General features: G+C 41.0%; 3 protein-coding genes across 4 annotated transcripts; 2 read left to right on the forward strand and 1 right to left on the reverse strand.

The window, feature by feature from the left end:
• The first annotated feature begins 6,814 nt into the window (after nucleotides 1–6,814).
• On the forward strand, nucleotides 6,815–11,386 carry FAM136A (family with sequence similarity 136 member A). Of its 2 annotated transcripts, none has more exons than XM_082426124.1 (3): nucleotides 6,815–6,986; nucleotides 7,911–8,051; nucleotides 9,872–11,386. In XM_082426124.1, the coding sequence occupies exons 1-3, from the start codon at nucleotides 6,900–6,902 to the stop codon at nucleotides 10,058–10,060; spliced, it is 417 nt and encodes a 138-aa protein (XP_082282250.1). In that variant the 5' UTR covers nucleotides 6,815–6,899; the 3' UTR covers nucleotides 10,061–11,386. The 2 variants fall into 2 exon arrangements, with proteins under 2 accessions (XP_082282250.1, XP_082282251.1); XM_082426125.1 differs by lacking the exon at nucleotides 6,815–6,986 and adding an exon at nucleotides 7,638–7,812.
• Nucleotides 11,387–12,817: 1,431 nt separating this feature from the next.
• SNRPG (small nuclear ribonucleoprotein polypeptide G) lies at nucleotides 12,818–24,421 on the forward strand. Its single transcript, XM_082426129.1, has 4 exons — nucleotides 12,818–13,004; nucleotides 16,279–16,301; nucleotides 17,207–17,331; nucleotides 22,019–24,421. The coding sequence occupies exons 1-4, from the start codon at nucleotides 12,973–12,975 to the stop codon at nucleotides 22,067–22,069; spliced, it is 231 nt and encodes a 76-aa protein (XP_082282255.1). The 5' UTR covers nucleotides 12,818–12,972; the 3' UTR covers nucleotides 22,070–24,421.
• On the reverse strand, nucleotides 23,086–45,488 carry PCYOX1 (prenylcysteine oxidase 1). The gene is made up of 6 exons (XM_082426043.1): nucleotides 45,302–45,488; nucleotides 43,996–44,202; nucleotides 42,795–42,969; nucleotides 27,588–27,799; nucleotides 26,941–27,093; nucleotides 23,086–26,426 (listed from the first exon to the last, which is right to left on the reverse strand). Exons 1-6 carry the CDS (start codon nucleotides 45,471–45,473, stop codon nucleotides 25,768–25,770), a joined length of 1,578 nt encoding a protein of 525 aa, XP_082282169.1. The 5' UTR covers nucleotides 45,474–45,488; the 3' UTR covers nucleotides 23,086–25,767.
• Nucleotides 45,489–64,893: the final 19,405 nt, after the last annotated feature.

Genomic DNA, 64,893 nt, shown 5'->3' on the forward strand with positions numbered 1-64,893 from the left:
CAAGTACACAGAGAGGGCCAGAGGCCACACCACCCACAAGGCAAACTTGAAAAGGGAGAAAATTTACAGAAATGTAAGCTATCGCCTTCTCACTCATTAATTTCTTCAGCAAACATTCCCTGATTATGTGTGTGCCTTGTACTGTAAATTGTGCTAAGGAAGATGCAAAGAACAATACGACATTCTCAAAAGGCTCGCTATCTAGCAAGTGATGACAAAAAGGACATTAATTTTTAATTATTTCACTGAGGAGTCTCAAGAACCAGGTTTACCATGTGTTGTCTGGGCCATGGTGTTTGAGGGAAAAAATTGAAAATGTTGTTCGTCAGTCTACCATAGTTGCCATCCCTCTGCACACATAGGTGCTTACCCCAGACCAGCTTCACTCACTGGTACCGCCTCCAGGACCCAAAACCCAGGTGAGTTTGAGACCCCTGCTTTCTAGTGGGATAAAAAAGACATTGTGATGGAAAAATGGCAGAAAACAAAAAGCACTACAGGAGCATACAGGAGAAGACACCAATTGTGTAGCATCTGGGCCAAGTCTTCAGTAGGAGCCCGCAAGCTGAAGAAGAGAGATGGGGAAGGGCCCCCAGACCGAGGGCACAGCACATGCAGTGGCCCAGAGACCTGGAAAGGGATGATGACATATTTGGGAGACTGTCAGTGGTTGGGCACATCTGCCATATGGTAATGAGTAGAGAGATGGGGTTGAAAAGGTAGGTTCCAGGCAGATCCTGACGGGCCATCTCTAAGACATTAGAACTTTCCTCTGTAGACTAGCAGGGGACTTCGAGCAAACATTGGATAAGGGAGAACTTGAAACAATTCCAGATTGATAATGTAGAAAGCTCACTAAAGTTTGGAGGGCAGCCTGTAACAGTAAGGGCTGGATAAAGGACTATTATTACAATAGTCGTGGAAGGATGAGGGATGCTGAACCAAGACAGTGGCTAATGTCATTCAGGCCACACGGCTGGCACTGGTGCGCAGCAACAGAGAACCAGAACTCACAGTTTCATAGTCACTGTGGGGTCCCACGCAGTGAGGTGGTGGTTGTTATTTAATGGATTCTTCATCTAAGGAACACACACAAAGCAGGTACAGGTCTCAATCTACAAACTCAGATGTACAAGAAATGCAACTTTATTTTTCTAAGACTAAAGAATTTCTAGTGTGAGCTCCTTTCATCTGGGTGGCAGAGATGTAATCTTGATCAATGTGGGGACACGTCCCAGAGCTGCATCTAACAAGATGTCTGTGGGGAGGGTGAGCCTGTAGCATCGGTCCACACGGGCATCTGCAAGTGAACCCGGAGTGAACCAAGGTGCTGCCGAGTCATCCTTCTTCACAACCACAAGATCTGTCCGGGCCCAGCTCTGTCTCTCCTCCACTTCTGGGCTCTGTGCTTCTCTCCACTCCTCGGAGATCATTAGGCAACTCACATCCTGGGTGGCCCATGCGAAAGAGATAGTCTCAGACTCTCTGAGGCCCTGTCTGGCTCCATGACAATCTGGGGCAACTCCTACTCACACTGAGCCTTGCAGAACGTGTGGGCTGCCTAAGGTCCCCTCTGCGTACACCAAACATGCAGCCATCACCTCTCTGCAGTCTGGTCACCTCCCTGGGGCTCTGTGAACTTAGATGTGGCCCCTTTGCTCTTGGATTGCTCAACCATCTGGGAGTTTACCGGCCTCCATCCTAGGACTTACTCAAATCTTTACATTTGTATTATAATTTCAGACTTCTTCTACTTAACACTCATGACTAGCCACATACTATCTTTTCCTTTATTTGTACATGATGACATGGAAATACTTATAATTGTAAAAGCAAGATACCAAAGTATATATGTTTTATTACCCCAATGTTTAAAAAAAAACTCTGCATAGGAAAAAAGACTGGAAAGAAATAAAGCAAGACCATGTGGGGGACTTCCCTGGTGGCTAAGAATCCACCTGCCAATGCAGGGGACACAGGTTCGAGCCCTGGTCCAGGAAGATCCCACACGCTGCGGAGCAACTAAGCCTACAAGCCACAACTACTGAAGCCCACGTGCCTAGAGCCCGTGCTCCGCAACAAGAGAAGCCACTGCAATGAGAAGCCCGCGCACCACAACAAAGAGTAGCCCCCGCTCACCGCAACTAGAGAAAGCCTGTACGCGGCAACGAAAACCCAATGCAGCCAAACAAATAAATAAACAAATAAATTAATTTAAAAAAAAAAAGACCATGTGGTTGAAGGTGTGGCCCCTGGGAACACCAGAGCAACCAGAACGAGACTAGAGCCATGGAGCTGCCCTATGAGCCCTAGATTGCTTATCTTCAGATGATATATGAGAAATAAATGTTTATCATGTTTAAACCAAAAATAAAAATGCCAACAGTGGTATTTAAAATAGTAGTGTAGTGTAGTATTATGGATTTTTAATTTTTTATTTATCATTGTTTTTTCCCTGGTTTACAAATATTTATGGTTAATTATATTTATATTGAAATAAATAAATGTATTTGTTAATTAGACAAATTTTTACTGAGGGGTTAGTATGTGCCAGACACTGAGCAAAAAATTGAGGAAGAGGAATGAGAAAGACACACATGGTCCCTGACCTTGTAGAGGTGTTAATCTAGCAAAGAAAATAAGCATAAGACAAGTAATGAGCAGTAGTGATGAGTATTGTCACAGACAAGTGCAAGATGCTAAGAGAATACATGATAGGGGAGCATATGAGAGCGGGGAACAGTCAAAAAAGTCTATTTTGCGGCCATAAAGCAAATTTCAACAGAGAGAATGTTCGCCGACCATAATGTAGTCACATCTGCAATTGCTAACAAAAAGTTACCTAAAACATACCCATATGTTAGGAAATTAAGAGATACATTTCTAAATAACCTGTGGATCAAAGAAGAATTCATAAGGGAAATTATAAAATATTTGGACAAAAGTATTAGCTAAAGCAGTAGAAGAAAGACATTTATAGCCTTAAAATGCATATATTTGAAAGAAGAAAGGTTGAATAAAAATAAGTAAATATAATTTTTAAACACCTCAAGAATACCTTCATGGGGACTTCCTTGGTGGCGCAGTGGTTAAGAATCTGCCTGCCAACTCAGGGAACACGGCTTCAAGCCCTGGTCCGGGAAGATCCCACATGCCGCGGAGCAACTAAGTCCGTATGCCACAACTACTGAGCCTGCGCTCTAGAGCCCGCGAGCCACAACTACTGAAGCCCACGCGCCTAGAGCCCATGCTCTGCAACAAGAGAAGCCACCGCAGCGAGAAGCCTGGGCACCGCAACGAAGAGCAGCCCCGACACGCCGCAATGAGAGAAAGCCCGCAGCAATGAAGACCCAACACAGCCATAAATAAATAAATAAACAAGTAAATTTATTTTTTAAAAAAAGAGGGAAGTTTTTTTTTAAAAAAAAAAAAGAATACCTTCATGATCTTGGAGTTGAGAAAAAATTTTTAAACATGACACAAAAGAAATTAACTATAAAGGGAAAAATTATAAATAAGACTAAATTCAAGTTAAGGACTTCTTCCAATTTTAAAGTGAAAAGGCAAGTCACCAAATAGGAGAAAATATTTATAACACCTATAACTTACAAAGAGCCCATTACAAAAATATATAAATATATTCTACAAACCAAGAAGTAAAAGACCACTCAATCGGAAGATGTGCAAAAGATTTAAACAGGGTCAATTGTAGTAGCCAGGCAAATAATAATAATATTAATAATGATGGTGGCTTTATCTAGGGTGATAACAGTAGGCTAGAGTGATGTGAATAGATTCAAGAGATATTTACATGGTAGAATATTTATAATCATAAAACATTTGCTTTATTTTATGTTTAATTATATATATATATAACTGTTCAATCAAAGCTTCAAATGTATTTTAATAAAAATTACTGTGACTTCCCAAAAGTTAAATTCCTCATTCTACAGAAGGTGGTATTCTTTGTGTGAGAGTTTTCTTTTCCTCAGCAGACTTCCTAACCTACCAAGGAATAGAATATCATGACTAGAAAGTGATAACATAAGAATTGTTTTTTGAATTATCAGTTTGATGCATAGAGGTTCATGGGGAGCTATTTAACCCAGGTTGGCCAAAGGGGTTTCTGGCTGTCACCCATTGCTAACGTGAAGTTCAGTCAAGGTGACAGCAATGAGCAAATTTCACTTGCTCCTATCATCCCAAGGTCCCAGGGCCCCCTTTATCCCACCCATATCTGAATATAAGAAAGAGTCTTGGTCTATCTATTGCCATTGTTTTTCTCTGGCAGATTGTCTGGGAGTATTTCGGATGCTGTTGGGCCACAACCAGGGTCTGAGGGCAGAGCGTCACATGCAGGGGAGGTAGAAAGGGAATCAAGATTATACAACTGACCATCCAGGACCCTGAAAGGGCTCACTCAGACTTGTTTCCAATGAGTCAGCCAAGGCTGGGCCAGACAAGATCTCAAATCCTGAAACCTCATTTCCTACTCCCAAAGCACCAGGAAAATAACACAAACAAGGTATCTGAGCTTCCTAAAATGAGATTAATCTGCTTCCACCATGAAGGTTTCCAAAGCCAAATGAAGTCAGGAATCATTTTTCATAAATATACTAAAGAACAATTCATTTCATATACACGAACTAGTAAGGCTGCATTACTCAAGGACTTTTAAATTCATTTTAGTGTGATTAAATGGGCTCCTAAAAGTAGGACTTGTTGGAGAGATTCAATCTGACATTTTAGAAATAAGGGGGAAAGGTGAGACACTTCAGACTGTTCTATAACGAAGAAAGTAAGAACTCTCCATGGAATATGGAAACATAAGTATAAACATTGTCAGTCATAACAGAGATTTCCTACTTCGCAGTTTGGAGTTAGCTTATGCAGGTTGGAGGTCTAGCTCCACCGATTCTAGCTTCTAAATATGCAACCTTTGGCAAATGGCTTCACCTCCCTAGACCTCAGTTTTCTGCCCTGAGCAGGAGAAAAGTGGATAATGAAGTTCTCACCTCATAGGATTGTTGTGGGTATTAAATGAGGTAACACATATAAAGAACTTAAAACAAAGCCTGGCACATTCAGTAATAGCCGGGGTCATTCTAATTCCAGAGGCTGCTGGTAGCCGCCCCTAGACTGGCTTGAAGTGTAAAGGATGTTTCAGTTGCTGAACAGTGGTTTCCTGCAAGTTACCAGCACGTGGGCTAGAGAAGGGCCTGATGCTTGAAGTCTTTGGGCTGAGTCAAGCGGCCCACTGCCCTCAAACCAGAGTTCTCCTGCCATCTAGTGTCCGATGGCAGCAAATGCCTAAATTCCAAAGTCAAGGCCCCTTTCCTTGTGTCCCTCACTCATTATTCTCCTTTTCTACTCCAGGTTCCAAGTCAGCAAAACCACTCGGCTACCCCAAAGCTTCACGCTGTTTCACACTGTTTTGTTCACGCAGCTCCCCGTGCCTGGCATGGCATTCTCTTCACCGTCTCGTGTGCCAGGCAAAAACACCCACTTGTCGTATCCTCTAAGGAAGATTTCCTGAGACACTTGGACTGCTCACTTCCTTCTTGCCAGCCGCGGTCACCCCGTATTAGCACATCTCTTCCAACACTACCTGTCTGCCCCCTTCACCCTCACCAAGGCTCCCCTGTGGACCCTCGCCTAGCACGCACCAGCTACAGTTGTCCCTTGGTATCCGCGGGGGGGTTGGTTACAGGACCCACTGCGCACACCAAGTCCTGACGCCCGACACTCAAGTATCATAGTCGGCCCTCCGTATCTGCGGATGCGGAACCCACGGATACCGAGGGACGACTGCATGTGTTTAATCAATGAATACATAGGACAGTAAAGTTGGAGGTGGGGTGGGGCATTCCTGATAGAACTGCTCCAGGAACTCAGAAACAGCCCACTGTTACTGTCGTATAAATGCTTCATTGTCGATTGAATATCTGTAGCCACTGCGTTGCTCCTTTGAGGTTAATAATTTCTTATTAGAAATAAATGCATAAACATACATCTACCGACAATCCAACAGTTCCACTTCTAGATATTTACCCAAGAGAAATGGACATCTATGTCTACAAAAGACTTGCTCAAGGATGTTCATAGTCACCACTTTATTCAGAATAGCTAATAACTGGGAAAGACCCAAATGTCCATCAACAGAGGAATGGAAAAACAAATTGTTGTATGTCCATTCAATGGAATACTATTCAGCAGCAAAAAGGAACTGAAGATAAGGCTCAATCTCAAAAGCGTTATGTTAGGTGAAGAAGCCAAACCCCCCAAAAAAGTACATAGGAATGATTTATAAATTCTAGAAAGGGAAAGTGTAATCTGTCGTGATAGAAAGCGGATCAGTGGTTGCCTGGGGTCTGGAGTGGGGAGATAGGGGGAGAATGGGCGGGGATTGACTGGGAAAGGGCAAGGTTTGTTAAAACACATGAAGGTGTTTACATCTAAGATCTGCGCACTTATCTGTTATGTTAATTATATTAAATATTTTTTCACTTTTTTTATCAGAGATTGGCACAACATTGTAAATACTTCAATTTTTTAAAATAAATACATAAAAATAAATTTAAAGAACTTTAAGGAAGAGAGGGGAAGAGGGACGGAGGGAGGTAGAGGGGAAAATGCAGTCTCGGCGCTTGCACCGCCGGCGGAGGTGGGCGAACCAGGTGAAGAAGGCCGAGAGGTGGGCGGGGACTCCGGTTGGGGGGCTAGGGTGCGCGGGCAGAAGCTAGCCGCCGGGCGTGCACTTGCTCCTCTCGGACGCTAGGCGGCGGCGTGGGCCCGGAAAGGGCGCGCCGCGGTGACCCGGGAAGCGGCGGCGAAGGGGCGGGCTCGTGCCCGGGAGTCCATGTGGGCGCCGGCGCGGCACGGAGCAGCGCGGGGTCGCCATGGCGGAGCTGCAGCAGCTCCGGGTGCAGGAGGCGGTGGACTCTATGGTGAAGAGTCTGGAGAGAGAGAACATCCGGAAGATGCAGGTAGCGGGCCGGGGGCCGACCCGAGGGGAGCCAAGGCGGTCCGGGATTCCTGGCCCCTTCCCGCAGCCGCCGCACGATCCCCAGCGCCACTGCCTCCCTCCCCGCAGACCCGGGTCGGGGTGTCCCTGGGGTCGTCGCTGCGTCCTCGGAAGCTCGGCTCACCCTCAGACAGAACTTTTGGAGCTTCGGCTGAGTGGATGAAATCTGTGCTCCCTCGCCATGCGCAAGGCCGTTTGGCCCCCAGGCCAGGCCGGGGGAGGGGGTGTCCCCGGGCCAGGGTTAAGAAGCCCCTGGTGTAAGATGTTCGGCCTCCCCGACCTTCCCCACTTGCGCGGCCCCTTCTGCAGGTGAGCAGCCAGAGGCCCGGAAAGAGCACGGCCAGCGTGAAAGACCGGAAAGGGGACTGTGCTCGGCCTCCTCCATGGCCAGGTCATGCCCGGTTCTGCTGCACCGAACCTGGCTCCACGCAGCGCTGGCTTATATGCTGTTCCGCTTTGATCTCCTAAATGTTTTGTGGCTGCTGGTCCTGCTTCCCTAACCGGATTGTGGGTTTCCCTTGTAAAGGTGCCCCTGGAGTCAGTGGACCAGTTGCCCCCTGGTGGAATGTAGGTTACTAGATTGCTGACCTCTGAACCCTGTGGTTTAGGCACCAGGTTTTCAGAACTTGGCTTCATCTGACCCTCCACCACCTTCCCTGTCCACCCAGCCTTCGATTCAACAAGTGCCAATGAGCTAGCGGCAAGGAGGCTGTGAAACACTACGCTAGGCACCGAGGATAATGTTCCCGTTCGTGGTTTTAAGGTCCTGATGTCTATTCTAAGGAGAGGTGCGGGTATGATGCTTCTCCTAGCCTCTGTTGCACTCCGTGGTCATCTCTGTCCCGGAGGCTTTCCTACCTAACCTCCCTCTGCCCTCCCCCCACAGGGCCTCATGTTCCGGTGCAGCGCCGGCTGTTGTGAGGACAGCCAGGCGTCCATGCAGCAAGTGCACCAGTGCATTGAGCGCTGCCATGCACCTCTGGCTCAAGCCCAGGCCCTGGTGACCAGCGAGTTGGAGAAGTTCCAGGTGAGGAATATCCCAAACAGATGACTCTAGCCCTTGATGTTGCTCTTTTGCAGATGACAAGCATTTGTTCAAAACTCTTAGCTTTAGTGTCTTGGTTCTGTGTTAACATTTGTGACAGTCCTATGGCCAACTACTCTTTACGCAGTTTCAAATTTTGGAAAAAGTCCTGGAGATTGAGTGCTGTAAAAATTTCCCATAGAAACAATGTAAAAGGGAGTTAACCAAGGGAGTTCATGACCAAGAGCCTTATGTTTTTTTCCCCCATAGATATCAAATATATATGTATACTGTACAGTATAAAGCTTTCTAAAACATATTAATTCATTCTTACAACAGCAGAATCCCCGGGAAAGTGGAATGGGCCAGTCTTTAAAGCGTACAGATTAGAACAAGGTCCTGCCATCATTTTGTGGATATACCCACCCAGGATGCTCCTACTTGCTACACCCAGGGGGCAGCTCCTGTGTCACTAAAGAGTGGTCATTTATATGAAGCATTATTATTGTTGACTCACTGATGCCTGACTCACAAGCCTCTTTGAGGTCACTAAGAGCCCCCCTACAGTATCCCTCTCTGGACCAAAGGGTATCCACAACTTCCTTTCACTCCCTTCCTCTGGATATACTTTCCTGGAACTTGGGGAAGCAGGGCCCACCTCTGAACCAGTTTTCATAGCCTGGGATTCTGTTCAACTGGAAAAATTATATGTCTAATGTGATACATTTTTACATTCTATATAAAATTCTTCAAAATTACTGACACTATAAAAGAATAACCTCTCCAAGATCATGGAACTTCAGGGGGTTTCTTTGTGTTTGACACCTTATTTTACAGATAGGGTCTTTCAAAATTTGATTCTTGAATTACTGTACAACTTTCTTCTTCCATTCACTTTTCACTCCTCCAACCAGACTTACTTTTCCTCTGTGCCAGACCACTCTTGCCACTCCCCTCCATGGGAGTGGTCAGTTCTCATTCTTCATCTTACTCAACCTACCTGCATCATTGACACAGTTGGTTACTCTCCCCCTCCTTAAAAATCTGTACTCAGTTGGCCACCAGGATAGGATGGCTTACTCTCCTGGTTTTCCATCTCTCTCCCTCTCTCCTTTCTTGTTCTCATTTACTGTTTTTTTCCCTCTCCAACCTCTGAAGAGCACTGGAGTGCCCAGGGCTGTCCTTCGATCTTTTTTCTTTTCAATCTAGTTCTCTACTCATAGCAAATATCATCTATATGCTGACAACTCCTACATTCATATCTTTAGACCAGCTTCACTCCTGATCTCCAGATTCATATATCCAACTGTTTCCCCCAACATCTCCACTTATTTATTTTGTTTGTCTCTCTTCCCTCACTGGAATATCAGTTCAATGAAGGCAAGGACTTTATCTGTTTTACTCATTGCTGTATTCCCCAACATTAGAAGAGTCCCTAGCACATAGTAGATGCTCAATAAATATTCGTTGAATTGAGTATTTTTCTGTAGCAAGGACAGACCTTACAAAATCAAGGTGTTTGAAAGTCTGTACTTGAGTAACAGTAGCCTCTAGTTCCTTCTCACCTCCTGGAAGGGGCTTCTGTACAATTTATTCTATTATTCACCTGCTTTCTAGTGATGCTTTCCCTGGGCCCTCATGGTGCCACCCTCTGTTTCAATCAGGACAATCTTGGTTAATTGCATGATAGTGTCACTTTAATTGATCAAGATAATCCACGTAATACGTAGAAAAATACGTAGCACAGAGCCTGGCACGTGATAAGCATTTGGTAAATAAAGGTCAGCCTTTCAGTTCCTCTACCCTTTTCCCTCTTGCCGCAGGACCGCCTGGCCCGGTGCACTATGCATTGCAACGACAAAGCCAAAGATTCAATCGATGCGGGGAGTAAAGAGCTTCAGGTGAAGCGGCAGCTGGAGAGTTGCGTGACCACGTGTGTGGATGACCACATGAACCTCATCCCAACCATGACCAAGAAGATGAAGGAGTCTCTCTCATCCATTGGGAAATAGATGTCTGCTATTGGCCATCGGGGCTGAAGGCAGGAATCTATTTAAAAAGAGAAATGGGGATTTGGGTTTTCTAAAGAAAGTTTATGAATGAGGAAATTAAGGACGGCAGCAAGTTTAAGGCCTATATCACTTGCCTCTGGACACTGGTTCCTTTGTGTTTGAAACCTAGAAAGTGAAAAAACCTGGTGCTAAAGTTGGGGTCAGAGATAGCACAGGAGAGTTTTTGTGAGCCTGAATTTCACGTGGCAAGTGCTTATCCTGGCAACAGGGAGTCTCCCTTGTACCAAACCAGAGCCCTCCAAGGTACCAGATTCTCTTAGTACACAGATACCAACAGGCTGGCAGGTTCATCTGACCTGCTTATGATCTGGTGGAGTGTGAGGAGAGATGTTTCTATTTGTTGCCAGCCTCCTGTTTACCAGAAGGATCACTACAACATTTTCCACAAACTGGAAATAAAACAAAATCCATGAGGTCACTAATTTAGAAGGGGAAAGGGGGCTTCTGGGGATTTGTTTTGCGTGGTTTTGTTTTTTATGCAAGGGCATGAAGCTACTTTAAGATATAGAGTTGGGAGAGGTAGTTTCGATAAAAACTTTGAAAGGGTCCTTGTGGATATTCATTTCTGGCCATCAGGATGTGGATGCGCGTTTCTTAAAATTCTCACACATGACATTTTTCAGCCTGGAGACCCTGCAAAAATATAAGAAGCGCTATCACACTGGAAGGGGAAGCAAACCTTCCCTCTGACTGGCAGCCATGATGAGCCCTGAGGCTGTCAACAGCAGAGTCAGCCGAGTGACAAGACAATCTTGCAGTGACACTCACCCTTGAAGGGAGAGGGGATTTTGATTGTGCTATATGCTAGTATTCAAGAATGAACAGTGAAAGAGGAATTGTTAGCTGCTTAATTAAGAGAGTTATGAAGTACTGGCTTTGGAAAAATCTGGTTTGCATAAAACAAAATAGAATGAAAGCCAAAACCCAGTATTGCTTACTTTGCCCCCTGTAATAACAGAGCTCTGTTGAAACAATCCCTTAGCAACACGAAGGTCAAAGGAGAAAAAGTAAGCAACTCAGGGGCAAGCTGTGACTCCTTTAGAGCAAAAAACGGGACAGCCCTCCGTTACCAAATGCTAATTTTGCAACATGCGTTGTTCTTGCCCCAGTTCTGGCACCTTATCGTTTTATTAAGGACCTTGTTGTGTTTTTACCAACTTATTACTTGAAATGATAATGTAGCCTGTCTGTTTGCTGTTTCAAGACTGTGATATATTTTCCTAGTGGTTTGGTTTTAAAAATACATAAGACTTAATTTTTCTTCCACTATTGTGTTTCTTTCCTTATATCTGGGCAGTGAATATATAACTTTGTCAGGATGCTTCTCTTTGTAATGTGTGAAATAAATTTAAGAGGTCCAGGGGAGTGAAAATTAGTTATATGTTATGGTTCGGATGCTTGTAAATGGGAAGAACTTTGAGGGCACGCTAGGACACTACAAATTGAAGTCCGTTAATGTAAAAAGAAACTATAAGGCTGAAAAAGAAATTCAATATCCACATCAGGTCTCTAGCTTCAACTAAACACTAACAACAAAAAATGGAAAAGACAGACAGTTATGACCCCTCTAGAGAAAATGCAATGTCTGGGATTTTGAGTACCAAGAGGGTACGAAATAGATGATGAGTTTAAGTCTTTACTATCACTGGTATTTAAATAGAGTCATTCCTGAACATTAGGAATGAACTGAATCTTGTAGAACCATCCCCTACTTAAAATCACTAATGCTTTTCTATTTTGGCCTAAGTCTCCTATAATCCCAATTGTATCTGATTCATAAATGTGGATCCACCTATTTTGGATAACTAGGAACAAGTCAGAGACCACTTTTTACACCTACACTCTTGACTTGAAAATCAATACCTCGTATTAGAGATAGTTTGTGTTCGTATTAGAGATCATTTGTGTGCTGCACTTAACGTTTTATACAGAGAGACAATGTATGTTAAGTGGGGTTTTGGAGGCATTGTTAACAAGTATTGCAGGACCGACCATGGGGAATACACTTCTGGGCTCTAGATTCAAAGTCTTGGAAATTGAGGCCAAATCACCCTCTCTTATGGTGCAGAGGTCACTCACTGAGCTGTTACCAGAACCCTAGACTTAGCATGACATTCTCCTATGGGAGTATAGGCAAACCTCCGAGATACTGCAGGTTCTGTTGGAGACCACCACAGTGAAGCAAATGTCTGAATAAAGCAAGTCACATGAATTATTTGGTATGATCACAGATCACCATAACAAATGTGATGAAAAAGTTTGAAATACTGTTAAGAATTACCAAAATGACACAGAGACACCAAGTGAACAAATGCTGTTGGAAAAAGAAAAAATGGCACTAAGAGATTTGTTAGACTCAGGGTTGCCACAAACCTTCCTTCTGTTTAAAACAAAAACAAAAACGCAGCATCTGCAAAGCACAACAAAGGGCAGCGCAATAAATGGACATATCCCCACACATGCAAAGAAATATTAGGGGCCCACTCCTCTAGAGCTTATTTTCATTTGGTACATATGAATAAGATAAATGTTGCAACCCACAAAGACGGGATTAACCAGTGTCCTTCCGAAGCTAGAGGCGCACCCCGATTTTACAGAAGGGAAAGAACGGGCTCCTGAGGGCCCCTTCCCTCCGTCCTGGCCAATCGCTGGTGACGCAACCGGAAGCTTGGGACTGATCGACACGCTCAGGCCTTCCCTAACTATCGCGAGGTGAAACGGGAAAGCGGCCGACCATCAATTGGCTAACGGGATCAGTGACGTCAGACGCAAAGCGCCGGGCCTACTGCCGGAGCGTGAGGGACGACTCGAATTCCGTTTGGAGGCATCTTTGAGCTCCTCGAGTAGACATCATGAGCAAAGCTCACCCTCCCGAGTTGAAGAAGTAAGTATGCGTGAGGGCTGCGCCCAAATGGCAGCTTATTTGTGTGCCTCGGGTTCCTTAGATCCTCCGCCATTCCCGAGAGTGCGCCTGGCGTGCGTCTTCTGGTCCGTAGATCCGGGCCAGTGTCCCGCGCTTCGGGGCCTAAGACCCGCTCAGACGTAGCATTTCGGCCCGGTGGGCAAGGTTACCAGAGGCAGCAAGGCGCCTCCGTCCGCCGAGTTGCATTCCAGGCCCGAGCTCCAGGCCCCGTCTCCCGCACGCTCTCGCTCGTTACTTGAAGATCTCGAATGCCACCCTTTGTTGAACATCTTGACTAGCATCATGTTCTAGATAAGGTGGCTGGAGAGCAATTCTATAAGGAACTGAGGAGATGGGTGGAATGGAAGTGTTTGATAGTATCTGAGGAATCAAAAGCCGCCTTAATCTTAGAGTGTGTTTGTAGCTGTTTCTTTGAGCTTTAACTTAGAAATCCCATTCCTTTTTCTTGTTTTCTTGTTCTTAGGTTAAACTTGAGTGTCGTGTGATATCTTGCTCTGTTAACAGAGCTGTGTGAAAATATTCATTTTTTCTAATTAGAGAAGGCTAGGTTGTTTGGGGGGCGGGGGTGGGGTTTGAACCCAGTAAAGTCAACTCAAAGTCGGATATTCCTACTTTAGATAATGCCCAGTTTAAAGTTTTAGCGTCCTCAAACACTCTTGGCTGAACTTAGCATGGTGCATGTTTCCTAAGTAACTTCTCTGTCTTGTTTATACTATGTAATGCCAGAATTCTGCGTGTAGTAGTTGGATAGCACAAAGGATGGAAAATTGGTCCAGGGATCAGTTTGTGAGGCAGCCAGCCATCTGGTCTGCCGTGTGTACAGCTCATTTATTATCAGCCCCATAAAGAAGTCAGACTTAAGGAAGAGTTCATATTTAATGATTTTACACTTAAAGGCACATTTGTATTGAAGCCATCTTTTGTGCAAAAACTCCGTGTGTATTTTAGTTGGATCTGTTATTTAAGACAATTATTAAATCATAAGCCTAACATTAAGAAAAACAAATTATTGCCGTGAAAATGCTTACCCAGTTATCCTTTTATTGGTGAGCTGGTAAAATCTTACGTGTCCTTTGGCTTCATCAGGAACTGGTGAAATGGTAATTATTTTTTAACAGAAGGACCATTCTCTATTTGTAAGGTTTCCTTTCTGATTCTTAAGACATTATTTGAGAATTTCAGAGGATGAAACTAGTTTTAACACCTTTCTCTTCTTATCTCTAGATTTCATGAATTGTGAAATCCTGGCAGGTCTGCCTCCAAAATGACTTAATTTTTTTTCTTCCTTTACTTTCTCACAAATAACCATCTTTTACACTTTTATACCATCCTCCTGGTTTAGCATAACTCAGTGGTTCTTTTTTTTTTTAAAGAATCAATTTTATTTATTTTATTTATTTATTTTAGTTGCGTCGGGTCTTCGTTGCTGCACGTGGGTTTTCTGTAGTTGTGGCGAGCAGAGGCTACTATTCGTTGTGGTGCCCAGGGTTCTTCTTACGGTGGCCTCTCCTGTTGCGGAGCACAGGCACCAGGCGTGCGGGCTTCAGTAGTTGTGGCACACAGGCTCAGTAGTTGTGGATCACGGGCTCTAGAGCGCAGGCTCAGTAGTTGTGGCACACGGGCTTAGTTGCTCCACGGCATGTGGGATCCTCCCGGACCAGGGATCGAACCCGTGTCTCCTGCATTGGCAGGCAGACTCTTAACCATTGTGCCACTAGGGAAGTCCCCTAACTCAGTGGTTCTTAACTGAGGGGATGGGAGTCTGGTTCTATCAGCATCTAGAAGGAAGAGGCCAGGGTTGCTGCTAAAACTTTCTACAGTGCACTGGATATCATGCAACAACAGAATTATCGGGCCCCAGATTTCAGTATGCTGAGGTTGAGATACCCTGGCCTAACCAAATTCTTCGTCCTGCTCTTAAAAGTCAATGCCAGAGTAGTCTTTTTTTTTTTTTCCTTCCAGTTTTTTTGAGATATAATTGACATACAGCACTGTGTAAGTTTAAGGTGTATAGCATAATGATTTGACTTACACATGCCACAGTAGTCTTGCCATTGGCTGGTTCTGCTGCAATAACTTATTGCTGTATACATAACAAAGTCCAGATTTCTTGACCCAGCATTCAAGCTCCTCCATCAGAAATCGAGGCACCAAATATTACACACACTAACATTTGAGTGCTGTGTTCTCCAGCCAAACTGAACCATTTGATTTTGCTCAAACTTTTTCACTGCTGTGTGACTTTGGAAATTTTACTTAACCTTTCTGAGCCTCAGTTCCCCATCTATTAAATGCTGATACTTATTATTAATTTGTATGTATGTAATTTATAACAGCAATCATAGGATTAAATAAGTTCATGTGTGTTATATTTGTTTTATATAATATATCCTATTAAAATAGATTATTTTATATATCATACTGTGTCTTTTTATTTGTAAAAACCTATCTTCTTGCACCTTCTGTCAGGCCCTTTCTCTTATTTGTCTTTGAATTCTCCCATGATTTATATTAAAATTGAATGAAATTTCATATTTTTTAGCCTATAACTGGAAGAGGTAAAAACTGGTTTGACTACATGTCTTCATATTCTCATACTACCCTGCTGAGATGGAATTTCCTTGTTTAATTCAAATTATTTAAAACTTCAAAATATGCATTTATTTTGCTAAAGCGTAATTATGTGTTGAAGACTATCCTGAACACTTAAGATTGATGTTTAATATTAAATAAAACAACACTACGTATTGTCTCAAATATAAAATAAAATAAACTAAAATACCTATTGGATTGGGTATAGTTTGATTACCTTCTGGTTTCTTCACAACTTTGTTTGGTTTTGGAAATAACTAAAAATATAACCAAATCTTTGTTTTTCTGTTATGGTTGTAAAATCCTGTCATTGAAAGTTAGGTCAGTATTGAACAACAAGAATGGTTTGTAATTCACATCAGTATAAAGATGCAATTTAATGTACATTAATATATTATAAATCCATTCCATTTTTGTTTATTATCTTCCCCTTAAATCACATTGCTCGGTTAGTATAAGTACTAACTGAGGTAGCCCATCACTCTCTCATCCTTTACCACAGTACAGTTTTTACTCTTTTAAATTTCATTATTCCTATTGTGTATATTTTAACAGATTATCTTGACTATACCTACTTTTGTGCTTACTTGTGCTTAAATTTTTTTAATTAGTTACATAATCTTTACCCCTTTTGCTTTTTCAGATTTATGGACAAGAAGTTATCATGTAAGTCTTTTTGGTTTTTTATTTTCGGGTTTTTTTTTTTTTAATATTAAATTCCTTTTTACATATGCCTTGGCGGTATATAATGTTTGAAGGAGCAACATTATAAAAATTCAAAGCACACAGAACTTCTAATTCATATCCATTAATTAAGCAGGTTTATCAAAATTCTAACTAGACAGTTTTATTTACTTAATTTTTGGTACTTAGTAAGTTTCACAGTACTTCAGACTTTTCATTATTTCATATAAGCCCTCTCTCACTTTGATAAACTTAACAGTATTTTCTATTTTATATTTGAAAACTTAACTTTTTTCCTTTAAACAAAGGACAGACAAGGACTAAAAATCTAACCTGTACAGTACTCAAAGTATACAGGGGTTAAGACCATGGCTTTAGGGGCAAGCAGCCTTCAGTTTGAATTCCAGCTGTACCCCACAGTAACTGTATAATCTTGAACCAGTTACTTAAAAATGCTATACTTCAGTTCCTTCATAAAAAGTCAGGATAATTCTACTTTATAGGATTCTTATAAGTTTAAATGTGGAAGTAAATGTAAAATGTTTAGCCCAGTGCTTGGCACATAGTAAAGATAGTAGATTATACATCTCAAATACCTGGGTTTTATCTCACCTAGTTTTTTTTTTTTAATGTATTTATTTGGTTGCTCTGGGTCTTTAGTTGCGGCAGGCGGGCTCCTTAGTTGCGGCATGCGAACTCTTAGTTGTGGCATGCACGTGGGATCTGGTTTCCTGACCAGGGATCAAACCTGGGCCCCCTACATTGGGAGTGCAGAGTCTTAACCACTGCGCCACCAGGGAAATCCCTATCTCACCTAATTTTTAATGAATAGTTGTGTTGATAATTAATGGTCAGTTTTATTAAAATGTCTTTTTCCCTTTACACAGTGAAATTAAATGGTGGCAGACATGTCCAAGGAATATTGAGGGGATTTGATCCCTTTATGAATCTTGTGATAGATGAATGTGTGGAGATGGCAACTAGTGGGCAACAGAACAATATTGGAATGGTGGTAAGTAAAGACACAAGATTTCTCTTAGAGATTTCATTTTTCTTTTGGAATAAGCATTAATGTCCCTTCTATCAAACTCTTGGGTTAAACTGAAGTTAGGCAAATTTCAGGCAAGATTAGACATTCCATCTCCCTTTTAGTTTAGCTTAATGACAGTTATTCAACTGTGATAATATCCCAGTTACCTGTAGGTTAGATCTGAATCTTACACAGAACCCACTGAGGTCCTTAGACTTGAAATGGCTGTTAGAAATCATTTTTGAGCTTTATTCTATAATAGAGACCCATACTTGTTCCTTCATTAGAGCAGTAGTTCTCAATCTTAGTTGTATTTTAGAATCAAATTAGTCTGGGATGCAGCCTAGAGTTTTTTAAAGTTCCCAGATGAAATGGTACAGATGAACTTATTTGCAAAGCAGAAATAGAGACAAAGATGTAGAGAACAAATTTATGGTTACGGGGGCCGGCAGGGAGGGGTGATTTGGGAGACTGGGATTGACATATATACAGCACTGTGTGTAAAATAGATAACTAATGAGAACCTACTGTATAGCACAGGGAACTCAATACTCTGTAATGGCCTCTATGGGAAAAGAATCTAAAAAAGAGTGGATATATGTATATGTATAACAGATTCACTTTGCTGTACAGCAGAAACTAACACAACATTGTAAACCAACTATACTCCAATAAAAAAATTTTTTTTTAAAGTTCCCCAGGTGATTCTAATGTAAGGCAAAGATTAACCAGTGATTCAGAGCATTTACAATCAATTAGTCATTGAGGAGTTTTTTTAAAAGCAAGCAAACAAAAATTATGCCTAGAGTCCACTTCAAAGCAATTGAAACTGTATCTCTAAGGGTGCTGCTCTCTTTTTTTGTTAAAAGATATTGTGTAATTTTAATGTGTAGTGAGGATTACTGCTTATCAAACTTTAACATGCCATGAATTCCCAGGAAATCTTGTTAAAATGCAGATCCTAATTCAGTAGGTATGGGATGGAACCTGAGATTTTGCATTTCTAACAAGTGCCCATTTGATGCAGATCTGCCAGGTCACAGATCACACTTTTGGGATTTAATTGTATATATAATTAACCTAGATTTTCTGGTTTATCACACTCAAAAAGTAGTCAAGGTAAAAGTTGCAAGGGATACAATGACAGCCATTCACATGGAAGAAAATAGGAGGAAAACAGATGCTGACTTCTTAATCATAGGAGCAAACATTAGGCCATAGTGGTATGACTACTGAAGAACAGTTTTTGATGTTTGTCAACAAGACCCAGACTTTGAATTCCACTCTGCCCAACACAGGACAATATACCCAGTAAGTGTTAAGTCTGAGTTACTTGGGCAAGGTGAATCAAAACAGCCAACTTAGCTTTAGCAAATCATTGAGCATGTAGACCTCTAAGAGGTGGTAAGAGTTCCTAATCATTAACCTTGATTTTGCCTCACTTTTTAAAGTTTGAGCAGTAAAAGGGTGTAATTCTTTAATCACCCTTTCCAAGGCTTGTGTTATTGCTTATTTCAAGTGTATTTCCATTACTGCATTTTGAAAAGCAAATCAGTAGTCAGGATTAGAGAAACAACTTGGAATCTCCAGCTATGAGACTCCCCGCCCACCCCCACACATTTCATGTAAGCCTGCCTTCTTTCCAGGTACAGTCTCCTTGAGCTTCTGTTAAAAATGAATAAAAGTATGGGCAAATCATTAGCAGCAGTTTCTTATAAAAACAGTTTTAAAATACCCCAAGATTTCCCCCTAGCAATTCCGTTTACAGATTAGGAAATCTTCATTCTAATAGAGGGTAGATTAGGATTTTGGTTCATATCTCAACAAATTTGCTAAAAAAGGATTCAAGAAGGAATTGACATCTAAAGTTCTTAACTTGGGAAGATAACTTTTTAGAGAATGTGTGGCACTTCTCGGAATTTTTATCAGAGGAGGAATTGAGCCTAGATCATGGATCTTTCTCATAATTTTCTCCCTAAATTTTGATGGGCTTAATTTTCTTTACACGGAAATTGGTTAAAAGCAGTGTCCTCCCAAGTCGTTCAAATAATGAGCACCTACTTACCGTTTTAGGCAGTCTGCTACTCCACCTCTGATGGGTGTTGTGTGACTAAAAATTAAAGTCTTGTGTTAGTAGGTGCTAATTCTTGTGGCTGAGTTCACTTTGAAAATGAAATAATGATAATATATCAATCGTCTTTAATTTAAAAAACAGTGTAAAGAAAATGGAAGGATGGCTTTTCTAAGGAAAAGAGGGGAAACAAGTTACAGTTTTGTTTTTTCACAAGTTGTTTGGCTAAGGAGACAGCTATGTTGGCTTCGTTATTCCCTTGTCCAATCAGTGACCCATTGAGGCCATTGAAATTACTTAATACTATTAAATTAAGAATAGTATTAAGAATGTGTGTGTTCTGAAGGGGGGGTAATTTGTTTTGGGGATCTGTCAGGTGGATAATTACATAACAATGTCTCAACTGGCCTCTTATCTTTTGAGACACCCCCAGAGTAGTCAGCAGCCTCAACTCTGTCTTATTCCCTAAAGATTCTGCTCCACTCCAAGGTTCCCCTAAGAATGTAGTAAAAATTGTGTCTTTTTTTGATGCTACATATTTCAGGTGATCAGGCTTTGTGCTTCTGTAGCTCCATATTATGTTTGTATTCTTTATTAGGCAGTTGTGCCCCTTGCAAGAGACTTAAAAAGCCTGAGCAACACTTTGCCAAAACTTAGTATTGAAGCCCAATGAAGGAGCAATATGGAATTCGGGACCTGATGGTTCCAGTTTGATTTGGAGAATGGGGCCTTGAGCACAGTGGGAAAAGAGGTAGAGCACTGCACGACGGAGGTGTTCACGACAAACCTTAACTGTGTATTATGTGAGAAGGCAAAGAAGTGTGTGATACCATTTTAGAAAATGTTGATGAAAGTAGTGGTTTTGTTTTTTAATGATGGCAAAAAGGAAAAGCCCGCAGATCTGAAAATCTTAGTTACCTGAAATAACTTCTCCCCACCACCCTTCACGTCTAGGGAAAGTGTCAGAAAGGGACAAATTTAGGAGGGAGCTAGGAAAGAAGCCTACTTGTTTTTCATGCTTTTATCAGTGAGATGTGATGTTCATCATCTGTTGCAAATAAGCCAGCAGTTTAAAACTCTTGAGAACTAGGTAATCATGTTGTTTAGCTTTCTTCTTTTCCTGACTTGTAAGAAGAGTAAGAGTCTGTAGTTTCCTTCAGTCCCCATTGTCATTTTCAGGGCCTTGTTCTCTTTAATGCAGCTCTTTAATTCTTTGCCACCTTCTCACCATACTCATTGCTGTTTGTCTCTGCCAGGCTCCAAGACACTTTCCCACCTGTCACGTTCCTTTCCAGTCTGTCAGCTGCGGTAATCACATGGAGGTTCATTTGTTTACTTAACAGCACTTACTGAACCTTTTGTGTGCCTGCCACAGCTTAGGCACTGGGGATGGTGCACCAGGCAAAGTCCCTGCCTCATAGAAATGACACTGGAGTGAGGAAGATAGTAAATAATAGTGTATGTAATAAATAAAGCAAGTAGAATGAGAGGAGAAAAGAACAAGTTACAGCTGTTTTTACACCACCTGCCTACAAGCATAGCTCCACTTTGATCTTACTCAGAATGCCTCCATTTCTAATGAATCATTCCACATCCCTCATCCCACTCCTGTCCTTTTCACCTGTCCAGCTTTACTTGAACTGATCTGTGACCGCATTACCTGCAGTCCACCAGGGGCTTCTTATTTGCATAGTCCCCTTCCAGTTTGACTTATTTTTCTATCCGTCTTTACCGGCCATTACCAGCCATTTCATCTATGCTGTCATGAGTATCCTGGCTTATCTTTTATAGAATGGCTACTATATCAGGCACTGTGCCCCTGGGGCCTTTTCTTTATAACTTTTCTTCCTGCCTCTAAGTCTCCCCCACCCCCATTCTCTTATATACGCTTTTGCCGAAACAGTGGTCATTCCCCAGCTCTGAAACTGTCACTGGTTCATTGTTGGTTTCATGATGCTTTCCAAACACTTTTAAGATTGGTGTTTGAGGCCTTCTAAGATTAGGTGCAAACTGTCTTTGTTTACCACTTCCTTTCATAACCGTTTACTTTATTCAGATTAGATTTTTCCTTATCCCCTTATACTTTTTCATCTCAGTTCTGTCTAGAATTTCCTATCTTCCTGTCAAAATTGTATCCAATTTTCAAGACCCAGCTAAAATGTCATCTTCAGAAATCCTACTTTTTCCAACTTCCATCCTGGTTTGTTCCCTCAGTGATCTTATACCCCTAAACTGACTGATGTATTCTACTGTACCTGTTTTTCCCACTAACTTATGGATCCCTTAGGGGCAGGGATGGGCATTTCATTTGAGTCCTGCAGTTTAAGTGAAATGGGTCACTGGAGACTGGTCTCAAAAAGGTACTTGTTAGCCTTCGGTCTAGATGTGCATCTCATTATGAAGGGCTTAGTGGCTTCATGTCATTACTAAAAGACTGGAATTATTTTGCGTTCCTGTGACCAGGAAAAAAGCCTCACAAACTGACATTTAATAACTGAAAAACCATTAATGATTTGATGAAATCAAGTCATTTTAATCATCATTGATATGTCTGTTAAATGAATTGTGTTCTTTTCAAATTCATTTTCTCTTTCTTAGGTAATACGAGGAAATAGTATCATCATGTTAGAAGCTTTGGAACGAGTATGAACAATGGCTGTCTTCAGAGAAATCAACTGCTTCCACATGTCCCCTCTCCACATTTTACTACAGTGAAAATTGGGTCGTGTACATTTTCTTACTGAACTTTTTTGTTAAATAAACTTCTGTAATAGTCAAAAATGCTTTCTCAGCTGTTCTGAACATAGAAGATTTGCTCTTATTCTGATTTTTTTCTATCATGACCTGTTCCTAGTTGTGACTGATTTGTTCACAGGTGTTGTTTTTTGTTTTTTCTGTTTTTTTGGGGGGGTTTTTTGGCCATGCTGGGTCTTCGTAGATGCGCGCGGGCTTTCTCTAGTTGCAGCGAGCAGGGGCTACTCTTTGTTGCGGTGCACGGGCTTCTCATTGTGGTGGCTTCTCTCGTTGCAGAGCACAGGCTCTAGACGCTCGGGCTTCAGTAGTTGTGGTGCACTGGCTTAGCTCTACGGCATGTGAGATCTTCCCAGACCAGGGATCGAACCCGTGTCCCCTGCATTGGCAGGCGGATGCTCATCCACTGGAAGTCCCCGAGGTTTTTAATGCATTAAAATACAAGAATCTTAACTAAATATGAAACATTGGCAAGGATGCCCATTTTCTGTATCTTTTACCTCTGAACAGAGATAAAGAAGCTGCAAGCCTCAGTGGGTTTCTTCTGAAACATTAACTGGAATTTTCAAAGTTCTTGCCATAACTTTGACGGACTCTTGACTTTTTCACATACGTTTACATTCCAAGTACGGTTTTGCTCAAACAACACAGGTTTGAACTGTGCAGGCCCACTTCTATACAGATTTTTTCCAAAATAATTTTGGATTATTAGTAAATAATTTACTAATACTACAGTGCTACACCATCCGTGGTGGTTTGAATCCACGGATTCTGAACTGGATGGGGGAACCACATGTGCAGAGGGCTGACTGTAAGTTGCACGCAGATTTTTGGCTGCTCGGGGGTCGGCGTCCCTACCCACCACATTGTTGAAGGGTCAACCGTATAGTACAGCAGAAGTAAAACACAGGAAGTCATGATATCATGGTTTTATTTTGAACATAGGTGGGAAATTTTTTTGAATACAGGAGTAGAAATACAATTCCAGAGAAAAACATTCCAGTGCATTGTAGTTCTTTGTGGAGTAGAAGATAGTGATAACGCTGCCCGTGATATATTCACCTAGTTCATAAATTTTATGGTTCACAAACTCAAATGAGATATTTTACAGATGGTTGTATCATAAACCTAACTTTAAGAAACCTATCAAGCAAATGCTTAAGCTTCTTTTCGTAATCTGGTAAAAAGCCTACAAATCATGAATCGCTTTAAAACTGGAGAGTGGGGTGTACACACAGTATGTGAGGTACTTGTAAAGTATAATAAAATGGGTGGCTTATGTGTATGTAAAGTGGTATTTCCTATCTATAGGAAATGTTTACAGCAAAAGAATAGCGAGAGGGATCAAACTAACGAAGGCCAATACATTTTTATTTTTCCATTCTCCTCTTTTTAATTCTTGACGAATGTCGACAAGCTTGTGTTTTTTGCAGCCACGTAGAGCTGAATTGTTGAACTGGTTTTCTAAGTGTGGTTCCTAGACCAGTACCATCACCTAGGAACATAACAGAAATGCAGTCTTTCGTATGCCACTCCAGACCTACTGAAACAAATTCTGGGGGTGAGGCTCAGCAATGTTTTAACAAGGCTTCCAGTTGATTCCGATGCACACTCAAGTTGGAGAACCACTGGAGCAGAACTTGGCCTTCATTCAGCCCCTGCATAATTTTTACCAGTCTCTTCTGTAAAAAGATGATTTGAGCGGCCTCCTGGAATAATGGGCCCTGATAGGATTTTTCTTCCAATTAAAAAAAAAAAAAGTTTTTTAATACTGTAATTGCATTAATACTAATATGCTTGACATACGGATAACCTGTTTTGCTCTTTGAGGAAACAACTTCAGATGCCTTGTTGGAAAACAGAGTTGGGTTTGATATAACAGCAACCTTTTAAATTTGTGTTCTAAGTAAAAATATATCCAATCGCAAAACAAGTCTGTAAGTGATAGAAATTAAATTACCTCATTAGTATTCACCCACTTTTAGCATATACATAATAGTATTACACTCTCTACATAACTGTCTTCATTAAACCACAAAAGGAAAAAATATGAATGTCTCAACATACTTAAGAATAAAAATAGTAAAAAGCTGACTCTTTGACAAACTATAAATTTAATTCCTGCCTCTACATCAAATATATCTTGGCAGTTTTATCAGCATATTAATATTCACAATTGTAATAGAGAAGAAATTGTTTTAAGAATCAATGTTCTCTTTTTTGCTATAATCTGGAGGACTTTTTTTTTTTTTAAACAATACATGTTAACTTGGTTGCAGTTACTTTTAGAATTCACAAGCTTTTACTTGTCCTGTCCTTCCAGTGACTAAAAGGACAGTCACTCATGATCTTTGTACAGATGGAGAACTGGTTCTCAAGTTTGGCTACATATTAGAATCATTCAGGAAGCACTCCTACAGGTGATTCCAATGTACAGCTGAGGCTCAGAACCAGGGCCCCAAAAGATTTCAGCAACCAATTTCTCAACCAAAATGCTACAGTACCTTTAGAAGCATTTAACAGTTTGAACATACACTGGATCTGATCAAGGAAGGTGTCTTGCTGAATATCCTACTCTAGTGCCAACTGCTCTGGAGTAATCTAAGTCGCCTCTGCTGTGAGACTGTCAATGCATCTTACTATCAAGATTACTAGAGTTCTCACTGAGAGAAATCATTCTTTGCAACATGGACCCGCTTTGATAATGGATTGGGTTTCTTGGGACTTTTAAGGCACTAAAAACCCTTGGGAAACATCATAAACCGCCACCATCAGTGAATCTCAACCCAGGATGCAAGTTAGGAACTTTCAAAAGCTACAAAAAGCTGAGGTCCTATCCTCCATCAACTAAATCAGAATCTCTGCTGTGGAGCTCTATCACTATTTTTAAAAGCTCCTCAGGTGAGGGTTTGATAATAGAAGGCCAATTTCTTAAATCAATAGCCTGTACTTTTCATTTTACTTAAGATTTTTGTATGACATCTTAAATTTATACTAAACTAAGACTTCTGAATTTCACCCCCAATAAAATAGAGACAGAAGCAATGAAAAGAACATTCTGAAAGTCAAGGCTTCAAGCATGGGCATATGTACTTTGAAAAATATAAATTACTAAAGCCAGGCATAAGATACCAGCTCCCATAGTAGTTGTATCTGACTGAAGATCACGTCCAGCTGCGAAGCACAAATGAACTAGTCCCGAACTAAAAGATAAGTCTTCCTCAAGTGCTCAGCTTAAAATGCTTTAAGGTTTGGTTCAGGGCCCCACCCCAGACCTATTAAATCAGAATCTCCAGAGGAGCTATAGAGAATCCATACGTTTAACAAACTCCAGATGATTCTTATGATCAGAGAAGTTTGGGAAACACTGCTGATGGATATTAAAGAAAGAATAAAGAAATTTTGGAGATGCAATAGTTATGCCTTCATGCTTAATTAGAACCTTGTATTTCTCATGATTCACCGGGATTATTTTTGTTAAACAATGATAACGGCAAAATATCTGATTCAAAATCATCTCTGCTCAGACTGTGTTCTTTTTTGCCAGTGATAATTCCATTTGGAACCAGGAGGGGAAAAAAAGAAATAGTGGTATTTCATAGTTCAGTTTTAAGTTTCTCATATAACTCCTCCTGGTCAATCATGTGTGTGTGCCCGTTCCAGCGGTGATAGGCGAGGAGAGCAGCATTGTAGCCTGCAACAGCACTCATTTCCATGGCACTTGCTGCAACCTCCATGCCATTGAGGTAATAAAGTCGATCGTGGAGTATGATGGAAGGGCATTTCTCTGGAGGCATATAATGAGGGTATGCAAGCCATGACCGCTTCACAGCATAATCATAGGACACAAAGAGCTTTAAAATTTGTTCTTTAGTAAGAGGTCCTGCAGAAAAGATCTTCCAAACGTGTGCCCTATCCGCTTTTGGTTGAGGATTATTATTTTCTTCTACAGAAGACACAAACCCAATGCTGTTAATGAACAAATCTGGATTATCAGTGGTTAAGATTGTACCGAGATCAAACTCATCTAAGGCTCTAGAGGTAAAGACAGTTGAATTCAACTGCCCCTTAATTAAAGTTGTCACTAAAGGTTCGTAGTATTGATGGAATTCCTCAATTGGAGGATCAAAGTTGAGAAAAGTTATATTGGACATTTTTCGATTCAATGGAGTGGCCACCAGGACAATGTCATAGAAATCTGAATGGGTCTCAGATCCAGTTTGGTAGACCGCTTCATACACCTTTGTGGGATTTCCTAGAGGAAATAAGGAAGCATACATTTTTTTAATGTTTCTAACATACTATATTTTATACCTTCTAAAAATAATTCTATACCTTCTTAATAGTTTCTCTATAATTCTAAGGAATTAAACAAGTTTTATCCCTTAAGATGATTATCCCTTGCATTTGTATTACAATGAGGCCAATTTTCTACTTGGAATGGAAATAAAATCTTGTCAATAAGTACAGAATATGAAATTGTTACTTTTGAGGATGAAATTGTTTTTTAAATCCGAAGAGTCATGCTGCTGTACTTGAGCACATTTATGAATATTTCTACATGACATACAACACGTCCAATTTAAAATTGCATCATTTGGGACTTCCCTGGCCGTCCAGTGCAGGGGGCGCAGGTTTGATCCCTGGTCAGGAAACTAAAATTCCATCATTTGGAACTGAGTGAGAGATGGAGAAAGAGGTTTTTCTCCCTGAGCAATTATTTTCTGCAGGGAAAATTAGGGAACAATAAAATAGAAGTTCAAGTTTACCTGTCTGCTTGGTCCTTGTTTTCTCCTCTATGGACATTACTGAGCCAGATATAAGATTGCTTTTGGAAGCCTGAAGGAGCCGTGAGCAAACAAGTTTATTGCCACCTTTTACTGCCCAAAGGCCAGGATCAGTACAGGACATTGACACTGCCCCTGTCAGCGGTAGGAAGAAAATGTGTTTTAATTCTGACTCTGTAAGAGGCCCTCTACCCCCTCTCCCTTCCCAATTAGCTGAGCCCTGCTCCAAATGTCTTTAGACATTGCCAAATGGCCCTGGGAGCAAAATCTCCCCCAGATGAGAAGCATTCAACTAATAAAAGCTAAAGACTCATGAAGAGTGGCCCCCACTTGCCACAACTAGAGAAAGCCCTCGCACAGAAACGAAGACCCAACATAGCCATAAATTAAAAATAAATAAATAAATAAATAAATAATTCTGTTAAAAAAAAAAAAAAAAAGCTAAAGACTCTGTTCCCATAGAAATGCACATTTACAATACACAATTTTGCCAACATTTTTATTGTGTCTGAGGTTTCACAAAGAAAGGTAGTCTTCTCCAAATCATGGCCTAAAGTAAGGAGCCATCATAGCATCAGGTAAACCACTCTGTAAACTAATGTCCATAACTATTCCAAGCCCTGACTTACCTACAAAGCCATTGATGTTCATGGTTTGGCCATAATTGATCCTCATGACAGGAGTAATAATTTCATCGAGGAACTTCTCAGAAAAGCCTGCTTTCTGCAAGGTTTCAAGAAGTGATCGGTTAAATAATCCAAGGTAGTCGTCCCCTCCTAGGGAATGTAGTAACTTTTCTACGCTACTGAAGGCATAGTCATGAGATTGGTAGCGGTAGATCCTTTTGAACAGAAAGGAAATGGCCATTAAACACCAAACAAGACAGGGGGAAGGGTACACATAAAGAAGGAAAATAGCATTCTAAGACCCAAAGTGACTTTCATGTGTCCTTCTGATGAGTTCCTACCTATCCTGTGAGATGCACCTCAGTCACCATCTGCCCCAGGTATCCCAGAGGTTCTTGGCCTCCCTCTCCCTCCGCCTCCTCTGGGGCAAGTCCACTGTCCTTTATATACACTCTTCTGCATTAATATGGTCACTGGGAGCACCTTTCAAGAAGAAGGTATGTCTTATTCATCTTATCTTGAGCACACTTAGACATGTCTAAAGTTAAACTTTACCTTTCCACTAGACTTGATCCTCTCTCCTCCCACAACCAAAAATAACGAGTTACTCCCAACATCCTACATGTCATCCTCAGTTCATCTAGTTTCAAATTTAAACATTTCACTTCTCCTCTCTGCTTCTCCCACCTAAGAAGGAAACCAACCTTATCAATCTTTCTAACATCTCTTCTGTTACTTCATTCTCATCTCCCTGATCTTAAATGAGGATTTATATTCAAACTACTAAAATGAATAACTGATCTACCTGCCTCTAGTTTCTCTTCTTTGAAACATTTATGAATCTCCCAGATGTCCTAAAATACCCTTATTTTGTCATCCATCCACTTACTCAAAAAACATCTTGTGTATTACTGTTACTTACTAAAGTTCTGACATTAAAAAAAAAATCATGGATTTTTAGAGCCAAACTCATCAAGTCTAACTAACTCCTTTGCTCAGCTGCAGATAAAGAAACCAAGTAGAAGTTAAAGAACTTGTCTAAAAGTCACATGGCAAGTAGAAGACTCAAGAACCACTATCCCCCTCTGCCTTCAACCACACACACACACACACACACACACACACACACACACACACACACACACACACACACAATCTTCCACTTGAATACAGCTGACCCATTCATTCACTGCTCTCTAAACATGCTCTGGATATTGCTCCCAAACACTGCACTACCTCTTCCCTCCATCTGGAATACACTTCCCATCCCTAATCATAGAACAACTAGCTACACTTTCCTTCAGAGCCTGAATCCCACCCCCTTAGCAAAGTCTTACCCAACTTCCCAGTCCACAGTGATGTCATCACCTCCAAAAGTCCCATAAAACTTAGCACTCATGCTCAGCACTTAGATACTACTTCAAATTATTTAATTTTTAGGAACTATCACCTGACATTTCTCTGCACTTTAGAGACTTGAAAAAATGTTCACATAAATTAGTTCATGCAATAATTCAATACATATTTTTTCAGGTTGCAAGTGATACAAAAATGAGGAAGACATGGTTTCTTTCTCTCAAGGAACTTACAGTTAGGAACAGGTACTCAGGCATATGCACAGATAAGTGTATGAAGGAAAGGAAGAAATAAATGCCAAGGAAAGATCTCTACCAGTGATCATAGAAGAGTTTTTACATCAAATTTCTTCTCTCAAAATAATCTGTAATTTTTTTAAAGAGCAGAGATAATGTCATATCCATTTCAACATTACCTACTGTCTAACGGTGTAGTATACAAAATGCTGAATGTATTTTTGTGGAAAAATTCTCAGTGCCAAAACTGAGAAATTAAAATAATTCCTTCCAGCCATACTGTTTGGCTTGTAGTCCCTAGGAAGTTGGAAAAAGTAAGATGAAAACACTGAGTTCTTCAGAAAAATAACACACCGAATACCTCATAAAATGAAGAGCAATCTTTTGCTAATGGTCAGCATGACAAAATAGTAGCCAATTAAATAACTTAAATATGATGTTATAAAAAAATTATTCCCTGCCTCCTCCCACCTAAGCCCCAACCCCACTCAAACAAGCCTCCTAAGTAAAGGCCTCGTAGAGGGTGACATGAGACAATATATACCGTATAAACACTGAGCACTGTAACTGCTTTACAATACTAGTTGCATTACAGCGGTCCCCAACCTTTTCGGCACCAGGGACCAGTGCCATGGAAGACAATTTTTCCACAGATGGGGCGGGGGGTATGGTTCAGGAGGTAATGTGAGCGATGGGGAGCGGCAGATGAAGCTTCGCTCACTTGCCCAGCCCACTCCCCCCACACCCCCACCCACCCCCCCGTCCCTGCTCACCTCCTGCTGTGCAGCCCGCTTCCTAACAGGTCTGGGGCCCAGGGGTTGGAGACCCCTGCATTAGAATGCCTATTTACGGGCTTCCCTGGTGGTGCAGCAGTTAAGAATCCGCCTGCCAATGCAGGGGACACGGGTTCCAGCCCTGGTTCGGGAAGATCCCACATGCCGCGGAGCAACTAAGCCCGTGCGCCACAACTACTGAGCCTGCGCTCTAGAGCCTGTGAGCCACAACTACTGAAGCTCGCGCACCTAGAGCCTGTGCTCTGCAACAAGAGAAGCCACCGCAAGGAGAAGCCTGTGCACCACAACGAAGAGTAGCCCCCATTCACCGCAACTAGAGAAAGCCCGCGCATAGCAACGAAGACCCAACACGGCCAAAAATAAATAATAAATGAAATAAATAAATTTAAGAAAAAAAGAATGCCTATTTACTAAACAGTGAGACGTAACTAATAGTTTCTGCTAATCAGATTGCTTACACAAACTTCTTTTTAAACTACATTTGTATAACCCCTACCCATTTATTCACTCATTCATTCATTTAATCATTCAACAAATATTTATTTATGGACCATCAACTTTGAGTCAGACACTGTTCTAGGTGCTAAGGATGCAGAAGTCAGTACTAACAAAGAAAAAAGTCCCTGCTCTAATGGAGCTTTTGTTCTAGATGGGGAAACAGGCAATAAAATAAATAAAGAAATGCAAGCAAATTATATGACAGTTTAGAGGATGATAATTATCAAGGAGAAAAGTAAATCAAAAGTAAGATTGGAGGGCTTCCCTGGTGGCACAGTGGTTAAGAATCCGCCTGCCAATGCATGGGACACAGGTTCGAGCCCTGGTCTGGGAAGATCCCACCTGCCACGGAGCAACTAAGCCAGTGCACCACAACTACTGAAGCCCGCGCGCCTAGAGCCCGTGCTCCGCAACAAGAGAAGCCACCACAATGAGAAGCCCACGCACCGCAACGAAGAGTAGCCCCCACTCACCTCAACTAGAGAAAGCCCGCGTGCAGCAACGAAGACCCGATGCAGCCAAAAACAAATAAACAAAATTTTAAATAAAATTTTTTTTTTAAAAAGTAAGATTGGAAATGCTTGGAGCTGACAGGGTTGCAACTCTAAATAAGGTGATACAAAAAAATAAGTAGTCAAGGAAAGCCTCACTGAGAAGGTGATCCGTCAGCAAACACCCGAAGGAGGTGAGGATACAAGTCTTGCAGGGACAGGAGTGGGGGGGGGAATATTTCAGACAGAGGTAAGAGCAGTGCAAAGGCCTTATGACAGCAGCACGCCTGGTACTGCAGCTGAAGCAGAGAGATCCAGGAGAACAGGTAGAGGCACAGACAGAAAAAAGTAGGGAAGGTGGGATGAAGCACTTCTACAATAATTGAGTAAGGACCTTAGAAAATCTGCCCCTACGTAAAAGCAATGAGAACACTGACAAATATTGTCAACATCAACTTTTTCAGAACTCTGGAAATAAAATCCCAGGAGAATTTATTCAAGAAAAATGGCTGAACGTCTGTAAGAACACATGAGCCTTGTGGTATTTTAACTTCCCCTATTCCCATTCCCCTCTTGCTAGCAACAAGGTAGCCTTCAAAATCAGCAGCCTTGCAACTACAATCCCTGTGAAACCAGCAAGCTGGCAGCCACAGGAGGGGATAAAACAGGCTTGGAGCATCCCAAAATTCCCATTCCCAGAGAAGTGCCACTTTTGCCCTATCTGGCAACTCACTCAAAAGCTCTATCCTCAGGGATTGTCCTTTTCTTTTTCTAAATACAATTTTTAAAGGATATACTCCATTTACAGTTATTACAAAATATTGGCTATATTCCCCAAGTTGCACAATACATCCTGTAGCCTATCTTACACCTAATAGTTTGTACCTCCCAGTCCCCCACCCCTGTATTCCCCCCCACCCCACTGGTAACCATTAGTTTGTTCTCTGTATCTGTGAGTCTGTTTCTTTTTGTTATTTTCACTAGTTTGTTGTATTTTTTAGATTAGGGTTTGTCTTTTTTGACCTGATTCAGAGCTTGCTCTGTACAAACAGCCCATCCTGAGTGCATCTGTCAAAAACATCAGTGGCAATTTAACATCAGCTGCCTGAGGCTGTGATACCAACTGGGGCTAATAAGAGGCTTACCAAAAGATTTTTTTTTTAAATATTGGGGAATGAAAAACCCCAGTTCATTCCTGGGGACCTAAAAGCTCATGCCCATGTACAAGGCTGTCACATGCCCAGGAAAGACCTGAGAAGGCCCGAATCTGTCACCTCTGGCTGACCTTGAGGCTTTCAGCAAGCCAGAAGTAAAGGCTAAAGTAGAGTTGTAAACCACCCTCCAGAGCATTGCAAACATATCCCAACACACACACTTGAATAGCCATACATGGCAAAGAATACAGACTTCACAGAATCAGTCCCAGAAAGTCACTAAACAAACAAACAACAACAACAACAAACCTGGGGTAAGGGAAATTCTGATTTCCAGAGCTGCCATTTAATATTATTTTAAATGTCCAGTTTTCAACAAAAATCACGAGATACTCAGAGAAACATGAAAGTATGGCCCATACATAGGGTGGCGGCGGGGAAGGAGTCAACAGAAACTTTCCCTGAGAAAACCCAGACATTGGACCTACTAGACAAAGACTTTATTTATTTATTTATTTATTTTGGCCTCACTACACGGTACATGGGATCTTAGTTCACCAACCAGGGACCGAACTCACGACCCCTGCATTGGAAGCACAGAGTCTTAACCACTGGACCACCAGGGAAGTCCCATAGACAAAGATTTTAAATCAGCTATTATAAATATGTTCAAAGAACTAAAGGAATCCATATCTAAAGAACTAGAGCAAGTATGAAAACAATGTTGATTAGAACAAACAGACTGTTAATAAAGAGAAAGCAATTATAGAAAACAATTAAAAATTCTGGAGTTGAAAAGTATAGTCTGAAATTAAAATTCCCTAGAGGGGCTCAACAGCAGATTTGAAACAGCAGAAGAAGCAGTGAATTTAAAGATAAGGTCAGTTGAGATTATACAATCAGGAACAGAAAGAATCAAGAGTTAAGAAAATGATCAGAGCCTCGGAGCCTGTGAGACAACGAAAAGCACACCAAGATACACATAATGGGAATCCTAGAAGGAGAGGAGAAAAAAGAAACGGACAAAAAATTTATGAAGAAATAATGGTCAAAAATTTCCCAAATTTGATGGAAGACATTAATCTATACATCCAGGAAGCTCAACAAATCCAAAAAGGATAAACTCAAAAAACTCTACACCTAAACACATAATGGTTAAACTGTGGATAAATAAAGAGAAAATCTTGAAAGCAGCAAGAGAAAAGCAACTCATCCAGCAAAAACGATCCTCGGTAAGATTAGGAGCTGACTTCTCTTCAGAAGCCATGATGTCCAGAAGATAGTGGGATGACATATTGAAAATGCTAGGGAAAAAAAAGACTATTAACCAAGAGTTCTATATCCAGCAAAAGTAGCCTTCAAAAATAAAGAGAAATTAATATAATCCCAGGTAAACAAAAACAGATAATTTAACACTAGCAAACCTGCCCTACAAGAAATACTAAAAGTTGCCCTTCAGGCTGAGATAGCACCAGACAGAAACTCAAATCCACATGAAGAATGGGTAAAGGTAATTAAATAGGTAAATATAAAAGACAGTATAAAGATATACAGTTTACCCTTAAACAACACAGATTTGAGCTGTATGGGTCCACTTATACACAAATTTTTCTAATAAATATACAGTTGGCTCTCCATCTCCACAAATGCAGAACTCACAGATACAGAGGGCCAACTGTAAGAGATCTGAGCATATGCAGATTTTGGTATCTGTGGGGTGGTCCTGCACCCAATCCCCTATGCATACCAAGGGACTACTGTACATGCTTGAAATTCTTTTCCCTTTTCTGACTTTTTAAAAACTGCATAAAGCAATAATTATAAAACTAATAAGCTTATAGAACATAAAGACATAATTTGTATGACAATAGCACAAAGTATGGTAAGGTAAAAAAGCTATATTGGAGTAAAGTTTTTGTGTACTATTGAAATTAAGTTGGTATTAATTCAATTAACATTGTTTTAAGCAATTAACATTATTTTAAGTTAAGATAGTAACTGTAATCCCCAGGGAAACTACTAACACAGTAATAAAAATATGTATACTAAAAGAAACAGCAAGAGAATTAAAATGGTACACTCTATAAAACAAAAGAAGGCAGCACCTAGAGGATGAATAAATTCTGGAGATCTAATGCACGGCATAAGGATGATAGCCAACAATACTATTTTATATACTTCCAAGTTTCTAAGAGACTAGGTCTTAAATGTTCTTGCCACATAAAAGAAATAATAATTATGTGATATGACAGAGGTGTTAACTAGCTATGGTGGTAATCATAATGTAATATATATTATAAACGTATCAAATCAACACGTTGTACACCTTAAACTTACACAATGTCATATATCAATTATATCTCAATTTTTTTTAAAGGCACTATATGCTAACAATGAACAATACGAAAAGGAAATGAAGAAAACAATCCATTACAATAGCATCAAAAAGAATAAAATATTTAGGAGTAAACTTAACCAAGGAGACAAAAAGACTTGTACACTGAAAACTACAAAACATTGCTGAAAGACATTAAAGACATCCTGTGTTCTTGGATTGGGAGACCTGAAATTGTTAAAATGTCCATATTACCTAAAGTGATCTACACATTCAGTGCAATCCCTATCAAAATCCCAGTGACATTTTTTTTTTTTTTTTGCAGAACTGGAAAAAATTCCTAAAATTCACATGGAATTTCAAAAGATCCCAAATAGCCAAAACAATATGGAGAAAGAAAAACAAAGCTGGAGGTCTCACATTTCCTGATTTCAAAGCATAATACAAATCTACTGTAATCAAAACAGTTTAGTGCCAGCATAAAAACAGACATACAGATCAGTGGAACAAAACAGAGAATCCAGAAATAAACTCTCATGTATATCATCAAATGTTCATCAAAGGTGCCCAGGCTACACAATGGGGTAAAGAGTAGTATCTTCAACAAATGGGGCTGGGAAACTGGATATCCACATGCAAAAAAATGAAACTGGACCCTTACCTTAGATGATATACAAAAATTAATTCAAAATGGATTAAAGACAAAAACATAAGACCTGAAACTATAGAACTCCTGGAAGAAAACATAGGGAGAAAGCTTCATGACATTGGATTTGGCAATGATCACCTGGATATGGCAACGAAAGCAAAAAAGAGATAAATGGGACTACATCAAACTTAAAAACATCTGTGCAGTGAAAGAAACAATCAACAGAGTGAACAAGCAACCTACAAAATGGGAGAAAATATTTGCAAACCATGTATCTGATAAGGGTTTAATATCTAGAATATATAAAGAACTCTTACAACTCAGCAACAACAAAAATCCAATTAAAAAATGGGCAAACAATTTAAATAGATATTTCTCCAAAGAAGACATACAAATGGCCAACAAGCATAGGAAAAGATGCTCAAGAGGGACTCCCCTTGTGGCAGAGTGGTTAGGAATCCGCCTGCCAATGCAGGGGACACGAGTTTGAGCCCTGGTCCAGGAGGATCCCACATGCCGTGAAGCAACTGAGCCCATGCAACACAACTACTGAGCCTGCACTCTAGAGCCTGTAAGCCACAACTACTGAGCCTGCCTGCCACAACTACTGAAGCCCACGTGCCTAGAGCCCATGCTCCGCAACAAGAGAAGCCACCGTGATGAGAAGCCCGCACACTGCAACAAAGAGTAGCCCCCGCTCGCCGCAACTACAGAAAAGCCCGCGCGCAGCAATGAAGACCCAACACAGCCAAAAATAAATAAATTAATTAAAAAAAAAAGAGAGATGCTCAACATCACTAATCATTAGAGAAATGCAAATCAAAACCACAAAGAGATTATCATCTCACACCCATTAGGATGGCCGCTATCTAAAAACCAGAAAATAACAAGTGCTGGCAAGGGTGTAGAGAAATTAGAACCCTTGTGCGTTGTTGGTGGGAACGTGAAATGGTGCAGCTGCTATGGAAAACAGTACGGTGTTTCCTCAAAAAATTAAAAGTAGAATTACCAAAAGATACAGCAATCTCACTTCTAGGAATATATCCAAAAAAAGTGAAAACAGGATCAAAGAGATAATTGAACACCCACGTTTACTATAGCATTATTCACAATAGCCAAGGGTGGAAGCAACCCAAATATCCATCAAAAGATAAATGGATAAAAAAAAAGAGACAGCAGTAATGGAGAAACAGAGGAACAAAAATGATATAAGACATATAGAGGGACTTCCCCAGCAGTCCAGTGGTTAAGACTCTGCCTTCCATTGCAGGGGGCACAGGTTCAATCCCTGGTGGGGAACTAAGATCCCACATGCCGTGTGGTACAGCCAAAAAAAAAAAGACATATAAAAAGCAAATATCAACAGTAATTAAACATAAATGGACTATACTCTCCAGTCACAACACAGAGATTGGCAGACTGGATTGTAAAAATAATCATAATAATCCAACTTATCTTGTCTACAAGAAATACACTTTAGATTCAAAGACACAAACTGGTTGAAAGTAAAAAGATGGGAAAAGATATACCATGCAAACAGTAATGAAAAGAGAGCAGGAGTGGCTATACTAATATCAGAGAAAATAGACTTAAGACAAAAATTGTTACTAGAGACAAAGGAGGACATTTTATAATGATAAAAGGGTTACTCCATCAGGAAGACATAACAATTATAAACATATATGCACCTAACAACAGAGCTCCAAAATACATGAAGCAACACTGACAGAATTGAAGGGAGAGACAGACAATTCAACAATAATAGCCGGATACTCCAATATCCCACTTTCAACAATGGGTGAACAAGTACGCAGAATATCAACTGTAGATTAGTTCACCAGGGCTGCCATTACAAAGTATCACAGGCTGGCTGGCTTAAACAGAAATTTATTTCCAACAGATTTGGAGGCTACAAGTCCAAGATCACGGTGTTGGCAGGTTTGGTTTCTTCTGAGGCCTGTCTCCTTGGCTTGCAGATGGCCACCTTCTTGCTGTGTCCTCACATGGTCTTTCCTCTGTCTGCGCACATCCCTGGTGCCTCTTCTGTGTGTTCTAATCTACTCTTCTTATAAGGCCGACGGTCAAATTGGATAGGGCCCAGCCTAACGGTTTCATTTTAACTTAATTACTTCATTAAAACCCTATCTGCAAATACAGTCATATTCTGAAGTACAGAAGGTTAAGGCTTTACCATATAAGTTTGGGGGTGGGGAGGACACACAACTCTGCCCATAACAAACAGGAAATTAAAAAATGATGAATGGGATTATCTACATCCTATCAGGTCTTCCAAGCCATGGTACGGATTTTGGCTATAACTCTGCATGAAATAGCCACTGAAAGTTTCTCAGCAGAGGAGTAATGTGATGACTCTCAGATTTTTAGAAAACTACTTTGGCTGCTATGCTGAAAACGGATTGTGATGTCACAAAGGCAAAAGCTAGGAGGTGAGCTAGGAGGTGTATTAGTTTCCTATTTCTGCAGTAACAAATTATCACAAACTCAGTGGCTTAAAACAATACAAACTTATTATCTTAGGGTTCTGCAGGTTAGAAATCCAAAGTCAATCTCACTGGGCTAAAGTCAAGGTGTCAGCAAGGCTGGTTCCTTCTAGAAGCTCTGAGGGAAGAAATCATTTTCTTGCCTTTTTCAGTTTCTATAAGCCACCTCGGCTCATGGCCCCTCCAAGCATCACTCCAACTTCTTTCTTCCATCATCACATCTAATACTCGTTCTGATTCTCCTGCCTCCCTCTTATAAAAACTCTTGTGATTACATTGGGCCCACCTAAATAATTAAGAATTATCTCCCCTTTTCAAGATCCTTAACTTAATCTTATCTACAAAGTCCCTTTTACCATGTAAGGTAACACATTCACAGGTTCCAGGGACTAGAATGTAGACATCTTGCAGAGGGAGGAAGGCATTATTCAGCCCACCACAGGAGGCTATTCCAACAATTCAGGCAGGACCTCCCTGGTGGTCCAGCAGTTAACACTCTGTGCTTCCAATGCTGGGGATGCGGGTTTGATCCCTGGTTGGGGAACTAAGATCCCACATGCCGCCAGACAAGAGATAATGGTGGTTTGGATCAAAGTGGTAGCAGTGATGGTGGTGAGAAGTGGTGAAATTCTGAATATATTTTAAAGACTGACAGGATTCAAGACAGACTGGATTTGGGAAATGAGAAAACAAAAAGAATAAAAAATGACTTGTTAGGAGTAACTTTTTTCCTTCTAGGAAAAAAAAAAAGGGTGTTTATAAAGCCTTTCACTATGAGTCGTATCAGTCTCAGATCAAGAAGTGTTAAGGATCTAACATGTCCAGAAATGCACTAAGTGCTAGAGACAAGAATGAGCTTGAACCCAGCCTATAAGCCAAGATATCTCAACAGGAAGCCATTTTGTGGACCACAGGATTCAATTCAACAAATATGTGACTGAATATCTATGACATTCTGGCTAATATGCATACTACAGAACAACACAAGTGTGTGTGTGGTGTGCACCATATAATACTTAAGAAATGTTTGAAAAGAGAGATGAATGGTGACTAGAGTATTAGGAAAGGGGTGAGATAAGACATGAATTTTGGAATTAAAAATGGCATCCAACCAGAAAGACTGCATAAATAAATGCTCAGAACTGGAAACTGACTTGGCAAGTGTGGATATCATGGGCAGCAGGATCTCCACCCAAGTACCTTCAACAGCAAAGAAACATGCATACTCCCAGGGGTGTGGGGTGTTGCCTACAACACAAGCTTGAACCCTCTTTCAAGTATCATGGTTTACTACTATCACATGGGCCTTTGCTCACACCGTGCACACTCTGAAATAGAAGCACAAAAATGACAATGTACCTCCCCAAAGCTGGTCAACAAATCTCCCAAAAGTTTCTACAGAAGATCACACAAGCCACTTTCAAAAGGAGCCAACTGGATCTGTCATATATATCCAAAAAAGGGAGAAAATATGTTGAGCAAGGACTTTAGGTTTCTTACACCATTCAAAGAAAAACTCAAGAATATTCTCCAATTACACATTTTAACCTAGTGGTTCTCAACCCTGATTATAGGCAAGATTCACTTGAGGTGAACACACCAATGCCCAGATGCCTACTCCAAACCAATGAAATAAAAATTCTCTAGGAGTAGAGCACAGCATTCTTTTTTTTTTTTTTAATTTATTTTTTGCTGTGTTGGGTCTTCATTGCTATGCGAGGGCTTTCTCTAGTTGTGGCGAGTGGGTGCTACTCTTTGTGGCAGTGCACGGGCTTCTCATTGCAGTGGCTTCTCTTGTTGCGGAGCACAGGCTCTAGGTGCACAGGCTTCAGTAGTTGCAGCACACGGGCTCAGTAGCTGCGGCACGCAGGCCCTAGAGCGTGTGGGCTTCAGCAGTTGCGGCGCACGGGCTCAGTAGTTGTGGCTCGCGGGCTCTAGAGCACAGGCTCAGTAGTCGTGGCACAGGGGCTTAGTTGCTCCGCAGCATGTGGGATCTTCCCGGACCAGGGACTGAACCTGTGTCCCCTGCATTGGCAGGCAGATTCTTAACCACTGTGCCACCAGGGAAGTCCCACATCATTCTTATTTTTAAAACATCTCCATGTTGGGAATTCCCTGGTGGTCCAGTGGTTAGGACTCCGCACTTCCACTGACGGGGCCCCAGGTTGCATCCCTAGTTGGGAACTAAGATTCTGCAAAGCCACGCAACATGGCCAAAAAAAAAAAAGATCCCCATGTGAATATAATGTACAGCCAGGATTAATAACTACTACTTTACTGACATGTTGGGGATTTCACTGTTCCAGATTCCTCTTTGGCAACCTCTGTGGCTCCCAGTCCTGGTTTTTGTGACATGGGTGATATTACAAATATTAAATAATTGGTACAACATTAAACAGAAAGTAGACTGACTACAGCACTGGAACTGAGTCAAGACTCCCTGCTGGGGCAGTGGAGGAGACTCCCAGAGAAGAGAAAACATGCAGGTAGTAGCTATTTCACAAGTCCAGCAGTATTTCACTACTTTAGCAACCGGCACATGCTGGCTCAATACCTGCCCTTTCTCCAACTATCTCACAGGGTATGACAAAATTATCAAAATAAGATCTGCATGTTCTTGATTTATTGAAAGAAACAGAAATGTATGATGGATGGCCCTTTAAACAACATAAAGGTCAGGGCTCTACAATCAAGTATCAAAGATACACTGGAGGGCGGCAGTAATTCCATAAAGTTTGGGAATTGTTTTCTAAAATCAAAAATAGTATAATCTACAGGGAACTATATTCAATATCCTGTGATAAACCATAACGGAAAAGGATATGAAAAAGAATGTATATATATGTATAACTGAATCACTTCGCTGTACAGCAGCAATTAACACATTGTAAATCAACTATACTTCAATAAAATAAACTTTTTAAAAACAGTATAATCCATGTATCCCCTCACTGGGTCTTTTTCACAGTTCTATAATACCCTGAATTCACTTCAAAAGTGATTTCTTAATTTCTCAAAGGGCAATTCTCTACATGTCAAGAAAACTGATACACACAGGCAAGGCTGTATCTGAGGCCATGTGAACTTGATTTTCCTGCTGAGGATGCAGCAACATGCCACCTTTCTTTAAAAAGTGACTGGCTGAAAAAAAAAAAAAAGTGACTGGCTGTAATGCAGGGGACAAGGGTTTGATCCCTGGCCCGGGAAGATCCCACATGCTGCGGAACAACTAAACCCATGCACCGCAACTACTGAGCCTGCGCTCTAGGGCCCGCGTGCCGCAACTACTGAACCTGCATGCTGCAACTACTGAAGCCCGCGTGCCTAGAACCTGTGCTCCGCAATGAGAAGCCACCACAATGAGAAACCCGTGCACCACAAGGAAGAGTAGCCCCCGCTCACCGCAACTAAAGAAAGCCCACGCGCAGCAACAAAGACCCAACACAGCCAAAAAATAAAAAATTTTTTTAAAAAAAGTGACTGGCTGTCTCCACACAAATTCTATATATTTTCCTAGTAAACTGCTTGTCTCTCTACTAGAATATGTATTCTTTGAGGGCAGGGACATGTTCTGGGTTCTACATCTTTAGGACCTAGAATACTGCCTGGCACATAATAAGTACTCAATATTTGGTGAATGAACAAACGAATGAATGACTACTTTAAAACAACCTGCACTATAGCTGAACTTAACGTACCCGCTGGAAAGGAGTTTAAGAAATTGACCTCAGAACGATGTTTAGAAAGAAAGAAATCCCTAACTACTATAAGTTACAGAAACTAGAGTACATTTATCCTATTCACCTCTTACATTTGTGCTGGGCAATACTTGGTCATATGACATGTAATTTTACCTTTTTTTTTTTTTAACAGACTTAATTTTATTTTTTTTGGCTGCGTTGGGTCTTCGTTGCTGCACACAGGCTCTCTCTAGTTGTGGAGAGTGGGGGCTAATCTTCCTCGCGGTGCGCAGGCTTCTCCTTGCAATGGCTTCTCTTGTTGTGGAGCATGGGCTCTAGGCACGTGGGCTTCAGCAGTTGCAGCACGCAGGCTCAGTAGTTGTGGCACGCAGGCCCTAGAGAACGTGGGTTTTGGTAGTTGTAGCGCACAGGCTCTAGGGCGCACGGGCTCAGTAGTTGTGGCTCGCGGGCTCTAGAGCACAGGCTCAGCAGTTGTGGCGCACGGGCTTAGTTACTCCACAGCATGTGGGATCTTCCCCGACCAGGGATCGATCCTGTGTCCCCTGCATTGGCAGGGGGATTCTCATCCACTGCACCACCAGGGGAAGTCCCTAATTTTACCTTTTTAACAATTATTTTATTACGTTGGCACAGTCACAGTAATGAAACACTATTAGCATTTACAAGCTGAATTTCTCCAGGATCTAAAACTGTAAACCAGCATAAAAATTAGCACATGCCAATGACCTTAAAAAAAAATAGGTTGTATCTTTCAAAGGTAGACTGGTTATCTTATGGTATTTTTCCTACTTACCAAAGCAATGCATATTCATACACAAAGAAATTTTTGAAAATACAGAAAAACATAGAGAAGGAAAAGAGGCACCTGTATTCTCACTACACAAGACAGTGTGGGAATTTAATATCCTAATTTAAATTCTTGGGGCTCAGGACTGATAGTTCAGGCTGCTGGCTCACTGAAACATCATGTCACAGTTAAATAAAGCTCATTTAAGTTTTCTGATCCTTTCTACAAGCTCTTGTACACATCAGCTCATTCATCTACACACAACACTCAAACAGTTCCAAGATTAAGAGGGAGCACTCTGGAGCCAGACTGCCTGGGTGAGAACTCCAGCTCCACCAGTTACTAGGCGGGTGGACTTGCACACTTGAAACCTCTCTAAGCCTCCACCTTCCACACCTGTGAAAAGAAGCTAATAACAGTACTTACCTCAGAGAGCTGTCATGAGACTTCAAGGAGTTAATATTTGTAGAGCATTTTAAAGTGCCTGGTAACATTAAATAAGCATTTGCAAAATATGTTTTCAGAAGCAAAAATAAACTACCCTTTCAGCTTCGAAGTGGATAAATGGTCTGCGTATTACATACAAAACATTTTGCCTAACGATCTTAAAAACAGGCTGCGGTTAGGTAGAGAACTGTTCCGAGAAACTATAATTCCTACAGATCATCTAATAAAAAGTCTTAGGTTAAACGGAAGAGAAAGAATTACCTCATAAACTTGTCTAATATATCCTCTACCCACATGTGCATTCGGAGGGACTGAAATCCATAGTGCCAAATTAGTTTAATCATGTTTATTATAAACCAGCTGTTCTCCTCATATACCAGAGTCTCTCCGTTATACACCCCCACTAGGCCACTAGGGCTCTGAACAGCAGAGAGACCTGCAAAAACAAAGAAAGGTAGCTAAGTCAGTGGTTTCTGTACTGCTCAAATGAGAGAAGGTAATCTGAAGCTATCGGGGACATTCTGAAGTGAGTGAATTCGGGCTTCCCCCAGTTCTCAGGAGACATGTTAAAGGAGCTCTATCTTTAGAACAGTGGGTGATACACTAGACACCACACTTTCCAAAAGCGGATTCCCTGAAAGATGGGTTGGATGATCATGCAGATATATCAAAATGAGACTGGCTATAGTTAGTCTAAAAAGACTAAAAAGTCAAAAGAAAAAAAGAGGATGAGCTGAATTCAACTTAAAAACAGAAATGTCAGACATGACTCTTGGCAGCGTAAATGGCTCCTGACATACACTCGCCTTCATGGAGGAAAGAGGCCCAGGAGGCGTCCACCGGAGATGTGGCAAGCAGCTAAGGAAAAGAAGTCAGCCCCATCCCTGTGCAAATCCTATTTTGCATAACTGGATATTCCTGATAACTGGAAGAAGGCCAAAATTACACAATATTCCCTGAGGAAGGAGCCTGCAGAGGCCGGCCACGCTTCCCCCCACACCTGTCCAGTGCCTCTGCTGGTAGGCAAGCAGTCCGATGTCCCAAGTTCTAGGCACATGTTTGCACCTACAGCTGTGTGAGTGACCTTAAGCCAGACAACACCTCAAGCCTCTGGGCCTCATTTCCCCAGCTGCAAAATGAGCACGCTAGGGTGTCTGCTAACTCAAACCATTCTTTGACTCTTTAACACGAACCCAGAGGTCTGAGAACCCACAGCAGCCATCCCCACCCTGAGCCCCGTGGGGCTGTAATTCCAGACAACTGAAGATACAGGTAACCAGTGTCCCATTACAGCAGAGCAGCTCCTAAGGCAGTACCAACTGCTAGCAGGAAAGTGAGGAAAGCAGTTTTACCAGCTTCACTGTAAAAGGCGGTTAACAAGGCAGGAAAGTTTCAGTTCCCTATCTGATAACAATATCCGTGCATATTGAAGCCTGCTTAGCTCTAAGGCCAAATTACATACCCAGGTCCTTGACAAAACGCTTCATGTGCAGATTTAAAGGATGGATGACAGAACCTCCTGACTCATATTCTTGCCCCTGCATAGTCACGGTGGCCAGACGGCCCCCCACCTCTCCTTTTTCAAACACGTCAATCTTCACATCGTTCCCAAATTTCTGCCGCAGATAATAGGCTGCTGAAGTGCCACCAATGCCAGCTCCAATAATCGCTATGGGGGAAAAAAAAAGGAACAGGTTTTTTTCGCTCTTACCAGCTTTGTAGGTTTGCTTTGTTTTTGAAAGGCCGTAAATCAACAACAGACGTTGCTTAAGGCTGTTATCAACAATTTAGGGAAGGCTGGGGAGGGGGAGGCAAGTGGCAGCTGCAGTGAAGATGGAACTATGAATCTGGACACTGCCCCCAGACAAAAGTGGTAGTTAGACCTTTTTTTTTTTTCCAGATGGCCCAAGAGTCTCACAGTTCGTTGCGGAAGGACCAAGTGGACCGCCGCACACCCTTCTTTGTGCCCAATGCAAAGGAACAGAAGAGGTGGGGCCTCTCCAGGACGCATTTCAAATAAAGTGGCCGCCATTTTTGCCTTGATTTGTTGTCTCGTTAATGTAAACAGGTTAATGATTCCAAAGAACACGGCTTAAAGGGGAATAAAAGAACAAAGCAAAACAAAATAAACAGGGGGCAAACCACCAAAACGACTCAAACTAAAAGAGTGACTGTTTCGGCTGTGTAGTCGTCCTAGGCAGAGAACTTGTGCAAGCCAGGGGACTGTGCCAGCCGGCCGGCTTCAGCAAAGCGTACGGGGGAAGGGCACCCCAGCCCATCACTGGAAGCAGACGCGGTCAGCGTGGTCAGCGCGGTCAGCTTATCTGCGCTGCTTGGTGTGCTGTACCCGCGTGCGCCTCTCATCTGCAGAGCGGAATTGGCCCGTCGCTCCCGGACCAGCCAGAAGACCGACCTCCCAACAAGTGCAGCAAGGGAAGGCCGCGGGAGGGGCCTCAGCCTCCCCGGAGCCCAAGGCCTCCGACTCAGGGGGTGCAGGGAGGCCTGGCGCCCGCCCGCCAGCCCGGGTCGCCCCCCTCCACGGCCCATTGCTCAAGTAGGCAAGTCTCCACGCCCGGGAAAGGGCGGTCCCTGGGGCACGTAAAGCGGTCCCGAGGCGCGAACCGGGAAGACCTCCACTTGCGCAGGGAGCTCGTTGTACGCGGCCCGGCGGGCGTCGCGGGTGCCCGGCCTGGCGCATCAGGCAGCGGCCGCCGGGCGTGGGGCGCGCTCCCACCGCCCCCGCCGCGCGCCGCCTCCTTCTCGCCTACCGATATTCTCCGGCGGGGCCCGTGGCTCGGCGCTCCCGGGGAGCCCCCAGCTGCACAGCAGCAACAACCCCAGCCACAGCCCCATGGTCAAGCAGGCGAGCCGTCCAACGCTGCGCTCCACGGCTCTCGGAGCGCTGCGGTAGAACTGGAAAGCCCAGCTGTCCGCCCGCATTTGAGTCTGCGCTCTCTACCCGCCCCGCCCCCTGGCTGGCCTCGCCCCTCCAAGCCCCGCCCAGGTCCACCCCCAACCTACCCCGCTCTGCTGCACAGGCCCTTGACACCCCACGGCTGCCCTTGACACCCCAGGGCCACCCTTCCCTCCAAGAGCTGCCAACCCGGTCCTCTCGGTCCCCCAAGCCCGCCCTGCCCCTCCGAAGCCCACGTTGCTTCAGGGAGACACCAAAGGCCCCAGAGGAGGCTCACCCCAGCTTTTAATTTCTTCAGTCGTGCCTTCTGTCCCTTCAGTAGCTCTCGCTCAAACAATGCACACAGCTAATCGCTGCCAGAGACAGACCGGGGGTGCAACAAACACTTTACTGAGTGATCACTATGTTCGGGACTGTTGGGTACGGGATGAATGGGTAAACGGTACTAGGTAGAAGGAAAAATGGGGGAGACCAGGGATGGGGTGGTCCAAAGTGAAGGGAGTGCAAAAATAGTGACAGGGCCTTCCCTGGTGGCGCAGTGGTTGAGAGTTTGCCTGCTAATGCAGGGGACACGGGTTCGAGCCCTGGTCTGGGAAGATCCCACATGCCGTGGAGCAACTAGGCCTGTGAGCCACAACTACTGAGCCTGCGCGTCTGGAGCCTGTGCTCCCAAGAGAGGCCGCAATAGTGAGAGGCCCGCGCACCGCGATGAAGAGTGGCTCCCACTTGCCACAACTAGAGAAAGCCCTAGCACAGAAACGAAGACTCAACACAGCCAAAAGTAAATTAATTAATTAATTTTTTTTAAAAAAAAACATATATAGTGACAGACATGAATAAAAGTAGTGTACTCACCTCATATGCTGGAACATTATGCAAGCATTAAAAAGATTTGTAGCATCAGTATCTATTGTCCTAGTATTGTTAGGTGAGAAAAACTGCTGACTGAGTGATGGGTATTATATGATCCCATTTCTGTAATTAAAATACCCCCACCCAGTCAAAAAAAAGGAAAAGAAAAAACTAGTACATGAACATGAAGAACAGTATGGATGGAAGGAAAACAAGTTGGATAAAAAGAAAGGTTAGGGACTTCCCTGTGGATAAGACTCCGAGCTCCCAATGCAGGGGTCCTGGGTTCGATCCCTGGTGAAGGAACTAGATCCCATATGCATGCCACAACTAAGCCCCGGAGAAACCAAATAAAGAAATAAATAAAATTATGGTTTAAAAAAAGGTTAAGCTTGGAGAAAGGAAGCAGAAAATCCACTACAAAAAAGGATTCATTTATTGGACAAATATTTATTGAGTTCCTTCCAAGTGGCATGCAGTGTTCCAGGAACTTGAGAAAAACCAGTGGAAAATATTGGTTTTTTAAAATATTGATTCTAATGACACAGACATTCTAGTGGAGGGAGACAGATGACAATTAGAATAAACAAGTAAATGATGTAATGTAGGGTGGGGAAAGAGGAACGGGGAATGGCTTGCAATTTTAAATAGGATGGTCAGATCAAGCCTCATTGAGCAGGATGGCATTTGAGCAAAAGTTTGCAGTAAGTGAGAGAGTGGGCCAGGTGAATATCTAGGGAAAGAGCTTTCTAGGCAAGGAAAATGCCTGGCATGTTTGTGGAACAGCCAGTAGAGCACAGTAAGAAAGCGGGAAATGGAGGTGTTAATGGAACAAGATGCAAGTCACACAAGAAATAAACACTTCCATGTAAGAACATAAAAATAGGGACTTTGCTGGTGGTGCAGTGGTTAAGAATCTGCCTGCCAATGCGGGGAACACAGATTCAAGCCCTTGTCCAGGAAGATCCCACATGTCGCAGAACAGCTAAGCCCGCGAGCCACAACTACTGAGCCTGTGTGCCACAGCTACTGAACCCCACGTACCTAGAGCCCAAGCTCCGCGACAAGAGAAGCCACCGCAATGAGAAGCCTGCGCACTGCAACGAAAAAAAAGAAATAAAGTCTTTTAAAAAAAAAAGAAAGAACATAAAAATATGAAGATTAAGTCTCCTTTTTCTACAAGTTACAAAGAAAGAACTAAATTATGTGTTTTTTACTTTTCTTTTTCCAAACTACATTATGCCCACAACACCTAAGTACATTAAGCCTAAAAGCCCTTCAATAAATATATGTTGGTTGATTAGAATTTACCATGTCAGTGGACTTCACACACCTGTCCTAAGTGGAAACTTTCATTTCTGCTTCTGAAACATTAGGAAAGATTTTGCTGAAAGGACCCTTGATGAAGAAACAGTAAAAAAAGACTTGCAAAGTGGAGGTGGATTGAAGGCTTTCTCATTCTGCACTCTTAACTTTTCAAAAGAATACTGTCACTAAAACTCAAAAAGATTTTTTTTAAGTCATTGGTGGAAAATGTTACCATGTATATGAAGTGTAATAATAAAGTAATATAAGAAATATTTATTCAAAGAAGTGTTCAAGAAAGCAGTCTCCTTAAGAACCTAAACATTAAGATTCTCTCCTTGACCAAACCCTAGCCAGGTTCTTCTGAGACCTCTTCTCAACAGGGCCTCAACTTTAGCATATAAAGACTAACATAGTTTACAACAGCTCAAAGCCACATCCTTGGAATGAGCCCAACTTCCCTTAAAGTGCCTATCTGAAAAAACTCAAGGCTGCCAAAAAAATTTACTGTTAGTTCCAGCTAACAAATGAAGATAGAGTCCCTATCTTCTAGTCTTTGTGGAAGGACTGGAGACTAAATTTGATAAGTAGCAGTTAACGAAAGAAGAGGGATTTCACTTGCCTAACAGCTGCTTCTCAATTTTTGTAATCTTTCATTTCCCTGACTCTACTGGTCCCCTACTCATCCCCCCACCCCCACTCTCTCATTCTCCTTTTAAAACGTGAGATCACCTATGTACAAATCGAAGTTGAGTTGAACATTTCCCTATTGCAACAGTATATCATTGATTAAAATTTAAATGTTGACAGGTGTCCAGTTTTGTATTCATACTGGACTTTTCCCCAGTGAAATACTAAATTACTGATAAAAGTTAAAATTTAACAAGTGTATGGCTTTTTTTGTCTATGACAACACTGAAATCAATAATTCTGCCACGTCTCCAGGTTATTTTTCTTCATTGGAACTACCTTAAGAAATTCATTTGCATATGCTGTTACTTCCAAACATCTCATTTCTTTCTTATTCTAAATAGTCTAAATGATATTTATTCTGTCCTAGGCAAGATAGGAAATTTAGAAGCAATATGAGAAAAGATAAACATATTTGATTACATAAAACATAAACATTTTCAGATGACAAGAGATAAAATTTTAAAAGTTAGGGGCTTCCCTGGTGGCGCAGTGGTTGAGAGTCTGCCTGCTAATGCAGGGGACACGGGTTCGAGCCCTGGTCTGGGAAGATCCCACATGCCACGGAGCAACTAGGCTCGTGAGCCACAGCTGCTGAGCCTGCGCGTCTGGAGCCTGTGCTCCGCGGCAGGAGAGGCCGCGATAGTGAGAGGCCTGCGCACCGCGATGAAGAATGGCCCCCGCTTGCCGCAACTGGAGAAAGCCCTCGCACAGAAACGAAGCACCAACACAGCCAAAAATAAATAAATAAATAAATTATTTTTTAAAAAAAATTTTTTTAAGTTAAAAAAACAATGCATGAGAATGAATATTTGCCACGAAAATGACAAACAAGATGGTGGTTTATATCACAAACATACAAAGAACTCTACAAATGGATAAGAAGAGGGAAACAACTCAGTATAAATACAGACTAAGTACATAATTAGGTAAATCACAAAAGAGAAAGCAAGTGCCATTGGTCAAAAAGACAAGATGAAGAAATGCTCAACTACAGTAGTAGTTTAGATGAATGTAACTGCAAACAAGGAGATACCAGTTTTCATCAATCATATTGGGGGAAACTGCTGAATAAGAATAAGAACAATAACATCTTAATGCAGAAAAAAAGGTGGAGTAGACATAGAGCTCAGGTACTGACTTTGTTAGTGGGGGTGTGAATGACTAAAACCTTTTAAAAACAATTATTTATTAAGATACATAAAAAGATAATATTGGGTTGGCCAAAAAGTTCATTTGGGTTTTTCCATAAAATGGTATGGAAAAAAACCGAATGAATTTTTTGGCCAACCCAATATTTAATTCATAAATCCCATGTTTGGAAATCTACAGAGATAAAATAATTAGTCATAAGGGTATATGTACCAGGATGCTTACCGCAACACTGTTTGTAGTGTGGCGCGGGGGGGAACAGGTGTAAAATACTAGCAGACATAAGGGAGAAATTCACTGGAACACAAAAATATTGGGGAATTAAACACCAATATCAAATCAATGGACAGATCTCCAGACAGAAAATCAATATAGAAACACTGTTCTTTTTTTTTTTTTTTAAATAATGTGAGTTGTTTTGGTTTTTTTTTTAATTTTTATTTATTTATTTATTTATTTTTGGTTGTGTTGGGTCTTCGTTTCTGTGCGAGGGCTTTCTCTAGTTGCAGCAAGTGGGGGCCACTCTTCATCGAGGTGCACGGGCCTCTCACTGTCGCGGCCTCTCTTGTTGCGGAGCACAGGCTCCAGACACGCAGGCTCAGTAGTTGTGGCTCAAGGGCCTAGTTGCTCCGCGGCATGTGGGATCTTCCCAGACCAGGGCTCGAACCCGTGTCCCCTGCATCGGCAGGCAGATTCTCAACCACTGTGCCACCAAGGAAGCCCAGAAACACTGTTCTTAAACAACACAGTAAACCAGTTTGACTTAATAGATATATAAAGAAAATTGCATTCAAAACAGCAGAATACACACTCTTTTCAAGTATACCTGGAACATTCTCCAGGATAGATCACATGATAGTCCACAAAATAAGTCTCAGTAAAGTTTAAAAGATTGAAATCATGTCAAACATCTTTTCCAACCACGACACTATGAGACTAGAAATCAACTACAAGAAACAAAAAAGTGCAAAAAACACAGTACAAACACGTGGAGGCGAAACAATATGCTACTGAACAACCAATGGGTCACTGAAGAAATCAAAGAGGAAATCAAGAAATACCTGAAGACAAATGAAAAAACAAAAATGCAATGACCCAAAAGATATGGGACCCAGCAAAAGCCGTTGTAAGAGGGAAGTTTATAGTAATAGAAGCCCACCTCAGGAAACAAGAAAATTCTCTAATAAACAACCTAACCTTACACTTAAGGGAACTAGTAAAAGAACAAACAAATCCAAAGTTACTAGAAGGAAAGAATCATAAATAACAGAGCAGAATTAAATAAATAGAAACTAAAAAACAATAGAAACTACTAGTGAAACTAAGAGCTGGTTCATTGAAAAGATAAAACAAAATTGATAAACCTTGAGCCAGACTCATCAAGAAAAAGAAGAGAGAGGGCCCAAATAAATAAAATCAGAAATGAAAAAGGAGAGGATACAACCAATGCCACACAAATACAAAGCCTCATAAGAGAGTACTATGGACAATTATATGCCAATTAAATGGACAACCTAGAAGAAATGGACAAAATCCTAGGAATGTGCAATATCCAAAGGCTGAATCAGGAAGAAATAGAAAATATGAACAAACCAATTACCAGTAATGAAATTAAATCAGTAATCAAAACACTCCCAACAAACAAAAGTACAGGATCAGATAATGTCACAGGTGAATTCTACCAAATGTTTAGGGAAGAGTTAACATCTATCATTCTCAAACTATTCTTAAAAATTGCAGTGGAAGGAATACCTCCAAATTCATTCTATGAGGCCAGTATCACCCTGACACTAAAACCAGGCAAAGATATCACACAGAAAAAGAAAATTACAGGCTAATGTCACTGATGAACATAGATGCAAAAATCCTCAACAAAATATGAGCAAACTGAATCCAACAATACTTTAAAAGGATCATACAACAAGATCAAGTGGGATTTATCCCAGGGATGCAAGGATAGTTCAATATCCAATAATCAGTAAATGTGATACACCACAGTAACTGACTGAAAAATAAAAACCGTATGATCATCTCAATAGATGCAGAAAAATGCTTTCAACATAATTTGAGACACATTTATGATTAAAACTCTGAACAAAGTGGGTATAGATGTTACATACCTCAACATAATAAAGGCCATATATGAGAAACCCACAGCTAACATCATAATCAATGATGAAAAGCTGAAAGCATTTCCTCTAAGACCAGGAGTAAGACAAAAATGCTCACTTTTGCCGCTTTTATTCAACTAGTATTGGAAGTCCTAGCAACAGCAATCAAACAAGAATAAGAAATAAAAGGAATCCAAATTGGAAAGGAAGAAGTAACATTGTCACTGTTTGCAGATGACATGATACCATACACAGAAAATCCTGAAGATGCCACCATCTAGAGCTCATCAAGGAATTTTGTCAAGTTGCAGAATACAAAATTAATATACATAAATCAGTTGCATTTCCATATACTAACAATGAACTATCAGAAAAAGAAATTATGAAAATGGTCTTATTTACAGTCACATAAAAAAGAATAAAATGGGGGTTCCCTGGCGGTCCAGTGGTTAGGACTTGGCACTTTCACTGCCGTGACCCTAGGTTGAAACCCTGGTCTGGGAACTAAGATCCTGCAAGCTGCATGGTGCGTCAAAAAAAGAAAAAAGGAAAAAAAAAGAATAAACCACCTAGGAATAAACCTACCTATAAAATGCTGATGAAAGAAATTGAAAATGCCACAAACAGATGGAAAGATATACCATGTTCATGGATTGGAAGATTTCATATTGTTAAAACAAACATAGATTGTCCAAGGCAATATACAGATTCAAGGCAATCCCTATCAAAATACCAATGGCAGGGGCAGAGTCAAGATGGTGGAATGGGAGGACGTGGAGTGCACATCTCCCCACAGCTAGGTACCTACCAGATGCTGGTGGGGGACCTCAACACCGAGGGATGGGAGGAACCCCCGAGTGACCAGGTAGGACGTGGGGGGGATGGGGGGGAGGAGAAGTGGAGGCTGGACAGGACAGGCGCCCCTGAGGGGTGGCTGGGGGAGGGGAGGGGCTCCCACACCTGGAGGGACACTTGGGGGTTCAGAAGATTGGGGGGGATGTGACTAGCATTTTCCCTACCCAGTAGGGCCCAGGGAACACTGCTGGTGTCCTGGGTTGGGTCCTCTGCCTTCTGGGACCCCCTCCAGCTGCATGGGTCCTAGGGGCATGGAAGGGAGGGTGGGGGGAGAAGAAGAGGAGAGGGGGATGGGGAGGGACCCTCCAGGATCAGAGGATCAGGGGAGATGTGGTTACTTTCCCCTACCCACTCGGGCCCAAGGAGCCTCCTGGGGTCCCGGGCCTGGTCCTCCACCCTCCGAGGCAGGAGGCATTCTGGGGCTCCTCCTGTCTCACTGATCCTAAGCTCCACCCCCACTCCCTGAGGGCCTTTTCCGGACACATGGGTCCTAAGCCTAGACCATGCCTCCTAAAGCCTGCCTCTGCCTAAGCCCCTCCCCCCAGAGCCATGGCCATTTCTGGAATTTTTTTTTCCCTCTTTTTTTGCTTTTGTGGTTTTGTTTTACCTTCTGGTTGTTGTTCCATCTATATTTTTATTTTTCCTAACAGATCTGTTAGTTTCTAATCTTACTTTATTTTTTTACTCTTTGTTATTGTTCTGCTCCTTTTTTTTTTTTTCCACCCCGTGCAGCTTGCAGGATCTTGGTTCATGGGCCGGGGGTCAGGCCTGAGCTCCTGTGGTGGGAGCCCTGAGTCTGAACCACTGCACTAACAGAGAACCTCAGACCCCAGGGAATATTCATCAGAGTGAGGTCTCCCAGAGGTCCTCATCTCGGCATTAAGACCCAGCTCTACCCAACAGCCTGCAAACTCCAGTGCTGGAAGCCTCAGGCCAAACAAGCAGGAAGACAAGAACACAATCCCACCCATCAAAAAAAACCAAAATGAAAAGACAAAGAAATATGTTACAGATGAAGGAGCAAGGTAAAAACCTACAAGACCAAATAATGAAGAGGAAATAGGCAACCTGCCTGAAAAATAATTTAGAGTAATAATAGTAAAGATGATACAGATTCTCAGAAATAGAATGGAGGCATGGATCAAGAAAATACAAGAAAGGTTTAACAAAGACCTAGAAGAAGTAAAGAACAAACAAACAGAGATGAACAACACAATAACTGAAATGAAAAATATACTAGAAGAAATCAATAACAGAAAAACTGAGGTAGAAGAACAAATAAGAGAGCTGGAAGACAGAACGATGGAAATAACTGCCGAGGAGAAGAATAAAGAAAAAAAATGAAAGGAATTGGAGACAATATCAGCGACCTCTGAGACAACATTAACTGCATCAACATTTGAATTATAGGTGGCCCAGAAGAAGAAGAGAAAAAGAAAGGGTCTGAGAAAATATTTGAAGAGATTATAGTCAAAAACTTCCCTAACATGGGAAAGGAAATAGCCACCCAAGTCCAGGAAGCACAGAGAGTCCCATACAGGATAAACCCTAGGAGAAACACAGCAAGATACATATTAATCAAACTAACAAAAATTGAATTCAAAGAAAAAATATGAAAAGCAGCAAGGGAAAAGCAAAAAATAATGTACAAGGGAATCCCCATAAGTTTATCAGCTGATTTTTCAGCAGAAACTCTGCAGGCCAGAAGGGAGTGGCAGGATATACTTAAAGTGATGAAAGAGAAAAACCTACAATCAAGATTACTCTACCCAGCAAAGATCTCATTCAGATTCAATGGAGAAAGCAAAAGCTTTACAGACAAGCAAAAGCTGAGAGAATTCAGCACCACCAAACCAGGTTTACAACAGTGCTAAAGGAACTTCTCTAGGTGGGAAACACAAGAGAAGAAAAAGACACACACAAAAAAACCTAGAATAATTAAGAAAATGGTAATAGGAGCATACATATCAATAATAACCTTGAATGTAAATGGATTAAATACCCCAACCAAAAGACACAGACTAGCTGAATGGATACAAAAATAAGACCCGTATGCCGACTCTTTGGTGGGGCTAATGGCAGACTCTGGGAGGGCTCACGCCAAGGAGTACTTCACAGAACTTCTGCTGCCAGTGTCCCTGTCCCCACAGTGAGCCACAGCCACCCCCTGCCTCTTCAGGAGACCCTAGAAGACCCTAGAAGTTCAACACTAGAAGTTTCTTGAAGAGATAAGGAAGGAATACAAAGTAAGATCATCCTCCCCTTTTGGAAAACGGAGAAATGAAGAGTGAAAATCCTCAACTACAAGTATTTTACTTTAAATTATGGAAGTGAGTTCACAGATAAATGAGAAAGAGGGAGAAAACAGGAGATCAAGGCAGAGCTGACAGGAAGGGGATTAAGATGAGACGTGAATCCCCCTTGTGCCTCTCCATCATTCCTTCCCCTTCTTCCCCCTGTGGCCATCAGAGCAGTGGATGAACAGAGCTGGAAAATGGAGCACAGGGTAAAGCCGTGTAGCTGACAGGGTCTTGGTGCTGTGGCCAGGTGTCAGGCCTGTGCATCTGAGGTGACAGAGCCAAGTTCAGGATATTGGTCCACCAGAGACCTCCCAGCTCCACGTAATAACAAACAGCGAAAGCTGTCCCAGAGATCTCTATCTCAACGCTAAGACCCAGCTCCACTCAACAACCAGCAAGCTACAGTGCTGGACACCCTATGCCAAACAACTTGCAAGACAGGAACACCACCCCACCCATTAGCATACAGGCTGCCTAAAATCATAATAAGGTCACAGACACCCCCAAAACACACCACTGGACGTGGTCCTGCCCACCAGAAAGACAAGATCCAGCCTCATCCACCAGAACACAGACACCAGTCTCCTCCACCAGGAAGCCTACACAACCCATTGAACCAAACTTAGCTACTGGGGGCAGACACCAAAAATCAACGGGAACTACGAACATGCGGCCTGCAAAAAGGAGACCCCAAACACAGTAAGTTAAGCAAAATGAGAAGACAGAGAAACACACAGCAGATGAAGGAGCAAGGTAAAAACCCACCAGACCAAACAAATGAAGAGGAAATAGGCAGTCTACCCAAAAAAGAATTCAGAGTAATGAGAGTAAAGATGATCCAAAATCTTGGAAATAGAATGGAGAAAATACAAGAAACATTTAACAAGGACCTAGAAGAAATAAAGAGCAAACAAACAGTGATGAACAACACAATAAATGAAATTTAAAATTCTCTAGAAGGAATCAATAGCAGAATAACTGAGGTAGAAGAACAGATGAGTGACCTGGAAGATAAAATAGTGGAAATAACTACCGAAGAGCAGAATAAAGAAAAAAGAATGAAAAGAATTGAGGACAGTCTCAGAGACCTCTGGGACAACATTAAACGCACCAACATTCGAATTATAGGGGTCCCAGAAGAAGAAGAGAAAAAGAAAGGGATTGAGAAAACATTTGAAGAGATTATAGTTGAAAATTTCCCTAATATGGGAAAGGAAATAGTCAATCAAGTGCAGGAAGCACAGAGAGTCCCATACAGTATAAATCCAAGGAGAAACACACCAAGACACTTATTAATCAAACTATCAAAAATTAAATACAAAGAAAAAATATTAAAAGCAGCAAGGGAAAAACAACAAATAACATACACGGGAATCCCCATAAGGTTAACAGCTGATCTTTCAGCAGAAACTCTGCAAGCCAGAAGGAGTGCCAGGACATATTTAAAGTGATGAAAGGGAAAAACCTACAACCAAGATTACTCTACCCAGCAAGGATCTCATTCAGATTCGACAGAGAAATTAAAACCTTTACAGACAACCAAAAGCTAAGAGAATTCAACACCACCAAACCAGTTTTACAACAAATGCTAAAGGAACTTCTCTAGGCAGGAAACACAAGAGAAGGAAAAGACCTACAATAACAAACCCAAAACAATTAAGAAAATGATAATAGGAACATACATATCAATAACTACCTTAAATGTAAATGGATTAAATGCTCCAACCAAAAGACCTAGACTGGCTGAATGGATACAAAAACAAGACCCGTATATATGCTGTCTACAAGAGACCCACTTCAGACCTAGGGACACATACAGACTGAAAGTGAGGGGATGGAAAAAGATATTCCATGCAAATGGAAATCAAAAGAAAGCTGGAGTAGCAATTCTCATATCAGACAAAATGGACTTTAAAATAAAGACTATTACAAGAGACAAAGAAGGACAGTACATAATGATCAAGGGATCAATCCAAGAAGAAGATATAACAATTATAAATATATATGCACCCAACAGAGGAGCACCTCAATACATAAGGCAAATGTTAACAGCCATAAAAGGGGAAATCGACAGTAACACAATCATAGTCGGGGACTTTAACACCCCACTTTCACCAATGGACAGATCATCCAAAATGAAAATAAATAAGGAAACACAAGCTTTAAATGATACATTAAACAAGATGGACTTAACTGATATTTATAGGACATTCCATTCAAAAACAACAGAATACACTGCCTTCTCAAGTGCTCATGGAACATTCTCCAGGATAGATCATATCTTGGGTCACAAATCAAGCCTTGGTAAATTTAAGAAAATTGAAACCGTATCAAGTATCTTTTCCAACCACAGTGCTATGAGACTAGATATCAATTACAGGAAGAAGTCTGTAAAAAATACAAACACATGGAGAGTAAACAATACACTACTAAATAACCAAGAGATCACTGAAGAAATCAAAGAGGAAATCAAAAAATACCTAGAAACAAATGACAATGGAAACACGACGGCCCAAAACCTATGGGATGTAGCAAAAGCAGTTCTAAGAGGGAAGTTTATAGCAATACAATCCTACCTCAACAAACAAGAAACATCTCAAATAAACAACCTAACCTTACACCTAAAGCAATTAGAGAAAGAATAACAAAAAACCCCAAAGTTAGCACAAGGAAAGAAATCATAAAGATCAGATCAGAAGTAAATGAAAAAGAAATGAAGGAAACAGTAGCAAAGATCAATAAAACTAAAAGCTGGTTCTTTGAGAAGATAAACAAAATTGATAAACCATTAGCCAGACTCATCAAGAAATAAAGGGAGAAGGCTCAAATCAACAGAATTCGAAATGAAAGAGGAGAAGTAACAACTGACACTGCAGAAATACAAAGGATCATGAGAGATTACTACAAGCAACCATATGCCAATAAAATGGACAACCTGGAAGAGATGGAAAAATTCTTAGAAAAGCACAACCTTCTGAGACTGAACAAGGAAGAAATATAAACAGACCAATCACAAGCGCTGAAATTGAGATTGTGATTAAAAATCTTCCAACAAACAAAAGCCCAGGTCCAGATGGCTTCACAGGTGAATTCTATTAAACATTTAGAGAAGAGCTAACACCTATCCTTCTCAAACTCTTCCAAAATATAGCAGAGGGAGGAACATTCCCAAACTCATTCTACAAGGCCACCATCACCCTGATACCAAAACCAGACAAAGATGTCACAAAGAAAGAAAACTACAGACCAATATCACTGATGAACATAGATGCAAAAATCCTCAACAAAATATTAGCAAACAGAATCCAATAGCACATTAAAAGGATCATACACCATGATCAAGTGGGGTTTATCCCAGGAATGCAAGGACTCTTCAATGTATGCAAATCAATCAATGTGATACACCATATTAACAAATTGAAGGAGAAAAACCATATGATCATCTCAATAGATGCAGAAAAAGCTTTCAACAAAATTCAACACGCATTTATGATAAAAACCCTCCAGAAAGTAGGCACAGAGGGAACTTATCTCAACATAATAAAGGCCATATATGACAAACCCACAGCCAACATTGTTCTCAATGGTGAAATACTGAAACCATTTCTTCTAAGATCAGGAACAAGACAAAGTTGTCCACTCTCACCACTGTTATTCAATATAGTTTTGGAAGTTTTAGCCACAGCAATCAGAGAAGAGAAAGAAATAAAAGGAATCCAAATCAGAAAAGAAGAAGTAAAACTGTCACTGTTTGCAGATGACATGATACTATACATAGAGAATCCTAAAGATGTTACCAGAAAACTACTAGAGCTTATCAATGAATTTGGTAAAGTAGCAAGATACAAAATTAATGCACAGAAATCTCTTGCATTCCTATACACTAATGATGAAAAATCTGAAAGAGAAATTAAGGAAACACTCCCATTTACCATTGCAACAAAAAGAATAAAATACCTAGGAATAAACCTACCTAAGGAAACAAAAGACCTGTATGCAGAAAACTATAAGGCACTGAATAAAGAAATTAAAGATGATACAAACAAATGGAGAGATATGTCATGTTCTTGGATTGGAAGAATCAACATTGTGAAAATGACTATACTACCCAAAGCAATCTACAGATTCAATGCAACCCCTATCAAACTACCACTGGCATTTTTCACAGAACTAGAATAAAAAATTTCACAATATGTATGGAAACACAAGACTCCAAATAGCCAGAGCAATCTTGAGAAAGAAAAACGGAGCTGGAGGAATCAGGCTCCTGGACTTCAGACTATACTACAAAGCTTCAGTAATCAGACAGTATGGTACTGGCACAAAAACAGAAATATAGATCAATGCAACAGGATAGAAAGCCCAGAGATAAACCCATGCACATAAGGTCACCTTATTTTTGACAAAGGAGGCAAGAATATACAATGGAGAAAAGACAGCCTCTTCAGTAAGTGGTGCTGGGAAAACCAGACAGCTACTTGTAAAAGAATGAAATTAGAACACTCCCTAACACCATACACAAAAATAAACTCAAAATGGGTTAAAGACCTAAATGTAAGGCCAGACACTATCAAACTCTTAGAGGAAAACATAGGCAGAACACTCTGTGACATAAATCACAGCAAGATCCTTTTTGACCCACCTACTAGAGAAATGGAAATGAAAACAAAAGTAAACAAATGGGACCTAATGAAACTTAAAAGTTTTTGCACAGCAAAGGAAACCATAAACACGATGAAAAGACAACTCTCAGAATGGGAGAAAATATTTGCAAATGAAGCAACTGACAAAGGATTAATCTCCAAAATTTACAAGCAGCTCATGCAGCACAATATCAAAAAAACAAACAACCCAATCCAAAAATGGGCAAAAGACCTAAATAGACATTTCTCCAAAGAAGATATGAAGATTGCCAACAAACATATGAAAGGATGCTCAACATCACTAATTGTTAGAGAAATGCAAATCAAAACTTCAATGAGGTATCACCTCACACCAGTCAGAATGGCCATCATCAAAAAATCTACAAACAATAAATGCTGGAGAGGGTGTGGAGAAAAGGAACCCTCTTGCACTGTTGGAGGGAATGTAAATTGATACAGCCACAATGGAGAACAGTATGGAGGTTCCTTAAAAAACTAAAAATAGAACTACCATACGACCCAGCAATCCCACTACTGGGCATATACCCTGAAAAAACCATAATTCAAAAAGAGTCATGTACCACAATGTTCACTGCAGCTCTCTTTACAATAGCCAGGACATGGAAGCAACTTAAGTGTCCATCGACAGAAGAATGGATAAAGAAGATGTGGCACATATATACAATGGAATATTACTCAGCCATAAAAAGAAACGAAATTGAGTTATTTGTAGTGAGGTGGATGGACCTGGAGTCTGTCATACAGAGCGAAGTAAATCAGAAAGAGAAAAACAAATACCGTATGCTAACACATATATATGTAATCTACAAAAAAAAAAAGGTTCTGAAGAACCTAGGGTCAGGACAGAAATAAAGATGCAGACATAGAGAATGGACTTGAGGACATGTGGAGGGGGACGGGTAAGCTGGGATGAAGTGAGAGAGTGGCATGGACTTATATATACTACCAAATGTAAAATAGATAGCTAGTGGGAAGCAGCCGCATAGCACAGGGAGATCAGCTCCGTGCTTTGTGACCACCTAGAGGGGTGGGATAGGGAGGGTGGGAGGGAGACACAAGAGGGAGGAGATATGGTGATATATGTATACATATAGCTGATTCACTTTGTTGTACAGCAGAAACTAACACAACACTGTAAAGCAATTATACTCCAATAAAGATGTAAAAAACAAAACAAAACAAAACTGCAATCAGGTATCTTCACCCTAGTCAGAATGACCATCATCAAATATTCTACAAACAATAAATGCTGAAGAGGGTGTGGAGAAAAGGGAACCCTCTTGCACTGTTGGTGGGAATGTAAATTGATACAGCCACTGTGGAGAACAGTATGGAAGTTCCTTAAAAAATTAAAACTAGAACTACCATATGACCCAGCAATCCCACTATTGGGCATATACCCTGAGAAAACCATAATTCGAAAGGACACATGTACCCCAATGTTCATTGAAGCACTATTTACAGTAGCCAGGACATGGAAACAACCTAAATGTCAAACAACAGATGAATGGATAAAGAAGATGTAGTACATATATACAGTGGAATATTACTCAGCCATAAAAAGGAACAAAATTTGGTCATTTGTAGAGATGTGGATGGACCTAGAGTCTGTCATACATAGTGAAGTAAGCCAGAAAGAGAAAAACAAATATCATATATTAACACATATATGTGGAATCTAGAAAAATGGTACAGATGTACCTATTTGCAGGGCAGGAATAGAGATGTAGACATAGAGAATGGACATGTGGACACAGGGGCAGGAAGGGGAGGGTGGGACAAATTGGGAGATTAGGATTAACATATATACACTACCACATAAAATAGATAGCTAGTGGGAACATGTTATAAAGCACAGGAAGCTCAGTTCAGTGTTCTGTGATGACCTAATTGGTGGGATGGGGGGGGTGGGGGGGAGGTCCAAGAGGGAGGGTATATAGGTATACATATAGCTGATTCACTTCATTTTACAGCAGAAACTAACACAATATTGTAAAGCAATTAAACTCTAATAAAAATTAAAAATAAAAAAATTTAAATGTCTGAGAAAAAAATACCAATGGCATTTTTCCCAGAACTAGAACAAATAATTTTTAAATTTGTATGGAGACACAAAAAACCCTGAATAGACAAAACAATCTTGAGAAAGAACAGAACTTCAGGTATCATACTCCTTGACTTCAGACTATACTACAAAACCACAGTAATGAAAACAGTATGATAATGGCACAAAAAAATGACAGATAGATCAATGGAACAAAATGGAGAGCCCAGAAATGAACCCATACTTTTATGGGCAATCAATCTATGACAAAGGAGGCAAGAACATACAATTGGGAAAGAACGTCTTCGGTAAATGACAATGGGAAATGTGGACAGCTACAAAGACTCAACTCAGCCAATAAATAAATAAATTTATAAAATTTAAAAAAAGGGACTTCCCTGGTGACGCAGTGGTTAAGAATCCCCTTGCCAATGCAGGGGACACAGGTTCAAGCCCTGGTCCAGGAGGATCCCACATGCCGTGGAGCAACCAAGCCCATGCGCCACAACTACTGAGCCTGCACTCTAGAGCCTGTGAGCCACAACTACTGAGCCTGCACGCCTAGAGCCCATGCTCCGCAACAAGAGAAGCCACCGCAATGAGAAGCCCACGCACTGCAACACAGAGTAGCCCCCGCTCGCCACAACTAGAGAAAGCCTACGCGCAGCAACGAAGACCCAACACAGCCAAAAATAAATAAACTTTAAAAAAAAATTATTTTGCATGTAGCTCTTTTTTTACAGAGCTACATGCAAAATAATTAAACTGGAGTACTTTGTCACAGCATGCAAAAAAATAAATTCAAAATGGATTAAAGACCTAAATGTAAAACCTGAAATCATAAAAATTCTTGAAGAAAACATATAACTCTTTGACATGGGTCTTAGCAATATTTTTTGGATGTGTTTCCTCAGGCAAGGGAAACAAAAGCAAAAATAAATAAATAGGACTACATCAAACTACGAACTTTTCCACAGAGAAAGAAACTATCAACAAAATGAAAAGGTCACCAACTCAACTGGAGAACATATTTGCAAATGTTATATACAATAAGGAGTTAATATCCAAAATATAAAAAGAACTCACATAACTCAAAATCAAAAAAACAAACGAGCCCATTAAGAAATAGGTAGAGGACCTGAATAGACATTTTTCAAAAGAGGACATATAGATTGTCAATAGGCACATGAAAAGATGCTCAGCTTCACTAATCATCAGGAATGCAAATAAAAATCACAATGAGATATCACCTCACACCTGTCAGAATGGGTATCATCAAAATGACAACAATGGGAAATTCCCCAGTGGTTCAGTGGTTAGAACTTCAAACTCTTACTGCCGAGGGCCTGGGTTCGATCCCTGGTGGGGGAGCTAAGAACCCACAAGCCAAGCGGTATCACCAAAACAAACAAAAAAAATTACAGCAAATAACAAGTGTTGGTGAGGATGTAGAGAAAAGGAAACTGCTGTGCACTGATGGCGGGCATATGACCTGGGCAGCCACTATGGTAAACAGTTTGAATATTCAAAAAAAGTTTTACAGAATTCCCTGGCTGCCCAGTGGTTAGGACTCTGTGCTTTCACTGCCAAGGACCTGGGTTCGATCCCTGGTAGGGGAAATAATCCCACAAGGTGGGCAGCACGCCTCCCCCTCCAAAAAAAATTTACGATATAACTACTATACAATCCAGCTGCTTCACTTCTGAGTATTTATCAGAAAAAAACAAAACACTAATTCAAAAAGATATGTGCACCCTCATGTTCATTGCAGCATTATTTACAATAGCCAAGATATGGAAGCATCTTTTTATTAAAAATTTTATTGGAGTATAGTTGATTTACACTGTATTAGTTTCAGGTGTACAGCAAAGTCAATCAGTTATATATATACATATATCCACTCTTTTTTTAATTCTTTTCCCATATAGGCCATTACAGAGTATTGAATAGAGTTCCCTGTGCTATAGAGCAGGTCCTTATTTGTTATCTATTTTACATATAGTAGTGTGTATATGTCAGTCCCAATCTTCCAATTTGTCCCTCCCCACCCTTACCCACCGGTAACTGTAAGTTTGTTTTCTACATCTGTGATTCTATTTCTGTTTCATAGATAAGTTCATTTGTACTCTTTTCTTAGATTCCACATATAAGTGATATCATATGATATTTGTCTTTCTCTGACTTACTTCACTCAGTATGACAATCTCTAGGTCCATCCATGTTGCTGCAAATGGCATTATTCCATTCTTTTTTATGGCTGAGTAATATTCCATGGTATATATGTACCATATCTTCTTCATTCATTCCTCTGTTGATGGACGTTTAGCTTGGAAGCATCTTAAATGCCCAACCAAAGATGAATGGATAGAGAAGTATATAAATATACATACATATAGATATATATATTTACTATATGTAATGAATATATAAAATAAATATATATAGAAAGAAATATATTAGATATATATAAAAGTATATATTAGATATTCTTTCCTATATATTATGTAGCAAGGAATATATTATACATAATATATATAAAGGAATATTACTGAGCCAGAAAAAAGAATGTAATCATGACATTTGTGACATCATGGATGGACCCAGAGGGAATTATGCTAACTGAAATAAATCAGACAGTGAAAGATAAACACTGTACTATTTCACATATATGTGGAATCTAAAAAACCAAACAAATGAACACACATAACAAAACAGAAACACAATCATAGTTACAGAGAATGAACAGGTAATTGTCAGAGGAGAGGTCATGGGAAGGAGTGAAATAGGTGAGGGAGATTAAAAGGTACAAAAACAAACAAATAAAAAACAGGTGAAACCTGAATGTATGTCAATGAATGCCATTTATCACTTATTCAATTTGCCACAGAAAAAATTGTGGCATATTCTGTGGACTCTTTGCTGCTTTTAAAATAACAATTAATTAGATACATATTAGTTGAACTGGAGAATATCTGTGATGCAAGTTTAAGCAAGAAAAGGAAGTTGCAAGTAATATCCATGGTGTAACCACATTTTTTAAAATAACAAAACTCCAGAGTACTTATATACATGTGCATCTGTATGCATGCAAAGTAAGATGTGGAAGCTTACAAACTAATGGGGGGAGGATAAGGTGATTATTAATCATTTCCTTATTTATCTACATTGTTTCACTTGTGACAGTGAGCATGTGTTACTTTTCTGAAAATAAAATAAGGTCCTTTAAGAAAAATAAGAGAAATCTCCCAAGGAAGAACATAGAAAATGGACCAGTGTGGCTAACGGGGGCCAAAAATAAAATGGGGCAGGCAGTCATGACAGACCTGGGGTTCAGTCACATACTCCGTGTTCGTAGAAAAACCACGAACAAAAACTTTAAAGACTTTTATTCTGCTAAGGGTCCTACTTAGAAAAGCCCCAATCAAGAAGGTCCAATGACAGCCAATCATTGATCATGATGGGAGGACTTGTAG

This window comes from Balaenoptera physalus (genome assembly GCF_965194825.1).
Source record: "Balaenoptera physalus genome assembly, chromosome: 15".
NCBI classification, from domain to species: Eukaryota; Metazoa; Chordata; class Mammalia; order Artiodactyla; family Balaenopteridae; genus Balaenoptera; species Balaenoptera physalus.

What these genes read in the sequence shown, in the direction of transcription:
- SNRPG (XM_082426129.1), top strand. Translation starts at nt 12,973, where the DNA reads ATGAGCAAAGCTCACCCTCCCGAGTTGAAGAA. An exon ending in TATGGACAAGAAGTTATCAT is followed by an intron (nt 16,302 to 17,206) that starts GTAAGTCTTTTT and finishes CCCTTTACACAG; the next exon opens with TGAAATTAAATGGTGGCAGA. An exon ending in AGAACAATATTGGAATGGTG is followed by an intron (nt 17,332 to 22,018) that starts GTAAGTAAAGAC and finishes TCTCTTTCTTAG; the next exon opens with GTAATACGAGGAAATAGTAT.
- FAM136A (XM_082426124.1), top strand. Translation starts at nt 6,900, where the DNA reads ATGGCGGAGCTGCAGCAGCTCCGGGTGCAGGAGGCGGTGGACTCTATG. An exon ending in AGAACATCCGGAAGATGCAG is followed by an intron (nt 6,987 to 7,910) that starts GTAGCGGGCCGG and finishes CTCCCCCCACAG; the next exon opens with GGCCTCATGTTCCGGTGCAG. An exon ending in GCGAGTTGGAGAAGTTCCAG is followed by an intron (nt 8,052 to 9,871) that starts GTGAGGAATATC and finishes CTCTTGCCGCAG; the next exon opens with GACCGCCTGGCCCGGTGCAC.
- PCYOX1 (XM_082426043.1), bottom strand. Translation starts at nt 45,473, where the DNA reads ATGCGGGCGGACAGCTGGGCTTTCCAGTTCTACCGCAGCGCTCCGAGA. An exon ending in GCGTTTTGTCAAGGACCTGG is followed by an intron (nt 42,970 to 43,995) that starts GTATGTAATTTG and finishes TTGTTTTTGCAG; the next exon opens with GTCTCTCTGCTGTTCAGAGC. An exon ending in AACAAGGACCAAGCAGACAG is followed by an intron (nt 26,427 to 26,940) that starts GTAAACTTGAAC and finishes TATTTCCTCTAG; the next exon opens with GAAATCCCACAAAGGTGTAT.